The sequence below is a fragment of the Peromyscus leucopus genome, chromosome 14, assembly GCF_004664715.2.
Source record: "Peromyscus leucopus breed LL Stock chromosome 14, UCI_PerLeu_2.1, whole genome shotgun sequence".
NCBI lineage: Eukaryota > Metazoa > Chordata > Mammalia > Rodentia > Cricetidae > Peromyscus > Peromyscus leucopus.
The window spans coordinates 25,360,353-25,432,441 of NC_051075.1; the positions used below are offsets into that span (position 1 = coordinate 25,360,353).

A 72,089-nucleotide genomic window follows, 5' to 3' on the forward strand; every position below is an offset into this window, starting at 1 on the left:
CCAAAGAGAGACTCCATTCCAGAGTTGGGGGCAGAGATCTGCTGACCCGCTTTTAGAGATAGATCTGATTAAGCCTCACCAGCCAATGCCAGATACCAGGCATGTGAGGGGTTGTATCAGTACATTCATAGTGGGTTGTCTTTCCTGTAGCATTCTTTCTTTTACGTTAGTACCTCACCAAGAAGGGCATCTTTTGAATTATGTGGCTTGCTAGAAATTGTGATGTGGTTGTACTTGTGATGTGTTAAAAAAAATTCAAGTTTAATGATCTCTGTATCACTTCATTTGAGATGCCAACTGCAATATCGCACATATAAAAAGAGGTACTTTTCATAATTTTAATTTACCAATTACCCCTTTCTTCTTCTGTTTTTATTGAAGACCACCTCAGCCTACACACAGTGTAGACCCACTGTAAATATATTTCCCTCTCCCTGTAGAGGCAAGAATACCGACCTGAGAGAGGACAAGTCAGGCAAAGTCACCCTGCCTTTTGTACTCCTCACCCTGAAGTCTGAGGGCCATTCTCTGCAAACAGGGATAACGCAGAGACCGTAACCTCTTTGCTTATTGAAGGCACACATCTGATGAGGAAATGCATGAGAAGTCCACCAGAGTTTGTATACAAAGCTATTAGCTCCAGCCAGGTCTTTATTCCCCTTTCTATATTTTATTAAATCATTTGTCCATTATAAAAATTCAGAATTAAATAAAAATTTACATTTTCAGTATAGCTACTTTTAAAACGGTATTTAAGCAGATTACAAGAAGGTATTTCAAATATACTCATTGTGGTTTCTTCAAAGGGATCTTTTTCTAAAATGGATGCTCTGAGATTTAGAGGTTAAAGGTGAAGACCTGTTCTGTCATAACCACCTTTTAATCAAATTTATGTACCAAATATTTTCATCAATTCTCTGCCTGGTAGCCAGTAGCCAGCGGGAGCTTGCAAATGCACAAGTCTGCTGGACAGTACTCTGGCCCCTTCCACTGACCCCTTAACCCTATTTATAAAACCCTTTGGACCTAGGTCCTTCCTCCCTCTCAAGGACCTGTGCGACACTCTTCCATTTCCAGAGGCCGACAGTGCACTCCACATGTGCCATCTGAACAATGAACTGGGTTGAATGAGGAAGCGAAGCACGGCATGGTTGCATTTTCTAGAGCCTGCACTGAATTCAGCCAGATGGTCTTCTTGCTGCTTTAGGAACAAGTCCATTCATGAACTTTAAATCTAATATATATATATATATATATATATATATATATATATATACATACATACACATTTATATCTAATATATATCTGCATTTAGCTACTAGCCAAAGAATCACATTGAAAAATCCAGTCTGTGTGTTTAAATATCTTTTGGTTTTGACATAGTATTTTCTCTTTTATTGGAATTCTCTGCTTTGTAAGCCATGAGGATAATGTGCTTGGGGAAAGATAAACAACAGCTGATGGCAAGCAACTGTATTCACATAAGTGCACATATATTTAACGTGTAAAAATTAGTGGTTGGTAAAACGGCTTTGTGAAAAGCAGAATGAAAATGTGTAAAAGTGGTAAAAATGCGAAAAATACAGAAGTGCTTCTATTTCCCTATATATTTTTAATAAAACTTTCTAACTCTTGAAAGCAGTAGAAAAGAAATATTCTGACAAAGAAGACTCTTTAACCACAAATTAAATCTTGCTTTTTGTGCTGGAAGGGCTTTGAGGAAGATGGCTTTCATGGCGAGTCTGGTAACAAGCATGGTATGAAAGATTAGCAGATTAAAACAAAATGTGTGTGTGTGTGTGTGTGTGTGTGTGTGTGTGTGAGAGAGAGAGAGAGAGAGACAGAGACAGAGACAGAGAGACAGAGACAGAGAGACAGAGAGAGAGACAGACAGAGACACAGAGACAGAGACACAGAGAGACAGAGACAGGTGAGAGGAATCTGGCCCATGGGGCTGGGAGGGAAGGCAGAGCACACCTGTGTCAGGGTAGAGTCCATTGTAGGATAAGATTTTGAAACAAATAGGAAAAACAAAGCCACAGCCATCTAGTTACATGTGAGTTTCAGATAAACACTGAATACTGGGAAGCTATTCATTACTTATCTGAAATTCTCATGTCACTAGTGCCAAGTGTTTTTTCTGACAACCTTACTCCACTGAGAGTATGATGTGAGCCAAGATATAAAGGGGATACAGGACAGTCATGTAGGAGAATGTCTGTTCGGGTGGTGAGGGCTGGGGCCCGGGAGTGGAGGGAAGACTGTTGGAAGGGGGGCTCTGAGGGGGCAGACCTTATAGGGCCCTGTGGGTCTCGGAAGGGCTTGGTTACTTCTGCTGCGTGAATTGAGAATGCATTGTAGGATTTTCAGCAAAGAAGTTTGTGCACCAACTCCGGTTGTGAAGGAGCACTCTTGACTGCTGTCTTGAGAATAGAACGAAGCAGAAAGAACGAAGAAGCTGGGATGCTACGGTACAGGTTGGAGTACCAGCTCCAAGGGAGCCGGCAGGACAGTGGCTCGCAACTGAGTTGTAGCAGTGAAGCGGCGATGAGAGCCGGTCAAAGTTTGGATTTATTTTGAAAGTGTAGGTAACATTTTTTGACCAAAATGAATGTGGTATACGAAAGACAGGAGCTAACGGTGGTCCCAAGGTCATTTGATGCAAAAACCTATAAAGCATTGGTTCTCAACCTTCCTGATGCTGCGACCCTAAATATATTCCTCATGTGGTGACCCCCAACCATAAAATTATTTTCATTTCTACTTCATAACTGTAATTTTGCTACTGTTATAAACTGTAATATAAATACCTGTTTTCCAATGGTCTTAGGAGACCCCCGTGAAAGAGTTGTACAATGCCCACCCCCCACCATGGGTCTTGACCCACAGGTTGAGAAAGGGAAGTGTGAGATACTGAGGTGGGAAAGGTGACTGGAGTAGACCCCAGTGGTCATGGGGGTGAGGTGGGTAGGGGTGGGGATCGGAAGTCTGTTGTTCAAATCTCAGATGGTCTTTCAATAAAAAATCCAGAGCCAGATATCAGAGTGAAAGCTGAAAGATCAGAGAAGCAGAATAGCCAGCCACTAGTTCTTACCTTTATGAAATCCTCAGCCTAAAGAGAGTGAGTTCCTATTTCCTCATGCCTTATATACCTTTTTCTGCCCAGACATCACTTCCTGGAATTAAAGGCATGTGTGCTTCATAGTACTGGGATTAAAGGTGTGTGCCACCACTGCCTGGCTGTTTCCAGTGTGGCCTTGAACTCACAGAGATCCAGACAGATCTCTGCCTCCTGAGTGATAGGATTAAGTGTGTGTGCCACCACTGCCTGACCTCTATGTCTAATCTAGTGGCTGGCTCTGTCCTCTGATCCTCAGGCAAAGTTTTTAGGGGCCACAATGTATCACCACAGAGCTAAGTTGGATATGACTCCACCTTCTTTGGCAGTAGGGTGGGGCTGCTGGATATAGGAGTCTAGCCTGGGCAGGAGATGTAAATTTTGTGTTCTCTATCACCTCCACTTAAATCAGTGTTCTCGAAGAGAAAGGACCTGTCCCGGTTCTTTGGTTAAGGAAGCTTTCCTTCCTTCCATCTAGTTTTAGTTAGATGAGACGATACCTTTTCTTTGAACCTCATGCTTTGTTGGCATCTCACCCGTCCATAGCTTCTGAAAGATGGTAGAGTCTGATGGGCTTGAAACATTTCTTTACTTTCCCCCACTAACATCAAGGAAAATGGGAGGACCTTTGTTGTTCTACATAAAGCCCCTGCTAGTGATTTTTCTCAAATGCACCTTTGAGCGTCCAATTCAGGAAATGTGGTTATTTTTACTTTGGCCATGGGCTTTTTCTGAATTCACTGAGAGTTAAAAGTCACACACGTGTCCAGAGCTAGGGGATGCCTGCTGAGTTCCGTGGATGGTGCATAACTGTCCTCTGACTCAATCACCCACCATCTTGGGGAGCTGAGCTTCAGTCCTTTGCAAAAGGGCTGTCACAGATGGCCTTGTTGACGTTCACCCTCACTCATGGAGGGGTGGGAGCTCACAAGACCCCCACCTGGGTATCCATACCACCTGTTGTATACAATCCTGCCTTATTGTATGTACATGTGAACCAGGAGGGACTAGAGTATATATGCCTGGGGGGTGGAGGCTCATTTATGTGACTATGGGGAAGCTTTTGTCCTTGCTGGATAAATGCTTTCTGGGAGAGGATCACCCACATTCCTGTAAGTAACTATGGTGGTTTGAATAGTTACGTCCCCCCGCCCCATAGACCCATGTGTTTGAATGCTTGGCCCATAGGGAGGTGTGGCCTTGTTGGAGCAGGTGTGGCCCTGTTGGAGGAAGTGTGTCACTGTGCAGGTGGGCTTTGAGGTCTCACATGCTCAAGCAACACCCCGTGTGGGAAACAGTTGCTTCTGCTGCCTGCAGATCCAGATGTAGAACTCTCAGCTCCTCCAGCACCATGTCTGTCTGCACGCCATCATGAAAATAACGGCCTACACCTCTGAACTATAAGCCAGCCCCAATTAAATGTTTTCCTTTATAAGAGTTGCCTTGGTCATGGTCTCTTCACTGCAATAGAAACCCTAACTAAGACAGTAACCCCTCACCTCTGCTCTATAATTAAGCTCAATAAACTCACTTGTTCCCCAGAGTGAACTTTGCTGGAATCATGCATTGGTTTGTTGTTAAGACCTAAGAAGAAGGGCTAGATATTGCTTATGTTTCTCCCTGGAAAGGAATTTTAGCAACAGTTGTTGTAGTCAGCAGGATATAACAAAACTGAGAATGAGTTTGGGAAGAGCAGTGGTGTCCATGAGACAAGGAATGAGACTAACAGTTGAAGCAATGTTGCACAAGGAGATGGTTTTCGCAAAGGACATTTTGACGTGGTGGCTTTTTCCTGTAAGACTTGTTGGGGTAGTGGCAGAGAGATGGACGGTGCAGAAATTTATGAGACGTGTGACTAGGGTGAGGTCAATGGAGCAGGGACTGTTGCGGGGAGAAATCCCAGGATGGCAGTCTTCTTCCCGGTGGTATAGAGGAGCAGAACTGCCTGACGAGTGGAGACTGCCCAGGAAGTGTGGAAATGTTCTAAGAACTACTCAACATCTGGAGATGAAATTATAAGCCCTGGATATAGCACATCAGGAGCAGAGGTGTCAGCAAGCAGCTGGGGAGGCCACCCAGGCACTGCTGAGTATTAGAAAATCTACCTGATGTCAAGGTGGCATCTTGGAAAAAGATTGCAAGTGTGAGGAAGGAATTACCACAGAAAGCGGGGTGAGGTTGGTGTCCTCAGTGTTGCCCCCAACTCAGGCAGCAAATTAGACCAAAAAGAGAAATGGAGATGTTGGCCTGTCATTATTTTTAAGGATGGGAATCAAAAGGGGAAGACAGCCTAGAGTAGACCGATAATACAGAGCCCCTTCTGGGACCCTTAAACCTGGGACCCACAGGCATCAGGTAGAAATGAGGAAGAGGTGAGGCCCCTTCAACAAAGGATACCCATAAAGTCTGAACTTTGATACAGAGAAAGGGAAGACCCATGGTCCAACATGCAATTGGGGGTCTTACCAATGGTCCTGTGTGAGAGACCACAGTACTTATAGAATATTCAACACTGGAATTCCTGGAATTGGGGGGGGGGAAACTGTAAACAAGCCATGAAAGATTCCCCACATCTGGCTTGTGAGTAGGCAGTGAGATATGGAGGCAAATGGGATCCGTTTGGGTAGTGTAGGAGCAGAGAAACTGAGCAATATAACCATACATCAGTCCCTGAGACACAGCTGCATCACCTGAGGTGGTACAAGAGGAGTCAGTTCCTGGTGCACTGGCTCCGATGGCCATTAGAGATGCTTGGTCCTCACCAGGGCAGGTTCCCATGTGTATGAGGGACTGGTGTGCAATCGAGGAAGAATAGATGCTACTTCTGGGTGAAGTCTGGGGGAAGCAGTGTGCGACACTCAGGTCACAGGGTCTAAAAAGGCAGTGTTCGCCCAAGATTGAACAAGGAACTGAATCCAGCAAGGACCTCAAGACTGCCATGCAGCGTTGGCAGCTTCGCGGAGTGTAGGGGGAGGTTTCTCGGTCCCGCCTAGCCCCACGGTCCGGACGAATCTCTCCCGCCCGAGCTCTTACAGCCGCTTATAAAATAATCACCCAGAGGTTTATATTAATTACAAACTGGATGGCCTAGGGCTCAGGCTTTTTGCTGGCTAGCTCTTTCACTTTAAATTAGCCCATTTCTATTAATCTATATGTTGCCACGTGGCCCTGGCATTACTGGTCTGCTGGCATCTTGTTGCTCCTTGGGCAGCAGGCTGGCGTCTCTCCTCACTTCTTCATCTCCATCTTCAGTTTGAATGTCCCACCTAACCTTATTCTGTGTCGCCATTGGCCAAACAGCTTTATTTGTCAACCAACGAGAACAACACATATTCACAGCATACAGAAAGACATCCCACGGCAGCTGAGCCCTTGGTGGGACAGGATATGTAAAGAGTGTCTGTGGGGGCGGGTGGAGAGCCACCTGGAGGAGATGAGAGAAAAGCGAAGCAGAGAAAGAAGAGATCTGTCTGGGTTACTTGGGAACAAATGTGGCAAAGTTATGAGGGAAAAAAGGGGACAAGAAGTCAAATTCTATGCTAGGAAACTTCTGGAAGGCTTTAATGCCAGAGGAACAGGCATCTCTGATGAAACAATTCAGGTACAGAAAAGCAAGCTGTCCCAGGGGTGGGCTGTCACCCTTCAGTCTAGGCAGGACGCTTTTCTCTCCTACAAGAGTTAGGTTAGGGGCAGAGATAGTTTGCCTAGTCTGGGCCTCCCACAGCAGCCAGGTGTGGCGAGGCCGCAGCTGCAGCTGCAGCCACGTGCCCACCCAGAGCCTCTGACCTAGGGAGCTGGCGGAGAGCAGTGCAGCAGGGGTGAGTGGTGCCTCGTGTCCCCGTTGGCCCTGGGCAAGGCCAAGCAGCCCAGGTCAGCCCTGAGTTCCTCGGGGGTGGAGAAATGCAAAGAAGCCCGTGCAAGAGCTCCAGAGTGTTGGAAGTAGAGAGGCTCAGAAAGAGAGTGACTTGAGGGCTGTGGAAAGCTAAGGTAGTGTCACTTATCCATGCCACCGTATCCAACACTGATCTGTGGAGGAAACAGCTGACACTAATGGATAAAATCTTCCCATGCTGTCAGATCTTGCTTATGTTAGACGTTAGTATCTCCTTAGCTGTGACTTCATGCGATCATCAGACACTTGGCTTGGAACAGACGACAATGGACTTTCAAAGTGCTTCATCAAGAGTATCACCACAGTTCCACTCTTCATGATGGGAGGATGAGGGGACTTTGCATCCCTGTTCTGCTCATCCTTGGTATAACTGTTTTGTTATATATGTGTATAGACTGAGGGTTTTGGTACCAGATATCTAAACTGAGGACATGACTGTTCCGAGATGTGGTTGAGGGGAAGGCTTATTGTTGATATGAGGGAGAGTACAGCCAGAGACATCTGGAAGAGTCCAGAGCAGGGAGAGAAAATAGTAGGCTGAACATGACCAGTAGACTGGACTAGGCCATGAGAGGCAGGTGAGGGGCTACAGAGGAAGACAAAGAGAGGACAGATAAGGAAACTGAGAGAGGGGATCAAGAGAGGAAGGCAAGAGAGAGAGAGAGAGAGAGAGAGAGAGAGAGAGAGAGAGAGAGAGAGAGACAGACAGAGAGAGAGAGACAGAGAGAGAGAGACACAGAGAGAGAGATGAGAAGCTGGGGCTGGGGAAGTCCATGAACTGGAGAAGTTTAGGGTAGAGAGCACTGTGAGAAGAGCCATAGGTACTTACAATCGTGCGGCAGCCCGGAGGCCAGCATGTCGTTGGTATGTTAATAGACGCCGTGGAGAGCCATTTGTCCCCACTTTCTTTCCAGTCCTGACAATCCGGATAGCACAACTCTACTCTTTGAGTGTCTTGCAGATTTAGAGCTATGTGAGCACATCTGAAGAAGCGAGCATTGGGGAATTAGTTCACAAAGGGGTGCAAAGGCCGGGGGCCACCGTGAGAATTCTGGAGAGATTTATAGTTGGGGGAGGCACCGGTGATGCCCACCAAGGGCACTGGAAAAAGTTTGCATTAGTCCCCGTCTCTAAACACCAAAAAGGACAAAAAAGTTTAAAAACAGGTGTTCTGAAAAGCCATAAGGTGGTTAATTGGGAATCTCTGTGCTAGGAGTGGGTTCCCTTCTTAGGAGCAGTTAGCCAGAGGTCGAAGAGGTGCCTAGAACAGTAACGGCTGTTGCCACTGTTCTTGGTTGCATCCCAGAACTGAATGGTAAGACACTGCTGTTGAAGAGGTTGCATGCTTTGGTTCCTGCACTTGGAGAAATAAAGACAGGACTCGAGCAGCCCTAAGTATCCCCTCCCTGCAAGCTAGCTCCTTTAGTACCAGAAGTAGGTACTGAGCATGCTGGAGAGAAGTAAGGCCCCGTGGATCCTGCTTCACTTGGATCCTGTTTCACGATGGAAGTGCTAGGTCAGAGGTGCCGGCCAGTGAACAGTGGCCCAGTTAATGGATAGAACCAACTTTCTTCTGACTGGACGTAAGGCCCACCTCACAGAGGCCATTCACATCTGGATGGGGGACGAAAGCCTGTTACCAGGAAGTAATGGGCTATAGTGGGGAAACAAGGGTTATTGATTGGTTAGATGATGTACCGGCTTAAGTGCTCCCCAACATCTGTGTTTACAATCAGGTTATTATTGCAGTCCGTGTCTGTTTGGATACATTTCTGATTCCCTTCCCTCACCTGCGTTTTTTAGTGGGAGAAATACCCAGAAGACTCACCGACGGCCATGTTCTGGATGCAGATGCAGCCTTTGGTGGGGGTGAGGGGGTTCCCACATCCCTGGAGCCTTAGGAGGAGGGGTTAGAGCTTGTCTTCCTCAAAGAAGGGGTTTTTCACAATAATGGAGCACACAGCAATTTCTAGTAGGAGAAGGCAACAGGGAAATTTGGGAAAAGACTATTTCTTCACATCTAAGGTCCCTACATTCAGGGAGCTGGTAGCTGGGATGACAATGGAGGTCAACTTTTCAAGACAGCATCATTCTTCAACTTATCTAGGAGTGAAATTCCAAGTTATAGGCTTTATAAAATAATTGGGGGACATGACACATGTATTTTCTGTTAATCTTGTCTCCTCATTAAGGAGAATTAGTATGTTATGATGGAAACAGTCTAAATAAAATTAGCTGTTTAACACAGATTTTCATTTTCCATTCATACCAAGACTCATATCCACGAGCCTTCATCTGGTTGGTTGGTTGGTTGGTTGGTTTTTTCAAGCTGTAAATAGAGAACATTTAGGGTCTGGAGAGATGGCTCAGTGGTTAAGGGCATTGGCTGCTCTTCAGAGGAACTGAGTTCCCTCATAGCTGGTTCCCATCTGCAACCTCCAGTGCTAAGAACTGAATGTCTTCTGGCCTCCAGGGGCACTGCATGTGTGTGGTACACAGACTACACCCAGGCAAAACACTCCAACACACGAAACTGAAAAACTACTTTAAAGATGGAGAACTTTGGACAACTCAAAACTTCAAATGAGCTACGTTAAACTGTAGAAATATTGCCCCCCTTTGTTGGTAATTGGTTTACAAAAGCATGTGGCACATTTGTGGGGAGGATGTTGAAGAAAAGGACTAAAGGAAGCATTGCTTTTCCCACTGTTCTAGACTGTTTTATCCGGACGTGACCCCTGAAAGTGTGGAATCAATGTCACCACTGTGAAGTAGCCTAAATGTGAGAGCAGAAACATGGAAGAAACCAGGTCCTCAAGTGACAGTGTTGCTGACCTATGTAACTAGGGAAATAACCAACATGGGTTCCTCTATTCACAGACCTCGGTGTTTAAGCCAGGTCAGCAGTAACAGAAGATTATAACCCACTCATGTTTAGCTTTTCTGGGTGGTTTCATTTCTGTGTTTCTTGAACATGTTCTCCATACTCCTTTCTAAAAGGTTCCAATAGTTCTCTAGAAAGAAGCAACTAGGGCTATTTTCAAGGATATAGAAGAGATACCAGTGTAGGCTTATAAGGGCAGACATTTCACCTGTTTTGTATCAATGTGGTGTAGTCTCCCTTACATTGACTTCACATTGCCTGTACTCACATTGTCCTTCACACATTGACTTCAGTCTGCCTGTACTCAACCACTGTCCAAAAATGTTACATAGAAAATTCCAGAAGGGAATGAATTCCGAAGCTTGCAGTAACATGATGGAATCTTGTATTTACGAGGCCGGAATGTGCAACATCTTTGCTCAGTTTCTTCACACTGTACACTTCTCCCTCCGGACTTGCAGGGGAGGCCTCTTAGGCTTCAGATCTCCTGCTGTCGTGCTGGAGTCCTGGTGACACACGTCACCACTCAATGTCTTTCACCTCATCCACTGTCATGCAGGCTCTATCATCTCACAGCAGCACAGGAAAGGTGACTACTGTACAGTAAGGCATTCTGAGGAAGAGGCCATAATCAGAATTGCTTTTCTTAAAAAAAAAAAATTCACGTGTGTGAGTGCTTTCCCTACATGTATGTCTGTGCACCACATTCATGCCTCACTTTTAATTCCTCCTTTCCAGATTTTTCTTTGTAGATGTAAACCATGGTCAGAGACTGGGACCTTTCAAGCATTTTTTTTCTTTTTTTTTTTCCTTACAGACTTATTAGTTGCCATGATAGTTCCTCTGCTGCTCATCTTTCTACTGAAAATAAGATTAGGGCTCTGAGAAGGGAAAAATCAGTGGGGAATAGCTGCTATTTAATTGGCTGCTGTGTGAAGCCTGGAGTTTTTCTTCAGCAGCGTGGTGACTTTCAAAGTACAATTCCCAAGCTATTACGGTCTACACACTGGAATCAAGGGGAACATGTAGGAAACAGCTGTCAGTTAAGGTGAACACACATTTTAGGCCGGTCTTTACTTTTCTGCCTGCCGTTTGTGGGTCCTTTTTCATCTGTAACAAGTAACTTGTTAATCTACATCTGTTTTAAAATCACATTCTAATGAATCTCTGGGGTGGCTTGTTCTCCAAGATTGGAAGCTAAGTGCTTGAAAAGCTACCCACTCTAGACTCCACGCACACACAAACCGGAAACAGAGCACGAGGCACCATATAAAATGCTTGCATAGCTTGTATGAGGCCCTGGGCTGCTTATATTTGGCCTAGATCTTTTGCCATTTTTTTTTTTTTAAAGATGAAATCTCATGTAGCCTTGGCTGGCCCAATGCAAATGCATCTGACTATTAAATGCAGTATCTATTAAATCTGGGTGGTTTAAGATGTCTTGTCTGATCTAAACCTTTGTGCTTTCCTGTATATCTGAAATATTTACTATTTTAACAGACCTCTAATTTAACAATTCTAGAATGGCAAAAAAAAATTAACTTCATTTTCCTTTGTTTGGCAGAGAAAATTCTACCAATATTCAGGTTCCCAATTCCAGATAGCTTGGAAAAAACTATTTCTTAGAGACTGGTAGCAGCACACAGGCCATCCTGGAAAGGCCATTAACCCTAGACCTGCTTACCAAAAGCTTAAGTTTATGGACATTTGAAGCATTCTGTCCTATAAAGATGGATGGGTTATTTTTTAAGTGCCCCTATTTACATATGACCTTATTTTTGTAAGGTTTAGATTTATAGCAAAATTTAGAATCTGATACTAGAACCTGCATGGCCTCCTCCACTGCTCACCTGCTCCTCCGGGTGGCCCACAGGACATGGCTGATACTTCCATGGACATGTCACTATCACCAAGAAGGCAGAGCTAGCTCACAGTAGGGCTCACTCTTGTTGCACATTCTGTGGGTTCAGAAAGAGTACACTGATGTCTTCTGTCCCTTTAGCGTCTTAGTCTTTCCGATGGCCTAAACCCTTCTGCTCTGCCTACGCACTCCGGATTCTTCGGCTCCCCGCATGCCGACCACTGACCTTTGGCCTCCTCCGTAACTGTGCCCATGCCCAGACTGTCACGTAGTTAGAACTGTATTGTGTGAGGTCTCTTAGAGTTACTTCTTTTAGAAATATGTTTCTTCATCCGCTGACTGCTCTTTTCCTTTTAGGGCTGAATACAGTCCTTTTTACACACAGAAAGTTGTTTGCCAGACGCTTTCTTTAAAAGAAGCATGTACGTGTACACATTTTGCAATCTGAGAATTTTTTTTTTTAAATTCATTCCTCCCAAATAAAGCTTCCTGGAGGAAGAGTGTTAAGGGAAGCAATTTCATACATATTTAAGTTTCTTGGAATCATTTCTTTAAAAAAAAATCTTTGAAAGTTATTTGCTTATATACATAGGCATAATTTTTACTTTGGAACTACTTAAAAATTTAATGTTAAGCATATGAATTTTACAGAAATCTTCAGATTTTAAAAATATATTTAGCTGTCAACATATCAGAAAAAAATAAACATCATTTACCATCTAGTTCTAATGAATTCTTAAGATTTAAAAAAGTAGATGTATTTAAAGCCATTTTCTGAATAACTTATAGAAGCATTAAGAGTTTTAAAATCTTTATTAGAAATGTTAGTAAAAGTTCAGCCATAGTAAGCGCAATTTTTCTTATTTTCTTGGTTTTGAAAGTATCCATCCTTGACAAGAGCAATGACGGTTGGCTATACCTACCTGCCAATCGTGTGCCATTAGTAGAGGTAAGACAAATCCATGTCAAGAAACTGAGTCTGGCCAGGCGGTGGTGGCACACACCTTTAATCCCAGCACTCGGAAGGCAGAGCCAAGTGGATCTCTGTTGAGTTCGAGGCCAGCCTGGTCTACAATGCGAGATCCAGGACAGGCACCAAAACTACACAGAGAAACCCTGTCCTCGAAAACAAAACAAATCAAAACAAAACAAAAAAAGAAACTGAGTCTGGAGAAAGACCATCTTTAGAGCCCCCTTTGAATTGACCTGATTTCTTTCAGTCACGAAAGTCCTGTTTCCTTTTAGAACTTATTATTCTTAAAACAAACACCTTAAATGTATTCCCCGAAAGCTCAGGGGCTGGGTGTATGGGGAGGAGGCAGATGGTCTATCCAGACTCAGTCTTTCCTGAACAACAATGTTCTTTGGGCTATGTGAACGTGGAAGCTATTCCAACGGCCACCATCCACTGTGTTGTTGCATTATCCTTTAATTTCACTGTTAGTCTTAGCATAGTTAAGAATAACTATTGATTAATTCCTGGGGTAAAAGAAAACATCCAAATGTTTCAAAAAGATGTATGAAAAAATTAAATCATTAAGTTTTCAATATAGATCTCACAAGAGTCCAAAGAACCAATATTGGAATAAATTTTGTCTTTTTAAGGATATCCAACTTAAAGTCATAAAATATCAGTTTTTTTAAACAAAATTTTAGATTTATTTTTATGTGTATGAGTTTTAGGTGTGTTTGGCTGGAAGTATGTGTGTGTGTACCACATGTATGCCTGGTGCCTGGAGAGTTCTGAAGAGAGCATCCGATGGCCTGGAACTGCCACTACATATAGCTGTGAACCACCATGTGGTTGCTGGGAATCAAACTCCATCCTCTGTCAGAGCAAGAGCTCTTAACCACCGAGCCATCTCTCCAGGCCCCAAATATCAATTTTTATATCTGTAACCCCTAAACATCTTATTCGATGGACTGAGATGCCGTCTCTCTATCATACAACATTTTCAGTTAATATCACTGAAAATTTTTTCTCAGTAAATTGAAAATTTTACAAAGGCCAAAGGTCCCAGCCCATTTTCTTTGTGGCAATAACCTTCATTCATTCCCTAAAGGCCTGGTCCACGTGTAGCAATTTTTGTGCTTGGAGATCTTATCAAACCAGACATCCTTATTCTGTGGTATACAGTGACCCACATTAAAACAAAACAAAACAGAGTTTGAACCGTGGAGACCAAGTGTTCCTAGTCATAACTTGGAAGCACCCACAGAGCGCATGTCTGGTGCGGGATCTACTTCAAGGAAGCAGGAGAGGCAGGCTTCCTACATGGGTGTTTCTCAAAACCTGAGTGTCTCAAGGTCCAAGACACTCTGGTTTGTAAATATCCAGCTGCAGCCAGGAGTGAGGGAAGGCCAAGCCCTTAGGAAACACTTGATAGAGTGTAACCTGGGATGGACTGAGGAGGAGGTTTGCTGCTGTCCCCAGAAGTCTTTTTCTAACCACGTTCCACACCTATTTAAGGACACCACCATTAGGAGGAAACAGTTGGGGTGAGAAACTCTGTCAAGTAACAAAAACCCGAAAGGAATGGTCATCGGGTAGCTTGGATTAAGGGAGCAATAAGCCTCCCTAACTCCTGGTATCACTTTTCAGTGAGTGATGCACCCAAGAACGGACAAAAGGCTGAAAGCCTACTAGCTCTAGAATAGTTATCGCCAGACCTTCCTCTGGGCGAATTCCCCACGCTAGCTGCCATCGGCACGGCCCTTAGTTTTGGCTTTCTCAGCAGGTTCCAGACGCAACAGTAAGTAGTGGTTCTTGGAGGTGAGGTTCTAAGAGTTGGGATGACACTATACTAAAGCCAATCAAAGACGATTACAAGTTAAGCTGGGCTATAGAGATGGCTCAGCCGTTACAGGCTAGGCTCACAACCAAAATATAAATTGAGGGTATAAAGACAGAACTATTGTTATCAGTTCACACGGTAAAGCCAAAGTGTAGCGGCTTTTATAACTGCGTAAGTGATACACGCAGTAAAGGGCGGGCAGAGAGGGAGAGCAGGAGACAGAGTGAGCTGGCGACAGCACAGCCAGGCCAGTGAGCCAGACCAACGGCTGGTGACGCTTCCTCCAGTCAAGCTCCAGGTTCCTGATTCTCTTCTAACCTCTCCTCATTTACAAGTGGCCCGAGGGGCAGTTCTGATTCCTGCCTCCAAACAATCCTCAAACAGCTACTGTGTATTTACTGGACGTAACTGCAGCTGCATCTTTTACATGCTGTCTCCAGCTGTGGTGATAAAACTTCTCTGTGATGGCTTTATTGCTGTCCAAAGACGGACGCACATTAAATGCTAATGTGTACTACGTCACTCCTTCAGGACAGACCAGCAGGATTTTGCTCACTGTTCTTCACAGCCATCAATGAAGGAGGCTCTCCTGTCATTTCCCTTTAGAGCAGCAAATCAGGGCACAAAGAGATTAACTTGCTCAAGGCCACACAGCCAGCAGAGTGATAAAGTTGATCAATTGTTTATTTACAGTAAGAAAGACATATGGGAAAAAAGTTTATATACATGCATTTGTCAGTTTTTTTGTCAATAAATTTTTGATAACTGCCCACTATGTACAAAATACTAATATAAACTACGAAACTGGTTATTCAATGTTACAAATATAAAGTCCTTTTAAATATCACTATCAAAATAATAATCTCTGGTAGATCACCAAAAGAAGTTATTTCAAATTAAGTTTTTCAATATCCAAAATGCCTCCTTTAAAACAGAAGGAAATAAATTCCAACAGTGCTATTTTCAGGGTTTACATCATTTCCAAACACTGGAATACTTGGTTGTGTGCTGCAAGCCAGACTCATGTGAAAATAAACCTTGACTTCACAGAAAAGTTTACATTGATAAATATGCTGCAAACAGTTAAACATATGTAGGTTACACGCACATGCATCTTAAAGGAAAGCATTGTGACGAGGCGGTTCTCACGGAAGGTGGTGAGTTGCCATGGATTCTGCTTCTCTTGATTTTCTGAGCAGGGATCGTTTGAGGGCACTAATTTTCTCATCCAGTTCAGCCAGGGAATAGTTCTGCTGGAAATAAGACGAACACAGATTGCCGAAGGAGACTGAAGTTTCTCACTGCAGATAAGGTGCTAAGTGAACCTAACCATGCGGCAGCACAGCAGTGTATGTTTAAGACTGACAGCTGTGGGTGGTGAATGTGCCAGAATTTAAAGGCATACACTAACAAGGCTGCGAGTTCTTCTGGGCTGCAACCTTACGGCTCAGTGCAGGGCATCTGCCTGGCACATGTGAGGCCCTGGATCCCATCCCAACAACACAGAACAAATGCATATATAAACACAGAGCCATGCTAACCTGCTTCTCTTTCCTAATGACAAAGCTCTCATGGAGTTTTCGTGCTTTGAAAGGCTAGTAAAAGCTTTTGTAAAAACAAAACAGAAGTCCTGTGGATCCTCATAATCGATAGCAAAAACCAAACACTGAAGACTTGCTACCTCCCAGTGTTGAGGAAACAGGCCTCCACCACTACACCCTGCTTTGGATGCAGGTGCTTGGGTCGGATCTCAGGTCCTCTTGAATGTGCTGTAAGTACTTTGCCCACCAAGACATCTCTCCAGTCATGAAGTCACCCTCTTTTTTATTTAGATAATGCTAATTAGTGGTGTCCATAATAGGGAAAGGGGAGAACACTGAAGTTATTAGGACATTTAAGTGTTTCCTAACCTAAATGTTATTCTATTAAAAATAAGGTAAAGATTTTTATGTTTAGTTGGCCTGTTGGAATCATTCTATGCTCTTAAAAGTAAAACTACTTCCCCAATTCACCTAAAGTCTGCTAGGGCATGACCTAAATGCAGCCAGAGTGGGCACTACTATTAATCAGAAAGCTCATCAATCTATTTTGGAAGTCCAAAGGAAGACAAAAGAACTTACTTGAGGGGGTTGGACTTTTCTTCTTTTTCCAGAGAAGTTCTAGTTTAAAAGGAACAAAATAATCAATGTTTAGAAAAATATCAGCATTACTTCCTTATAGAAGACTGCAATAAATGATAGCATCTGGGAGCCCCAAGCCAAACTCCAAACTTGCCAAGCACTGTCCATGAAGTCACCTCCACAGGGTTGGGTTCTGTTCCACTGTGGTATATACCAGTGGAACAGCAAGCTCCTCTCTGGCAAATACCTACTTCCCAGTAATTACCAGCTGCTCACGAGTTTGAGTAGCTGTGGGAAAAGGTGCTCTTTCTAGTTTACAGACTCTTAGTATTAACTTAATGAAACAACAAGCCCCTCACATCCTTATTCTGTGTTCTACATAATATCAAATGCTCTGTTTAAGAAGCAGAAGCCAATGGAGACTCAGCAGTTAAAGGCACTGGCTGCTCTTCCAGAGGTCCTGAGTTCAATTCCCAGCACCCACATGGTGGCTCCCAACCATCTACAATAAGATCTGATGCCCACTTCTGGAGTGCAGGCAAACATGCAAATAGAGCGCTCATATACATTAAAAACAAAAACAAAAACAACCCATGTTCTGCTGCCTTGTTCCCCAAGGAAGGCATTCCTTAGCCTGAGGAGTCTCAGCTGTGCAAGGAGATCATGATGCAACCCCTTGGCTGCTACAGCAAGAGTCAGTCAGGGAACCATGTGTTATGGAGCCAATGTGGGAGTGGCTTTCTCCCAAAGATTCAATAAATTTAAAAAAATAAAAAATTAAGAAGAACAAGAAGAAGGAGGAGAAGGAGGAGGAGGAGGAGGAGGAAGAGGAGGAGGAGGAGGAGGAGGAAAGAAGCAGCAGAAGAAGCCACCCACCAAATTGTAGAGAAACTTCAATGCTCTATCCAGAGGCTTTTTATCTTTTCCAAGCAGGGATTTACTGAAAGCATTTAGCAGGGAAGTGACTCGTAAAAACAGTATTTGGAAAGCTTTATACTATTTTAGCAATAGATCAACTAAGGCTGAAGAGACATTGCTCTATGAGTTTAGGTGTGAAGTAACATCCCGAGATGGGGACAGGATGGGAAGCAAACAGTTAAGAGAAACAACTTGGAGACTGGATGTAGGAGAAGTCCAGTTTCTGGTTAGTAAAATGATTCTGTCATTGATAGAAATGAGAAAATCTGGAGGGGTGATGCTCTTTAGGAGATTGTGAATTTGAAAGTAGAGAAAGGTATGAAGACAGAAACAGCAAATTGTTTTCTGAATTTTATGATCTACACTTGAAATAGCTGAGACAATCTGTGCTGAAAAGCTGGTTGAAACACAGTGAGTGAGAACTCTGCAATACTCCCAGGCATGCGGCTTACTAACTCCACAGCTGCACTGGAAAGAAGAATTAGAAATACAGATGGAGATGAGCTGGAGTGAGTTAGGCATTCAGAAAAGGAGGGATGATGGCAAGTTGGGATAAAGTGGTGCTTTGTGAAAAAACGATTTCTAGATCTTTAAAATTACATCTTTGGATGGAAGACACCCTATGGATTAGCACTAGCCATGACATGCAGGTTAACAGCACAGAACTGGAAAGGTTTAGACATCCAGACTAACTCTGTCCTCTGAACAGATGTGGCCAAAGCCAAATGGAAAGATTTTAGACTGGCAATCCATAACAGGGCAAGTCCTCTCTAGGAGCTACCCACCAGTCAACTCAAGGGTTATCTTCCCACTGACAGGAACTAAGAAGTCTGTATGCCTTACTCTCGCTACAGAGTAATGGTATAATGTTGCAAATTATCTCCAAGTGAACTGAAAGACTATGTGGACTATACTCCAGCCTTTCTGGTTAGGGCATAAGAAAACAATGAGTCCTTATGTCTTAAGGAGTGATCGCTTGTTGGAAACTGAATTTCTGAACTATAAAAAGATTTTAATTGAAATGTTTTTTATATAGATTCGCATATAGATGAACTCTACACATGGAGAAGCTTATAAAAGCCAGATCAAGGCTGATTTTCATGGGTAACGTGAGAGTACAGCATATGAAAAGGTGAACATTAACAGAAAAAGGAAAATTATATTTGATTCACAGAACAAAAGAACTAAAGTTCTTTCCATTTGTTGAAAAACAAACTCCCAGGTAAACTATTACAAAAAGCAGAAAACTATGAGAAGCATCAACATGTGCTGCATCTTTTAATGTAAATGTTCTAAAAAACTGACCCTTCAACATGGATATGTTTTAACACAGTAATTTAAAAGTTTTTTTGTTTTGTTTTGGTTTTGGTTTTTTGAGACAGGGTTTCTCTGTGTGACAGTCCTGGTTATCCTGAAACTTCACTTTGCAGACCAGGCTGGCCTTGAACTCAGAGATCCATCTGTCTCTGCCTCCCAAGTGCTGGGATTAAAGGTGTGTGCTACCCTGCTCAGTTGTAATTTAAAGGTTTTTTTGTTTTGTTTTTGAGACAGGGTTTCTCTGTGTAGTTTTGGTGCCTGTCCTGGATCTCATTCTGTAGACCAGGCTGGCCTTGAACTCACAGAGATCTGCCTGGCTCTGCCTCCCAAGTGCTGGGATTAAAGGCGAGTGTCACCACCTCTGGGTCAAAACTTAAAGCTTTTAAGACTGTAGCTTACTAGTGTATTTAAAAGATAGGATCTTTGTGAGTCCTTCTAAAGACTAACTTTAAATTATGGTACTTGAAAACAGTAAACACATAACATAGTTTACTAGTATATTCTCACAGTGCTTTGCTCATACTAAAGAAGTTATTGCTTATGTTTCCACATGCTTCTTTTTTTTTTAACTTGCTTTTTGAGACAGAGTTTCTGTGTCCTGGAACTCACTCTGTAGACCAGGCTGGCCTCAAACTTAAGAGGTCCTCCTGCCTCTGCCTCCTGAGTGCTGGGATTAAAGGCGTGCGCTACCACGCCGAGGTCCACATCTGTTTCTTGCTCTCTTTTGAACCTTTCAAGCAAGGTTCACCTTAGGACACACAGAATGGATCAGACATCAAGTGCATGAGTAGAGAAATGGATAGGGCACGGCTGATAATTTAGTTGTAAACTGTGGAAGGAGGCTAACACCGGAGGATTGGGAGTTCAAGGCCTGCCTAAGCTATGGGCTCTAGAGTAAGAACCTGTCTCAAAACTCAAACACACACAGTGCAAACAAGCATGAGAAAACAAAGCACCTCCTCAGAAGACAGTGGGAAGCAGAGTGAGCTCAGGGCTGTCTGAAAGAAGAGTTTCTCAAATGTCCTTGAGAAAGGGGGTTAAGAATGAACCTCCAAACCTACAGGATCTCCACAACACAGGACAACAGGATGTCCAAGAGGAGGCCCAGTGAGGGCCCAGTATCAGTGGCAGAGCAGAAGCCAGAGGCCTCCAGCAGGATCAATGACTCAGGCAATGAACATTTGCAAGTAAAGATGGATGGACTAAAGGGTAAACTGGGTGACCCGGGGGCCACACCACAGCTGCCACGACAACATTCTTCTCCTTTTGTTTGGTTTTTCTGTTTTTTTGTTTGTTTTGTTTTGTTTTGAATTTGGCTTCGTTTGGGGGAGGTTGTAAGGGCAGAGGGCAGATGCGAGGGGAAGAGGAGATAAGTGGGGTCAGAATGCATGATGTGAAACCCACAAGGAATACAAATTTAAAAAAGGGATGACTGAGTGAATATGGGAATGGAGGAATTACACAGATATGGGTAAAGACAACGGGTGAGAGTGTGAGGTGCGGGTCTGTTTAACTGTGAGAAATATATCTACTTATGAGCCGAGTCCGAGCTCTAAAAGGGAGGGTCTGCTGCTTCCCAAGGCTGCACGGGGAGTCGCAGGCTGGACCACCACGGGCTGAGTGATTATGACACGAAGATGGTTGGACACAATTTCCAGAGACGAGGCTGACAAGAGCTCCTACACTTAAAAATCCTCCGAATCGGGATAGTGAAAGCAGATAATCACCTCCACAGGCCTGAGTTCCTCTATCTCTTACTTGAGAACAGTGTTTCACACGTGGATCAATGAGTGTACTACCACATAACGAAAAACCCCAAACTAAAATAACACTTTGTTCTTAAAAGACATTAATACTTACTACAGATTGAAAGTATTCAGGAGAGATGCCCTCCAATTCAAGGATTTTATCTTCAAGCTTTTTAATTCTCTGATAAATGTCTCTTGGTACCGGACCACCTAAATTCATGGGGGAAAATGCTAAAATCTTAATAATTCTGTTTTACCATTTTTATTCTTAAAATACCATGCAAAGACATAAGAATGAAAACCACTTAAACTTAAGAAAAAAACAGATGAAAGCAAAATCAAGTGAAACCCTTAACTCATGGTTTCAGTCTTAGTTCCAGTTTCACTTTGAATTCTGAGACAAATTACAGACTTCTGCTTTCTAAATACTGCTTGTGCGTCCCACATTGCTACAAGATTTCTACAAACTTCATCTTAGGGGACACCGAACAGCTTCTGTGTAGACAGCAGTGTTTCTAACAGGGTGGCAGCCACTTAGAAGGACAAATACTGCAGAGACAGGACGACAGTCCCGCTTGATGGCTGCGCTTCCCCATCATTTCCTTCACCTTCTCCTAGCGTGGGTGTCTCTCCTCTGACCTAGAAAACCGGTTCCACGGGCTTTCTCACAACTCTCCACTCAAGTTCTGTGGGAGGCGGGCACGGCGTAGTAAAGATCCTTGGACATCCGGGTCGTTACTGGACTCAGAACCTCTCTACTCCTGCAGGCACCGCCACCGCGACCTGCCTGGTCCAGACCACAGTCTCCCTGCTAAGTGCGGAGGTGGTTATGTGTTTGAGAGCTACAGAGAACTAGTCAAGAAGTTCTAGCTGGGGAGAAACAAGAGCAGATATGAGCCTGAAAATCTACAACTTGGTCACAGGGTGAAAAATGACCTAGAGGAGGAGGTTTAGGGACAAACAGAGATGACAGCAGCTTCCTCGATGGCAGCCGCTGTGAGAGGGAGTGGAAGGGGCGTTCAGAAGGAGAGTCAAGCCCACGGTGACTGAACAGGGGGACTGTGTGTGTGTGTGTGTGTGTGTGTGTGTGTGTGTGTGTGTGTGTGTGTGTTCCAGCCGTCACTGCTCTAACCTCCTGGGCAAGCTGCTTGAGCGCTCTGGACGTCAGTGTTACCCCCTTCCCAACAGTAACAGCACCTACCTCCGCAGGGTAACGTGAAGTGCTAGGCTGGCACAGGCGTGACACTTCCACAGACAGGCTGTTCTGTCTGTTCAATAAATACGGGGTCATTTCCCCATGGGACTTACTCATTTGTATGTTAATCATCAGGAGTGCACTGAGGACCAGGACCACATTTATCTACATTTTGTAGCTGACAGAGGGGCTAACAACAATTAGAGGTAGTCATACAAGTTCTGAAATTAGCCATAGCAACACCTTACATTGATTTTCTGTTGTAACTTCAATAAACCGAGGCTAACAGAATCTATTTAGAATTTGTTTCCCAATTAGAAAGTGGCAAGACGTATTAAGGAGAAGCAGCTAACCACCGAGAACTTCAGCAACTGTTTCCTGCTCCTAGAATGAGGGCTGTACAATGGATGTTCAAGGAGAATCCGGAAGCCACAGGAATCTAACTTCTTAAGACTTGCAAAGGCACATACAGAACATCCCCTAACTCTCTCCTTACCCGTCTGCAATCGCAGGTGAGCCTCGATGTTCTGGAGTCGTTCTTCCACGGCCTGATTTCCACAATCTCGAAGCATGCCGGTAGGTTTGTGACCTGACCCTGGAATTCCTTCGGGTCTAGTCTGTGGCCCATATGTATTCACAACTCTAGAAACTAAGTTAAGAAACTTTAAGCTTATGTGAATTTATGTTTCAAAAACAGAAATTCTCTCTCCCTAACAGTATATTTTTTTCCATAATGATCACCTAACCAAAAGCTCAAAAAGGAAGAAAGGCAATGTTTTGTTTCAGAATTAAGGTTAGATGAGAAGCATTTCTATTCCATACTGTTATGAGGCTACAACAGACATCTGCCAGGGACAGACATTGTATGGTGGCTACTTACCCTTCACATGACTTTTAAATCCAGGGTAAGGAGTAAAGATGGCATCAGTTCTGGCACAACTATTTTCTAGGGAGAATTTAGATAAATTTAGATCAAATACAGTCTTAATTACAAATGTATGAGATTATGATAAACTATTAATTCATATTTTACTCATAGGAGAATTAAAAATAAAAGCAATAATAATTACATTACTATGTAATTATGGTGGTCTTTACTCTCTGAATTGAATCACATGTAATATTTTTTATCTAATGTTCAGATTTACATATAGAAAAACCTTTAACATTAAGTGACATAACTTCTGATAATTTTTTTAAAAAATTAGTTATTACTAAGAACCACTGACCTTTGGAGAAAATAATTCATATATTCTAGAGCACCATATTTTAACTCCATTATATAAACAGAAGCCAATTTACCAAATTATCTTTCAAAACTAAAAGCATTTTTGTTATTACCAAATTAATGAGCATCTAACGGATGGACCGATTGTCTATTTTATACTTTTTTTTAAATCTCAGAACTTCAGATAAAAAAAGACCCTGAAGCCTCAAGTGCAATGCACATTGAAACCTCAAGTACAGCATACACTTTCCCTCTGTCCCTAGATTTTCAATGTTCATTGAAAAAGTCCGGATCAAAAAGGCATCACTCTTCTCAATCCTATTTTTTAAAAACTATAATTTTAAAAAACATAGGTTGTGAAAATTTTCCCAATATTTTTATCAAGGTGAAAACTATAATTTCTTTCAAATGATGTATCAACAAATAAGTTATAAGGAAAGAAGTTAGAAATATGTTAATGATATATACTAGTAAATATTAGCACAACTGTAATATATAAACACACAGTATATAACACAGTAACATATAGAAATGTGCTAATACTTGAAGTAACAGTAAAACTACAATTGGCAGTAAATTTTCTGATAAATTCCCATCATTTTATAAAAAATGGGTATAAAATGAGTTAAGTCTTTTGTTATTCCATGAAATCTGATTTTTAAAATTTTTTTTCTTAGACCAATTGAAAGGTTTTTAAAAAATATACTAACACATTAAAACGTATTTTTGAAGCCTAAGTTTAACACATCTGTGATAAGTCAAACTGTAAATAAAATTGCAAACCCACTTAATCTTGCACATTTAAGTACTAAACACTCATTTTCTTTACCTTGGAAACACCTCAAAATATATAAGGGGCCTACACTTCTCTATTCTTTTTATCCTTTCACTGGTCTAAGGGTGTTTAAAAAAAAAGTTATGATCCATTCCGGGGCTCTATTCCAAATGCACAGACCATCAGAGAAATGCAGCGTGGTGTGGGGACAGTGAATGCCTGAGAGCTAGTCACTCTCCACAGCAATTCTTGCTAGCACTGTTTTGAGCCAGCAAGGGACTGAATGGGCCAAGGAATCCTGCTGAGCATTTCACTTCTTGTCAATTTCTATCCCCTGATGGTTTATAATAATAGAGTTAGCAGGAAGAACAGAGGAGCAACATTAGTGGCACAGGCACCCAGCCCTCAACAAACCTTTCTCTTGAGGGGCATGCAACTGGACTGTCGAACCTGAGATCTGCCACCCTCACACCTGTCCTAAAAGGCTAAATCCTGAGAGCCACAAAAGTTCACAGTAGAAAAAGGGAAATTTAGAACCCAAAGTGAGCTTACATTACTATGTTAAGAGCATCCTGTACCAATGTGCTTATGAGTCACTTACAGGTTCAACTGACAATTCCATGCTTATAATCATCAGCCAAGAGAGAGGAAAGGCAATAAGAAAAATGTCGAGTCCAGTTATGAACCTTTCTCCACAATGTTCTCTAAGAACTACATGCACTGGTTCTTACAAGGATAACTGAATATGATCTACGGCAGTGTTCCACAGTCTAAGGTGTTCTGCAGGCTCACTGCAGGACCTGAAACTCACCGTAGCATCAAATGAAGAGGGAAAGGAGACTGATGAAATACAGCAAATGTAAGCACAATAAAAAAGGGAAAAAACCTAAACTCCACAGTCTTCATGGCAAGCAGGCTATCTCCATGATGAAACTCAGGAGTAAAGAGAAAACTGCTCCCTCTTGAAGAATGCTGTCAGCTTTACTAAGGTCACTGGTACATTTACAGACCTGAAAGTCACACTGCTTTGTTCTTTCCTAACAGTGAGTCTGCACAACCCTGCCATCCAGTGTCCACCTTCACTTCCTAAACACACTTACACCTTCTCCTTCCTATGGGAAACATTTGTCTCTATAGTTTGCCTTCACTTGATTCTTGTTTAACCAAAATGAAAATCAGCTTGACAACACAGCCCATTGCTAAATAGAAGAAAATTCCCATTGCCTTAATTACCAACTAAAGACTTGTAAAACTGAATTTTGTTCTTAATGTTATTCATTTTTAAAATAAAATATTACAGCAGTTGTAAAAAATATTTAAAGTCTTATAAAAATAAACTTCTGGTTACCTTGATTACAATCAATAACATTGCAAAATTCCCTGACGTTGTTCTCATTGATTTCAGCTTGTTTCCTTTCAATAAATGCAGATATTCGCCTGTCAATCTACAAACAACAAATATTTTAACAATCAAACACAACAGAACTTTTAAAAGTAATGTCTCCTGCCCCTAAACCTGCACCACCCAAACTTACTTCTGCTTTGCCAGCCTTTATTTGAACTACTTCTGGATCGAAATGGATTTGTGTCTTTTTCACATCTACATCACAGTCTTTGAGCTTTCCTTCATCTTGTAGGTCCCCAATGGGATGCTTAGCATTTACTTCCCTCTTGGTCTCCGTTTCTGTCTGTCTTATCTCTTCAACTGCAGTTGAATTCTCTTTAATTAAAGACTGAAGTTTCGCTAAAAAAGGCTGAAAAGAACACAGTGACATCTGCTCAGGTTCAAATTAACTCAATTAGTGATATATTTATATAAACTGATGCTGAGTAAGCGAATATTATCAGTTATTAAATACAAAGAGCTGGCACACAAGGAAACGCAGGTCTGACCACACACGTGTTTACTGTTTTCTACTACTGTTGCCCTATCGTTTGCTGTAAAAATTATTTTTTTAAAAAAAGAAAAACAAAACCTGAGGAAATTTAAATGTTCTTTGAGAAAATTTTCCTGTCACTCTTTTATTTTGTGCCAAACCAAAGCCTTTAGTCTCTGGCCTGGGCGCCTCTTAATGAACACGTCACTCAGAGCCCTAGGCTTCCTGTTCCCCCTCCTTAGCAGGAGAGCAGCGTCTCTCACTCAGCAACGCTCTGCATTATCACAGGGTCTGGAGACTCCACTTCAAAGTGCAGCTGGCCAAAAGGAATGGCAGAGCATGGCCATGAAGCATATAGGTGTCACACTAAGTGAACCTTCAGCCCTGTTCTGACATAGCAAGGTATCTTATTAGGTCAGGAAATGGAAATTTTATAAAGAAAATGAACAATGGGAGAAAAAAAGGAACAAAACAAGCAAAACAAAACATGCTACAAAGACCCCAAATGGAAACAGATCATTCTAACTAGAGTAGATTAAAAAAAAAAAAAATGCTTCTTCATAGTGGAAATTCACCTACTTCTGGTCTTCCTAGCCATCCCCACCCCAATATGGCCCACGACTGAGTTCTACAGCTCATCACCTGCCCTTTAAACAAACTGTTAACTTATTTAATGAATGCAGGGCTGAAAATTAACACATTATTCCTAAACAACATCCCGAGCATCTTTTCATACAATTTTGTTTGTCCCATTGTTTACTCTGCCGAGTTCTCCTCGGAAACCTTATGACATCTTCAACACAGGACAGTGACCGCGAGGGAGAAGCAGCTCTGCTCATCCCTGAGGCTTCACATTTCACTTTGATTAGAGGAAACCTGCAACTCACGTCAATTACACTCGCAGAGATGTTCAACAACAACCAGCAAGGTCATAACACTGTTCATTTCTTAAACTGAAATATTAAAAAATGTAACAATACTATTATAAATAATTCAATATTGACTTCTAATATCAAGGATAAATTATTTCAAATTATTAAAGGAAACAGTGGCTGGCTACTCACTAAGATGAAACATTAATGTCACAGAAATGACTTTCTTTTTAAAAACTATGCTGAAACTGTTTAATTGCAACAGACACTCCAGGATGTGTCATGCTGGGATAATGCCACTTCTTGAACCACTGAAAGCACTCCATGAGCCTCCAAACTCACCCAAGGCATGGAATCATTATCATAGCATGACTCACACCTGCCGTGTCTTATTGCTTAATTATAACCCACCAGAGATGAACTGTATTGAATTTTCAGCAAAGCCTAGAATTGAATAGAATTGCATTTATTCAATTTCATACCCACATCGGCCTATTGGGCTATATTCTCATAACTATCCAGAGTGAAATGAACAGACTTAGACTCAGTATAGATTTAAGTAACCTTTTATTAATAACACTATTAGCAGAGTGCTGAGGTAGAACTGACAAATACTGCAGCTTATTTAACTGTAATTAATTTCTATTTCACTATCCCAGTAAACATTTCTAATACGAAATTTACCTGTAAATACAAAACGTGTTGTTCAAGTGCAGTGAGAAGCAATGCAGGCTGGGATGCTGAGAGGCTCTGGAGCCTGTTCCAATCGATTGTAATTTTCACCACATCATCTCTGAGGTTAAGCTTCAAAGGAGCAAACCAGCAACATCACAAAAATTACACGATTAAGCTGTATATCTGGGATTATCACAAAAATAAGATTTCTATGGAGTAATACATGCCTATTTTGCTCAAAGTTACTAAGTTTCAATGACATAATAAAATGCTTTACCTAGTTGCCATTTTAAAAATCAAAGGGTACAGCTTTGAAAAAAATGAATAAAAATCTTATTATTCTAATTCTGTTCCTATGGTTGTATAATGGGGCTATCTTTGAGGAGAAGCCACCCATGGAAGATAAAAAGACGGACCTCTTTTGATACTTTGGTATCTAAAATACCTTTGGAAGGTGTCCCAAAATAGGTCTGCCCTAGTCGGAATCCTACTAATTCCAACTAAGCATTCCACAGAGGAAGCACAGCTGCTTTCCAGAAGTTCCAGAAAGTGCATTCTCTTTGTTACATATCACACAAACACATGCCTAAAATAGTCATTATCTCCAAGGCTTCTCACTTTTATTGTTTTCAAATTTAACCAATTTAAAAAAATATTCAAGATTATTCACACATAGGGATAGATGGCAGTAACTACTTCAAATAAAAAACAAAATATCAGTTATGAAATTGTTGAGCTGAAAAAAAGTACTTTTCCACAGCAGCATAACAAATTGCCAGAACTGGATGTCCAGTGTGTTTCCTAAGGATTTTCTAAAAAACTGTAAGTCTCATTACATGAAAATTTCTCATCAGCTAGTGAGTCATTAGAACAAAATTATAACCAGAAAACTACCAAGAACCTGGATACTTAATTAATATCAAAATCAGTCAAACTTTAGAGGGAGAGACTTTCATCTGTAATCACTTGACTGAGTATGAGGGAATCCCTATAAACTTTTCTAAGGACATGTGTCATAGCATCGTATAAGGACATACTCCATAGTGGAAGCAAGTTAATTATATCTTATTTTGCAAGAATAACTTATTGAAAATTAGTCATATTTTTCACAAAGTAAAGATACAAGTTTCACGAGTTCAAATATAAATCTAATAAGTTTTAAGAATAAAAAACCAAAACATGAGTCACTGTCTATGGAACCAAAGAAATCTCAGGTTCCCAAAATAAGTACTCTACTTTATAATGGATATAGACACTTACTGCTGAGACAGAAGCATCTGAAGTCCATATTTGGCAGACATAAAGAAATATGAAATTATACATAGGCTATACTGGCAAAGATAAGCTTATAACTAAGTTAAGATTTGACATTAATTAGTAAGATTACTGCATTCAATAATGTGTATGAAAGTAATCCATCAGCATGTGCTTATAGTCCTCTAAGAGATCTACAGTTGATTATGACAAATTTTAGATGGTGTGGGGGAAAAAGCAGGCAAACCTTAAGCCAGAGCAAAGTATCACATTCTCTAGAGAAAATAACTGTAGAAAAGAAATCTTAATGGTTGGGTCATATTCTCATGCCAATTCATCAGAATTATGTAAGTCTTCAAAGGCAACTCAAGATACTTGGTCTCTTATGGAAATCAAACCATAATGTCATAAATTAATTTAAAAATGACCCCCAAATACACCCAATTATTCATTCAGCAAATCCCTCATTAACAATATAAATTCTATGCATTTTAACCCATAACTCTTGGAACAGTAACAAGGCATTCAAATTTTTCTATTACTATGCTATTAACATAGATTATTTAATTATGTATGCTCAGTAGAAACATTACTATTTAAAAAAACCTAAGCTAACAAATCTTTAGCTTGATAACATGGGCCAATGAGAGGAAAGAAAAAGGTTAATATTAGTATATTTTGCATTTGGAGGAAAAATACTTTTTAACAATTCAGTTTTATGCTTTCTATTTAAAAGCACTAATAATTCAATGATACTTAGGATGAACTTAGGCATATTGCAATTTACATCTTAAAAATCATTTTACTTTATTGCAAAAGGACACACTCCCCAGGGGCAACTTTATATGTGTGTATGGCTTAAATCATACATCTCAAAATATTTGATATTACTAAAATAGCATTTAATTGATTTTTTTAAAACCTTATATTTGACATTTGTATAGAGGTTCCTTTACTATGTTATGAAAACTTCATTTTCTCTAAATATTTTTTGGCAGATGCCATAAGTTAAGATTTAATCATTTTTCCATTTGAACCTTTGGAATAAATTTATGTCATTTTGAAAAATTCAATAAGCAAAATACTTTAGATGTTCAAACCATTATCGATGTAAATTATTTTTGCAACTTCTAAACATAGTAGACAAGAATATTTTTTCTCATCTTGACATTAGAATATGAATGAGTAAGTCATTAAGCTCCAAATCAATGCCCAAAAAGTTCTCTGACTTTGAACTATTTAAAGATCTGGGATATTGCCACTCAAATGTTAATAAGGAAAGTGTTTAAGACTTTGAAAAAAAATTGATAAATTCTTATTAAGCAATTGAGTTTAAAAGTTTTGATTTTTAGAAGACCATTACTAACTGCCTCACAACACCAAACAATGTACAACTCAAAGTCGTTTGCCAGTCAAAATAAATGTACTAAGCTTTTACATTTTTTATTAAAATAACTTTTTACAAGACTGATTCTTCATCCATCTAAGGGTTTTAAAAAGAATTCTCACAGATCAGGGTAACTCCCTCTTGTCACGAGTACCACTGCTCCTGACACAATGTGTATTGTTTCCATTTCATGCACTAGACCAAACTAGGAAACGTGGTTGACAGAAAATATTCTTAAAAACAGGCAAACATACTTTTGCTCCTTATTAAAAATTAGCTGCATTATATCATGAATGATTTTATCTAGTAAAGTGAAGGAACCTACTTTTTAAAATCCAATTTTACTATGACATTTCTGCAAGAACAATTAGCTAATAGCTACACAACAGTAGTAATGAAGTTAGAATTGGCCATACATAACTCACCCAACAATTTACACTAAAATTCAGGCACATTACAAGGTTTATTTTAGAAATCCTTAAACATCCCCCATGCCCCGTTTTGAAGAGTAATAGATGCCATAAATAATAAGAAGAGAAACAAAACACAGAGTTAAACACCCCCTAAAGAGTGGAGATGGCGCTAGGAAAAGTTTCAGGCCATACTAACCAATTAATTTCTGCAATAAATACACCGAAGGCAAAAGGACCGTAAGCGCCGGGGGCCTCCTTAACCCTCACCATCTCTGATGCATCGATTTTCTGCAAGCGTTCGGCGCCAGGACCCGGATTTTCTCTGGAACCTGGTACTCACGCTCGGCAATCGAGTGTGCAGCTGGCCTCTCGCGGGCCCAGGCAGCTGGGCCCCGGGCTCCTCCCGGCCTCGGCAGCCGCGGCCTCGGCATCCCGGCTGCACACACCCCCGCCTCCAGGAGGACGGAGGGGAGAGGACCGGGATGCTCCCCGCCCCCCGCCCCCGCCGCACTTCCACTTACCTGTCCAGTCAGGGTGTGCAGGGAACGAAAGAGTTCGCAGAGCACCTCGCGGGTGAGGAGGGGGCTGGAGCTTCCTTCCAGGCTCCTCTCGCTGCTGCTGGAGGAACTAGGCTCCGCAGCAGCAGCCATGACACCTCCACAGCCTCCCCGAACCGCGGCCGAGAGGGCTCGCCCCCGCCCCGCCCTCGCGGGTTTCGTCGCCCCGAGATGACGTCAAAACCGCGGCGTCTCCTTTAGCGCTGGGGGCAGGCCCCACCCTCTCCGTGTGACAGACACGCACGACGACCAATCAAGAGCAAGATATCTGCGCTCGGAGGGAACGTGTAGTGCTGACTAGGGCGAGGCGGGCCTCTCTGGTGTTCTCCGTGGGTCGCCGTGGCTCGCAAGTGTGCCTTGGCTTTTAGGTGCTCCCTGTGAATTACTGCTAAGGGTTAGAATTTGAGTCCCGCTATTAGAATTTAAAATGTTAATATGGCGATGTGGAGTTGTCTTGGGAAAAGATTGTGGGTCCGCGATGATGGAACGGGGCTTCCGTGTTTGCAAATACTGGAAAATTCACCCAGGATGATTGTAACCGGATAGAACATTTTCATCTCTACAAGGTTATTTGACACGAAGAATGTAAGAAAAATAAAAGGGCTACGTTATGCCCCATTTTCCTACCAGGAAAGGACATTGATGACTACATCTGCAAAATAGTTTATGTCAAGTTTCTAACACGCAACAGTTTTTCAGTCTAATAACTGGGCACTCAATCCTAAAATTGTTTTACTATAAATCCAATAGAAATGTAAACCAACTAATTTCATGTAACCACACTCTTTCAAATGGATGCAGAAAACTAAATCGACACTTGTCGGGTATTAGCTTTATTATAACTGAAGAAGTTATAATTTTATAATGTAGAGTTCTATTAAAAATTTAAAGCAAGCTCTTAAGAGATAAAGGATGAAAGAGTTAAAACTTGCTAGGTGATGGTGGCCCATGCCTTTAATCCCAGCACTCTGGAGGCAGAGGCAGGCAGATCTCTGAGTTCAAGGCCAGCCTGGTCTACAGAGCGAGATCCAGGGCAGCCAGGGAGGGTTGTTACACAGAGAAACCATTAAAAAAGCCGGGCGGTGGTGGCACACGCCTTTAATCCCAGCACTTGGGAGGCAGAGGCAGGCGGATCTCTGTGAGTTCGAGGCCAGCCTGGGCTACCAAGTGAGTTCCAGGAATAGGCGCAAAGCTATACAGAGAAACCCTGTCTCGAAAAACCAAGAAAAAAAAAAAAAAGATTTAAGTCCTCATCTTGATAGTTCAGTGCATTTAGCATGCAGGAAAGGAATGGGCTTAGTGTGTATTCTATAGTTTGAGAACAGGCTGAATGAAGGAAGAAATAAGGAACCAAGGGACACTGGGATAAGGATAGTAAAAAATGAAAGAACTCCTTTGACTTGTCTGTAAGGAGCCCCTTACTCAGTTATTTTCAAAGACTTCTGTGATCATCAGATTTAACAGAATCTTGAGAAAGCTTGCCTGTTTCCTTGCTAGCAGTGAGATGTAAAGCTTGTAGCACACCTATGTTTGGAGATAGAGCCTTCAAAGATTTAAACCCAAACCAAGCAAACTTCTCATTCAAGTTAATCGTCCTTATAGCTAATAGAAACTCACAATTCGTTGCAATGTTAGCACATTTTTGTCCGTGATTCTCTTGTTAGTGGGGGATAATTGTAATGGGAATCTAAGAGTCCTTGTTCTGTGCCAAGAAATGAACTTGAGATTTTTTTAGGCAATAAAGGACTTTTTATTACATATTTGGGAATGATCAAGATGCTGCTCATTCTTTTCTTTGTCATGACTGATTTTGAAATCCAAGCCTTTAATTTCACAATTTTTATTTTTAATTTATGTGTGTGACCGCGTGCGTGCGCACAAGTGACCAAGGAGGCCAGAAGCATGGGATATGAACTGCTCAGCTTTGGTGCTTGGATTCAACCTTCAGCCCTCTCTACAAGAACAGTTGCATTCTCCCCCCCCACTCTCTCTCTCCCTCTCTCCCTCTCCCTCTCTCCCTTCCCAAATTCCAAGTCTTACTTGATTTCTTTTTGTTGTTCTTCTGTTGTTTTAGTTTTTTGAGACAGAGTTTCTCTGTGTAGCCCTGGCTGTCCTGGAACTCTTGGTGTACACCAGACTGACCTCAGACTCAGAGATCACCTGCCTCTGCCTCCCAAGTGGTAGGTTTAAAGGTGTGCCACCACCACAGCCAGCTCCTTGCTTGATTTCTTGAACCCCCAATAGAAGGATAACTAATGGTCATTTGATTTATCTATCAATTATCCAATAATTCTGTTATTCGAAATCCAGACCTGCACTTGAGTTTTATTATTGCTTGCTTAGATAATTCTTAGAGTTTAACTCCTCCATGAATTATGTCATCTGTCTTGACATCTTGACATCTTGTATTCCTTCCCACTGCCCATTGAGCTCATTTCAGACACTTTTCTTCTTTGATAATAACAGCTTCTATTTTAAGTTGAAAGCTTTATAGGACAAAAAGATGTGGATTCCCTTGAGCTAACTGCAGGAGAAATGTATAGATACTAATGTATAGCAAACGCATAATAAATACTGAAATTTAGAAAGGGAATAATTTGCCCTTTATAGAAAACTAATTACAGTTTATGAAGTGGGCTCTGAAAAATCAGCTGCTCAGCAGAAATGCTTCAAAGTGTTGATGTTGGCATTAGCAGCAGAGCGAGAGCACTGTCCTGCAAGCTTATGCCAAGAAGCAATTGAGAGGATAGGAATTAGACGTGAAATCTAGGCTAGCTCCTTTATCAACAAAAATGCCTTTTATGGTGAGCTTTAAAGGCATGACTGACTCCATCATAATCCATTACCCAGAAAAATGCTCAAGGTATCATGGTTTTAAAAATACATGATAATGTAACTTTTTTATTCTAATGCAGAAAATTAAATAAGATATCCATTGTCTCTACATTACCTGCTGGTCAGGTCCAAGTTCCTTAGACATGTGTCAGGTTTCTCTCACTACTGAACGATTTCATGTTGTTGTACCGTTTTTTGGTATAGAGTAGCTGCTCAATACAGTCGTCCTTCCTATCTGAGGCAGGTATATTCCAAGACTTCCAGTGGATGCCTGAAACAGCGAACAGTACCAAACAAACCCTGTTTATAATACATTTAATTGTTAGCATAGATCTTAGCAACCTCAGCATATATAGACTTTATTCTCCCCTTACTGAGAACTTTCATCTTTTCACTTAGAGGTTGAATGTCACAGTTTTTGTTTGGCATATCCAGATTGCTAGTGTCATTACTCTTATGCTTTGGGGTGACTGTTAAGCTGAACATAAGCACTGTGACACCATGGCAACTCTGATAACTGAGATAGCTGAAAGTGAATGATGGACAAATAGTGTATATGTCACAGATACATTGGACAAAAGGATCATTCATGCATCAGATACAATAAGTGTATAGAGCTGGATTATATAAACTTCATGACATTGCCCAGCATTACCTGAAATGTTTAGTTGGGACATGCTTATTTCTGAAGCTGGTGTTTGTATATTCAGATCATGATTTGTCTTAAGTAACTGAACCCATGGAAAGCAAAGCCATCAACAAAGGTAGAACTACTGCATATACTCACTGAGCACAACTCGTTTGCCAAAAATGGACTTACAAAAGGGGGGGGGAGAAGTTAATCTCTTGAGGGAAAATTTTAACAGGTAGTAAGAATGCTATTCAACAGTTTCTTTAAAATTTTGTGTTGCTGTTTACTTTCTTTGGAGACAGAAAACTCAAAGTGCTCAATTTTTCCATAATGAATAAATGTAGGCAGACTCTATCTCTTGCTGGCTGGTCTTATGTCAACTACACACACACTAGAGTTATCTAAAAGGAGGGAACCTTAATTCAGAAAATGCTTCCATAAGATCAGGCTGTAGGCAGGCCTGTATGACATTTTCTTAATTAGTGATTGATGAGGGAGGGCCCAACCCATTGTGGGTGGTGCCATCCTTGGGCTGGTGGCACTGGGTTCTATAAGAAGAAAGCAAACTGAGCAAGCCATGAGGAACAAGTCAGTAAACAGCACCCCTCCATGGCCTCTGCATCAGCTCCTGCTTCCAGGTTCCTGTCCTGTTTGAGTCCCTGTCTACTGTGATGTGGGGGAAACTTTCCCCCAACTTGCCTTTTGGTCACAGTGTTTTGTCACAGCAATAGAAACCCTAGCTAAAACATTTTCATCGCCATTCTTACTAAACTATATGTTCCCATTCCAAAAGGAAAGATTGGAGATACAGCAAAGAAAGACTGGACCAAATCAAGACTGAAACCTAGCAGGGTAGATAACAACGTGTGTAGCCCCTGTAGCTCCATGTCCACTGTCTCGGGCTCCAGTTTGAAAGGACTCAGATGAGTCTGCTGCTCCAGCCTTGCTGGCTGTGTTACAAACAAGGAATAATCTCAGTGTCACACTCAGGGACATATAAACAAAACCAAAGTGGCCCAACCAAGCAATTCTTTCTGTAAAAAGGGTTCAACAAGATCCGAACTGGGCTGGCAAGAGTGCATTAGGTGGAGATGGCTTTCTGTGCTTTACCCGTGACTGCATCTGATCCCACTGATGAGTGCTGAACGTCACAAGCTGACACTATTGGCTAATTGGTGCAAAGGGGAAGGTTCAAGTTCAGGAAACGCGAGTCCCTGATGGGCTGGCAAACCCTGATAGGAAGAAACAAACAAACAAACAAACCAAAAACAAAAACAAAATTAACTTCCAACGGAAAAACATATAAAAATGTTTTTAACATCTGTAACAGATATCTCTCTTTTGGACTGGTTCAACTCCCTGCATGCATCTCTTCCTGGCAGATGTTTCACAGTTCTGGTATTTCCAGCATCTGGGGGTCTCCACTGCAACCCAGGCTTCCCCTTCCCAGTCTCACACAGTGGGCTCTCAATGCCTTCTTGTGGGAACATTCTGTAGATGTAACCAACCATCTTATTAAATAAGAAACACAGAACCAATATAAAGAAGAAAGCCAAGAGGTCAGAGCTCAGAGCTAAAACCCTACCCTTCCTCCTGCGGTGGTCTTACCTCTCTGAAAGAGACCTACTTCCTGTGTGCTTATCTTTATATAGTCTTTCTGTTCTGCCTTCTCATTGGTTGTAAACCCAAACACAGGACTGCCTCGTCACTGTCTGTCTGTACAGACCTCCAGGTCTTCTATGGTATTGAGATAAAAGGCATGTGTCTCCAATGCTGGCTGTATCCTTGAACACACAGAGATCTACCTAGCTCTGTCTACCAAGTGCTGGGATTAAAGGCGTGCACCACCACCGCCACACTCTTGCTATGGCTCTAATAGCTCTGACCCCCGGACAACTTTATTTATTAACATACAATTAAAATCACATTTCAGTACAAATAAAATACCACCATAACATTCCCTGGCTTCAGGGGCTCTCTGAAACCATGGAAGAACAACCCACCACTCCACTCATGCAACGTCCATGCTTCCCAAACCAGTACCATGTGGATGGCACAGCCAGGTTTGATTGCCAACTGGGGGTGGATCCTTACCCCCTTGGGTCATGTCTGTAGCAAATTATATATGTTGTTTAGGAGCAGAAAACCTCTTAGACTCATTGCTTTCACAAACTGGAATTTTTGACTTGATGGGGTTTTGCCCTGACAGCATGGTTCCCCCACCCCCATACTTTTTCCAATGCTTAGTAAGTGGCTTCTCTTTAAGGGTGCTGCTTTAGAAAAGCATACTAGAACACATACATATACCATTCAATAAATATTGTGAATGAACATTCCTAAAAGGACGCTGTGTCTGGCTGTGAACAAAAGACTCCCAGAAGGAGTCTCTATGTCTGCAGAGACTGATGAACTGACTGGAATTTCGGTGCTGTGGAGAGTGGAATTTTGTAGGTTTAGAGGCTAATTCATTTTATAACTGGGCTAGTTATAGCCTTCTGGAACAGCCAGTCCTTGTTCCACTCTGTATCTGAACTAACACCTTGTGACGATAAGTAAACAAACAAACAAATAGACAGACAAACCTCGTAGAAATTATTAATTTAGCAGAGCACTAGCTTCTGCCAGTCCAAAAGCTGAGAACGTCATTGGTAGCATCTTGGGCCTATAGGAAAGCTCCCCATCTAGTTATACCTTCCTCTCTGGTATACCCACCAATGTATTTTAAAGTTGCCTTGATTTACGACTTTTTTTCTCTCTTTAAAACTATAAAATCCCTGTGAAACTACTTTCACATTAGAACATGGAATTTGGGGTAACCTGAATCTGTGTCCCTTAGCCATGGCCACTCAAAATGCTAAGAATAAAATCTTATTCCTTGTAAGATGAGAACTGTGGTCTTTTTTTTTTTTTTTTTACCTTGACAGTATAATACACCACATTAGCAGAATAAAAGACAAAAATCATATGAACATTTCAATAGGTACAGAAAAAAATAAAATTCAGTGTTCTTTTATGATTAAAGAAACTGAACAAATTAGCTATGAAAGGGAACTGATAAAGTAATTAAAGGAAGTTGCATAATACTAAAGGCAGCTTTTCAAAGTCAGCAGGATTTTTATACACCTATAATGAGTATGTTGAGAAAAAAATGAAAAAAAAATCTGATTCACAATAGCCACAGACAGAAATTAAAAAGAAATAAATTTACCAAGGATATGAGAGACATCTGCAAAACAAGAAGAAAATCACTAATCATCTAAGAAATTGAAGAAGACATACACTAAAATAGAAAGGCCTTCTTGGGTGAAAATACTAACAGCTGCTAAAACTGCCATATTAATTCCACTGTTGGGGTCCCTTCATGGCTACTAGATGATACAAAAAATCGGGGTTCCCTGCTTTGGGTTCTTAGTCTCATTAACAAAAGAATTTGAGAATGGAATCAAACAGAAGATAGAAAATGATGTCATTAGAGTTTAAAAGAAAACCTCCCAGGGCTGGCAAGTTCTAAAGCTCAGAAGCTGCCTGGGGGAGGAGAATGGAGGTGAGAAAGAAACAGATCGTGCTGCTTAAGCGGGCATGGAGGTGAGTGAGACACAGTAGACGAGCAGCCACATGGCAGGGATGGAGGCTTGGGAGGAAAGAAGGCCCGGATGTCGGGGGAAGCCCACGGTGTTAAAGAGAGCATGCTCATAAAAGAGAGAGAAGAAAAGAAGTTCCGCTTACCTGAATAATTCTGAAGAGCAGCAGGGCTTAGGAATGCATGGCTATGGCCCCCTGAGCTACTACACTAGATGTGCAAATTCTGCGAAGGAAAAGTACAGTGTCTTGTGAATGGACTAGTCACTCTATTTCTTCAGCATGACTTAAGGGCAGCTCACCTTCCTAGGTGTGGGTGGCCCCTTGCCAAACTGATTGAGCTGGCCCGACTGTTGTGCTAGGTCTTCATTCAGGCCAGAGATCCTCTTCTCTTGATCAGAAATTTTTCTTAATGGATTTTTATTATCGCTGTAACACTGTTCAGTGCTCTCTTTACATTCAATGTAAACCCTATGAAAAATACCAGAGCTAGAAGAAAACAATCTTAATGTTTATCTAGGCATATAAGGACCCCAAAGAAACAACGCAATAGTGAAGAACAAGAACGAAGCTGGAGACATCAAAATAATTGATTTCAAGACAGACCACAGATCCATAGCAAACAGAACAGTCTGGCACTAACATAAAATCAGGACATCCATACCAATGGAGCAGAATAGAGAGCCCAGAGCCAACCTGACACATCCATAGCCAACTAATTCTTGACAAAGGTACCCAAAACATACAGCAGAGAAAGGACAGCCTAGTCAACAAATGGTCCTGGGATGTATATCCATGTGCAGAGGACTGAAATTTGATCTGTATTTTTCATCCTACACAAAAGTCAACTCAAAATAGATCAAAGACCTAAATGTAAGGCTTTCCTTACCTGTAAATCTATTCAAAGAAAACATCGGGGAAATACTTCAAAACATTGGTATAGGCAATAATTTTTTAAGTGTGCTGAAAGCACGAACAAAAAATAGGCAAAGGGTATCTGAAGCTGAAGGTTCTGTCTGACAGAGGAAATTACAACAGCGTGAAGAGAAGGGAGGAAACGTTTGCCACCCAGTCATCTGAAAATGATGAAGATCCAAAGTAAAAAAAGGAATGGAAAACACTTAAGAAAAAAAAATCAAAGAAACCAATTAAAACATGGCCAAATCTCAGGAGGCAGAGGCAGGCAAATCTCTGAGTTCGAGGCCAATCAGGTCTACAGAGTGAGTTCCAGGACAGCCAGAAAGCCTGTCTCAAAACAAACAAACAAGCAACAACAACAACAAAAACCAAAAATAAAAATTAAACATGGCCACATAAAACATGGCCAAAGGTGTGAGTAGATACTCCTATAAAGAGTAAATGCAAATGGTCAATGAATTTATGAGAAGTTCTCAGTATCATTAGTCATTGGGGGAACAAACATCAAGCCTCCAGTGATGCTGATGGTGCATGCCTGAAGTCCCCACCTTGGCTGAGGTGGGAAGATCATTTGTGCTGAGTTTGAGGCCAGCCAACGTAATGAAATCTACGTAATGAAATCTTCTCTCGTAAAACAAAACAAACAAAGGCTGCATTGCCATATTATTTTACCCCAGTTAGAATAGCTGTTATCAAAATTTTTAAACTGATGAATGCTGAAAAGATGTGGAGAGAAAGGAGCTGTTATACTTTGAAGATGATAATGTAATTTAGTACAAGCTGTTATGGAGAACATCGTGGAGGTTCCTTTAAAAAAAAAACCAACAACCCTAAAAATAGATCTACTGTATATGTAATCCAGCTATCCTACTTAGGGCATAGATTCAAAGGAAATGAAATCTACATAACAAAGAGATACCTGTGACCCCATGTTGAATGTGGTACTCATCAATGGATATGTGAACAATGAAGCTTGATATTTTTATTATACATATGCAATGGAATATTATTTATCATTCAGAAATATATGGAAATGAAGGACATTGTGTTAAATAAGCTAAACACTGAAAGTATGTACTGCATGTTCTCTTATGTTGAAGTTTACAAAGTCAGACTACATGGAATCGTGACTGCTAATGGCTGGGAAGGATGGGGAGAGATAGTAAAGGGACTTGAAGTTGTTTTGATATATGCATGTATTGAAATATTACACTGAACTTCACTAATATGTACATGTTAATTAACTAATGTTAATGCATGTTAATAAAAATACAATATTTTGAAATTAAATTTTAACTATATACAACTGAATGAAGGCCACTTTATACATGGGGGGTATAGCTCAGTTTGTATGAGACCTGGAGGTTCAATTCCTGAATCCTTTCTCTCATACACTAGTTCTCTATCTAGAGAGATAGAAAATGTTAATAGAAGGATGGTAAAGACATACTGTGCAAACACCAAGAAAACTAAAAATATAATAGTTCTTTTAACATCAGATAGTGTAGGTGTGAGAAGAATATTGTGTGAAGTTAAAGAGACAATTCACCAAGGAGAGTAAACAATATTAAATATTTGTACATTAACATCCTAGCTTCAAAATACTTGAAACAAGACCCAAAAGATGTGAAGGGAGAACTATACAGTTTTATAATTATATTTACTGTTTATTTATGCATTTATTGATTTATTATGTATACAGTGTTCTGCCTGCAGATGTCCCTGCAGGCCAGAAGATGGCACCAGATTTCATTACAGGTGGTTGTGAGCCACCATGTAGTTGCTGGGAACTGAACTCAGGACCTCTAAAGAGCAGTGCTCTTAACCACTGAGCCATCTCTCCAATCCCTATTTACTATTTTTAATATCCCTTTCCTTAATAATTGGTTAAAAACAGTATTTAAATTGCCAATTGTAGAAGATAAACCAACTAAATGTCCTCAAATTCTAAGAAAGACTTTTATTCTTTCATTTAATTATTGCTTTTGTTTGCCTCATTTACTTAAATGAGTGCTTACTTTATATATAAATGTTTTTCCTTGAAAAATCACGTGAATCAAGTTTTACTAATCCAACATCACTTTTCTCTTTTTTTTTTTTTTTTTTTTTTGGTTTTTTTCAAGACAGGGTTTCTCTGTGTAGCTTTGCACCTTTCCTGGAACTCACTCTGTAGCCCAATCTGGCCTCGAACTCACAGAGATCCACCTGCCTCTGCCTCCTGAGTGCTGGGATTAAAGGTGTGCGCCACTACCACCCTGCATTCATTTTTAATTTCAGAGATCATGGGGTCTTCATTTCTAATTCATCTTCAGAATCCATATTAAAAAACCACAAAACCACTCTGAGAAAGATAGAGTTGAATTATCAATGATCACATTCTTAGCTATGATCTAAATATAAGCATGACATTTCCCCCACATTGATATGTAAATTTAATGTAATTCAAATAAAACTATCAACAGTTTTTTTTAAAATTTTACAGTCATTTTTAAATATGGATACAATGCAAAGAATAAGAAAATCTATGACAACTAATTATTACTTTAGTTTTAGTCTTATATCATAAAACTATCTGTTTAAAAAGGGTGAAATATAAAATCATTTTTGTCTGTTTGAGGGACAGGGTCTCATGTTGTTCAGTCTGACTTCAAACTTGCTTTGTAGACAGGGATGTACTTGAACTCCTGATCCTCCTGCCTCCTCTTCCCAAGCGCTGGGATTGAACATATACACCACTGTGTCAGGTAAGAAGTGTATTCCTGTGAGCCATATGTCCATCTTTCCTGCTGCTTCTTGTTCATTGTGTAGACCCCTGTTTCCATCTGACATTCCTGCTTTACTCAGGGTATATCTACTGCCGATATACTAGCTACCACTTTCTTAGTCATTGCTTTGCTGTAAGATTACCTTGCTTTATCTATTTATTTTATATATATATATATATATATATATATATATATATATATATATATATATATGTATATAGTGTGTGTGTGTGTGTGTGTGTATAGTTGCTGGACAAAGAAACTCTTGCTGTACTCTTATATTTCATGTTTCAGTGACTTGCCTCCACTGTCTTTGAGCTGTATATATTCGGGTTCCCTAACCACAGCTGCTTTAAGGATTTTTCACTTTTGCATTAGTTTTCATCAGATCTATTGTGCTATGCCATGGCACGTGCTGTGGTTTGAATTTCTCCTAAAGTTCACTTCTTAGAATGTAATCCCCAAGATAACATTGCTAAGAGGTGGGATTTTAAAGAGATGAGCTTGATTTGGACCCTAATGGATGAATTCATGCTCTTTGTTACAGGTGGTGGCAATGCACGCCTTTAATCCCAACACTGGGGAGGGAGAGGCAGGAAGATCTCTGAGTTCGAGGCCAGCCTGGTCTAAAGAGCCAGTTCCTGGACAGCCAGGGCTGTTCCACAGAAAAACCCTCTCGAAAAACCAAAAGCCAACCAAACCAAACCCAAAAACCCTAATGCCATTGTTACAGAAGTAAGTTAATCGTTGACAGGGGACTTCTGACAGGGGATGTATTTGGCTCCCTTGTCCCTTTCTCTGAAGGGAGTGGGCAAAAACACCTTTGCCCTGCCATTTTGACTTCAGACTTCATTTACCTGTAGAGTGAAACAAAGTTCAGGTTCCTAAGCCCTAGGAGAACTGAGAACTTTCCAATGGCTGGCCAACCTCCTCCTTAAACAACATGAATAATCTGTTATGCCCCTTAGTTCCTGAAAACATTATGGCTGTTCCTAACAACAGAAAGAAGAAACAAATCTGATTGGTTGGACTAAAAAGCTTACATTTTGTGTCGGTTGACAACGGAACCCCACAAGGAAAGACGTTAATCTTTGACTCCTGATTGGTGAAAATTATAACGGTAACTTGGCAACAAAACTTTGTGATTTTTGTGCTTATAAACTCCGTGCTGCCAGGAGAAACAAGGCTCCAGGGTCCTTGTCCTGCGACCCTGATTGATCAGCGACCCGCTTACGTGGTGATTTATTGAAGTCTTTGGAGCCCATAAGTACTGTCTCTCTCCTTCCTTGTACAATGGACTGTGTCACGTCCCCACAGTCTCTTCCGCACTCTCTTTCCCTGTCATATTCCATCCCAGGATGTCAGGGCAGGGAGGCTGTGGTCAGACAGGGCCCCTAGGCATGAGACTTCTTACCTTTAGGATTAGAAAAGTAAATCTGCTCTTGATAAGTTAATTTAAGGCATTCTCTTATAGCACCACAAAGCAGACTAATATACTTAATTTTCTTTATTTTTTATTCTGCTTGGTGTTCTTTAGGCTTCCTGGATCTGGGTTTGTTATTTTTATCAGTTTGGGAAAGTTAAAATTTTATTTCTTCATTTTTTTTTTATCATCTGGCTTTTCTCTTTGAACTCCAACTACACATGTGGTAGGTCACTTGATATTATCTTTGATGAATTTTGTTTTTGATAGTCTCTGTTGCTATGGCTTCAAGTTCACTGATACTTTCTTTAGAACATTTGGGCCTGCTCTAAATTCCATCCAGCACATTCTTGTTTTATTTTTATTTTATGTGTATGAGTGTTTTGCTTTATGTCTGTGCAGGATGGCCTTATATAGTGCCTGCTGAGGCCAGAAGAAGATGTTGGATCTCCTTGGACTGGAATTATAGATGGATCAGGTAGGGTTCTGGGAATTGAACCCATGGTCTTCCAGAAGAGCAGCCAGTGCTCTTAACCTCTAAGCAACCTCTCCAGCCTGCTGCTGTACTTTGAATTTCTAATACTGTATTTCTCTAGAAATTTCTCTCCCATACCTTCATTGTCTTGTTCTATTCATGCTTCCTCTCATTTTCTTGGGCACATAGAGCACACTTATTTTTTGTTAATTTTCATTATTTCCATCAATTAGTCATATGATCTCTTCTGGGTCTGTTTCTGTGGAATGACTTTACTACTCATGGTTAGAGGCTCTATTTTCTTGATTTGTTTTTTATTCTCAAACATTATAAATTTTGCTAATTTGGTTCCTAAATTTGGTGCATTTCTTTATAGATGGTTTTGTTCTTTTTAGCCCTGGCTGTCCTGGAACTCACTCTGTAGACCAGGCTGGCCTTGAATTCAGAGATCTTCTGATACACAACTTAGTTTGTTGCTTTGGAGATTTGCTGACTTTGTTATGGGATTCTCAGTACATCTTCAGGACAAGGTAAATTTTACCTACCAACTAAGGCGCTCTCTGGGTGATCTAAGCAATATTAGGACATCTTTCCAGCCTTTTTAATGAGAACACTCACCCCTGGGTGAGCTCTGGGAATGTCCCTGCCTCTTCTTTTCCACTCTTTACTTTCTTTTTGCACAATAGACTCAGGAGGACCTCTCTGCAAATGTCTGTTGTTGGCTTTCTCCACTGAAGTCCTTTTCCATGGATACTTAGCCCCACAAGTTCTAGCCACATCACATCTCCAAACTCTGATCAGTATCTAGGTTTTATTTACATTCTTCTGTGACATAAAGCTTGGAAATTGCCTGTAGGCAGTAGACTCCTGAAAATACAGGGATCAGATTAGAAATGTATTTCTTTACTATTTGGTGGGGTCATAGTCCTGTGTTTCTAGTTTGTGGTGGTTTGAATATGGTTTGTTCCCCAGAGAGTTATTATGATATTAATCCCCTGCCACACTAGTATCTGGGGAAGATTTCCCCCAGTTTTTAAAATACTGATGTATTTATTTGTGTGTGGGGGGGCTGTGCATATGCCACAACATTGGTATGAAGGTAAGGAGACAATCTACTGGAGTCAGTTCTTTGATTCTGTCATGTGAGTTGTGAAGATTAAAAACAGGTCATCAGGATTAGCAGCAACCCTCTTTACCCAGGAGCCATCTCACTGGCCCTTTCTCCCATGTCTCAGACTGTCTCTTTGTTGATTATTTTCTATGCTGTGCAGAAGGTTTTTTAATATGATGCACTGTTTGTCAATTCTTGCGATTATTTCCTGAGCCACTATAATTCTGTTTGGCAAGTTGTTGTCTATGCCTGTATCTTAAATGATTTTTCTTAAGCTTTCCTCTAGTAATTTCCAGATCTAAGATCTCTTGGTAGATTGCGATTTATTTTGAAGAGATTTTTCTAGAAGGCTATAGATAGGAATCTAATTTCAGTCTTATGATGGGGGTATCTAGTTTTCCCAGCACCATTTGTTGAAGAGGTTGTCTTTTTCTGCCATAATTTGGATGTTGGAAACCTTTGTTAAGAGTTAGATGGCTGTCACTGTGTGGGTTTGCTTCTGAATATTGTTCTATTCCATTAGTCCTTATGTCCTGTGTGTGTGCCAGAATCATGGTATTTTTGTTACTATGGCTCTGTGTTTATTTGAAATCAGTTGTTATGATATCCCCAGCATTGACATTTTCCTACAGCTTTGGCTGTGTGTGTGTGTGTGTGTGTGTGCGCATGTTTGCATGTGTACAAATATATGAATTTCAGGGTTGTTTTTTCTACTTCATTTGTATTTGGAGGAGGATTGCCTTGAAGCTATAGATTGCTTTCAGTAATTTAGCAGCTCAGAATCTGATAAATTTCATACATGTCTGTGTACATGTGTGTATATGTTTGTGTGTATGCACATGTGTAATTATATGCCTACAGGTGTGCTTGCACATGTGTGTCTGCATGTGGAGGTCAGAGGTATTTTTTTTTAATTTAATTTTTTGAGATAGGGTCTCTCTTTGCAGCCCTGGCAATGACTGTCCTAGAACTCACTATGTAGATCAAGATGGCCTTACAGAGATCCACTTGTCTCTTCCTCTGGAGTGCTAGGGTTAAAGGTGTGGGCCACCACACCCAGCCAGCCGGCTTCTTAAATTGCTGCCCACTTTACTTGGCTCTTGTGTTTTGTTTGTTTTGGCAGCAGGGTATACTGACCCCAGGCTTTGTGTGTGCTAGCCCGCACTCCACCACTGGGGTAACTCCAGCTAACTTCCACCTTGTTGTTTTGAGATAGAGTCTCTTACTGAACCTGGCTGGCATCCACCAATTCAGCTGGCCATGGAGCGTCAAGAATCCACCCAACTTCTCTTGCCCCCTAACTGGGGATAAAGGCATGTATTGTCGTGCCTGGCTTTTGATGAGGGTGTTGAGGATCTAAACTTATCATGCTTGACAGGAAACCGCTTTACTGACCAAGTCATCTTCATAAACCTGTAAAATGTGAAGACATATATTCTATTAATATCTGTGAAATTGTTAATTATTCTCAGGATATGCCTACTCACCATTTTCTCTATTATTTTTTCCTTTAAAAAATGTACCCTAACGCCAAGCAGTGGCGTCACACACCTTTGATCCTAGCACTCGGGAGGCAGAACACAGGCAGAGCTCTGTGTGTTCAAGGCCACTCTGGTCTACAAAGTGAGTTCCAGGACATCCAAGAGTGAAACCCTGTCTCAAAAAAACAAAAAGAAAAAAAAAGTACCCTAAATGTTTGTGAACCTCTCTTTCTCTTCTTTTTTTCTCTCATTTTCGAGATGCTAGAGGTCAAACTTGGGGCCTTGAGTATGCTAGACAAGCACGCCAGCATAGAAGTGCCCTCCCAGCTCGCTTTTGGTTTTCGTTGTGATTGTTTGTCCATCTGAGATGAAGTTTTTGCTACTATGTAACTGAGACTGACCTAGAAATCCATGTGTAGCCCAAGCTGCCTTCCAGCTAGAGACCCTCCTGCCTCTGACTCCCTCCTCCTGGGATCGCGGGCGTGCACCACCTTGCTTGATTCCACGGATGTTGATACCCAAGAGCTTTCTTCAGTTCCTTCTCCAGCTTAACTCCTCCATCTGTGTTTTGTTTTTACTAAGTTCCTTTTTTAGAGTTCCAAATACACTTTTCATTCATGGGCTAGATGACTGGTTATTTTGTAACTACTTTTTTTGTTTAATCACCTTCTGTCTAGGCTTGTTTGTTGATTTTCTCCTTTATTTCTTTGAAAATATTTCAAGTATTCATTGAAAAGCCTTATTCCCTCTGTTTGCCTTATTTAGCCTGCACAAATTCTTATACTTTACCAAATGCATTCATCTCATGTGCTGTTGATGTAATTTTTTGAATATGAAATCATTTCTGATTGTGAAGATATCACAATCAGAACTCAACTCCCTTACCGCCACCCCCTCCCCAACACACACACCCAAAGAATTATGGGAACTCACAGGTTTCTCTTTTTAGATTTAGCTGAATCTTCCATTGTTTGAATGTGGGTTACATCATGTCAGCCTTTGAACACATGGATTTCTGCCAATATAAATAGTTTAGTCCCAGTGTCTTTTATAGTTAGGTGGATGTGTATTACTGAACTTGGTCTCTGTAACTTATGCAAAGTGGTGTTCACCATATCCAGGTCACACTGATAAAATTTCCTCCATGGTTCTCTCTTGTTCTTTCTTTCATTGTCTCCTAACAAACTGCAGCGAATCCAGAGCAGGGCTTTGAGGTATATGGAATTCTGGAACTATCGTATCAGAAGTTTCTCTTTTGGAAGCCATAGATAGAAACAAGGATGTTCATAAGCCTGAATATAAAATAAAAACACATATTTATTTCTGCAACCTTTATCTAAAATTTAGAATTTAGAACTTTGAGAGGTTAAGTATTCAAAGCCACCAATTTGTGGTGATTTCTTGCAGCAGGTTTAGGGAATGAATACACCAACCATCTTTGTAAAGTTTGTTGTTCCAGGGTCGTTCTCCTGTGAGTACAGCTGGCACTCATGTTTGTGGTTCCAAGTCACTGGCTTCAGTCAACACAGACCGAAAAAGTATTCAGGAAAACTAGCCTCACCTGTGATGAACATATTTATATTTCCCTCGTCATTTTTTCTTCAACCATACCAGGTAGCAATGATGTGACTAGAATTTACATTGCATGAGGCATAATAGTTAACCTGGAGATAACTTCAAGCATATGAGAGATTTGTATAGGTTACTATGCCGTTTTATATTAGGAGGTTGAATACGGAGTTTGGTACCAGGGCTGTCCTGGACCCCTCAATGGACACTGCGTTATAACTGTAAATACCTTGGTCTTTTGATTCTGCTCCTAGTATGATTTTTGAGTGAGTGAGTGATCTCTGTTCTTGTTCCTTTATAAGCTATACAATGAGAATAACAACAGTCCTATCTTACATGGTTGCTAAAATGAATGGATGTTTTAGTATATGAAAACTGCTTAAAGAGGATTGTGGCATACAATAAGAATTCAATAAGGTTTGTGTTTATTACTTCCAAATTATCATTATTATGTCATTCAGCACATAATGCTTAAAATACTTGCATAAAAATCACCAATAAATCAATAACTTCTTTTCCCTCTTGATTAGCTTTAAGATATGTGTGACTAATCATAATTAGGGTTAAAATTGAATAATTTTTCTGTTAGAAGAGTGAAATACATTAGCAACTGGAATAATAATTACAAATCCTCAGTGGCAACAGTTATGAGTTGAAGTCGTACCTGATGAGGTTGTTTTATGGGATTAATAATATTTCTAAGTTAGATAAATAAAACAGTATTTTAAAGATTTATTTATTTTTATTCTCACTTTCTGTGTCTGAGTGTTTTGCCTGCTGGTATATATGTGCACCGCATGTGTGCCTGGTTCCCTTGGAGGCCAGAAGAAAGTGGGGGATCCCCTAGAACTATGGGTGGATATTGAGCTGCCATGTGGGTGCTGAGAACTAAACCTGGGTCCTCTGCAAGACCAGCAAGTGCTCGTAACCACTGAGCCATCCCTCCAGCTCTGAAGAAGCGTTTTAAATTAGGTTAACTATGTATCTGCATGTTCTGAGGAAATATATCTAGAGCCAGGTAAAATAAACAGAAGCTGCTAGGCCAGAAAACGGTCATTCTTCTTTCAGTTACCATTATAAACACCTTAGGCAATTACTTAGAAAGAGTCAAGGTTTATTTGGGGCCACAGCTGTAGAGCTCCCTGTCCATGATTGGTTGACCACATTGCTTTGGGCTTGCAGCAAGGCAGCACGTCATGGTCGGGGTGTGTGGCACATCAAAACAGTTCATCTCATGGTTTGGAAACAAAAGAAAAGGAGGGAGGAGCTGGAGGTCCATTGTCACCATCAAGGTTAGGTCCTCAGTGACCTGAGGACCTCTGGCTGTCCTTACCTCTTGGAAGCTCCATCCTCTTCAATGCTGCATGTGATGGTTTGAATGCAAAATGCACCCCACAGGTCCATGTGTGTGAGTGCCTGGCCCCCCACTGGTGACGCTGTTAGGGAAGGTCGTGGAACTTGCTGAGGGAAGTGTATCGTGGAGGGTAGGCTTTGAGATCTAGAGCCTGGCCCTATTTCTTCTCTTTCTCTCCACTTCCTGTGTGCAGATAGATTGTGATCTCTGCTTTCTTACAGTCAAGCCAGCCTCAGGCCCCACCATGCCTTCCCTGTCCTGAGTGACTAAGTCTCTGGCGCTGTAAGCTCCTTTCTTCTCTAAGTTGCTTTTGAAATCTAATTTAAAAAAAAAAACAAAACATTTATTTATTTACTTATTTTGAGAATTGGCTTTTTTAAAAAAAAATAGTCTCACTGTGTAGCCCTGACTAGACTGGAACTTGGCATGCAGACAAGGCTGGCATTGAACTCACAGAGATCTGCCTGCCTCTATCTCCCAAGTACTAGGTGGGACAGAAGGTGTGCTCTAGCATGCCTGCTCCAAGTTGCTTTTGGTAATAGTATTTTATCATAGCAACAGGAAGTAACCAATCCAGTACTGCTCTGAGGAATAAGCCTTTAACTTATGGGCTTTGGGAGACATTGAAGGTCCAAACTAGAGCAGCTATTGAAGCCTAACCTGCCTATACAATATCTCTTCAATATATATGGCTGTGTGGAGAAGTATTGTTATTCTGCAGCAAAATGTCTTCCCTCTTCCCTTTACCTCACTCTTCTGAAGCTATTGGCTAAGTCTTTATGTCATATCATGGACGCACACAGAAAGCACTAGGCTGTGTGAGTAGGTTCATGTATGGAGACGACATCGCCAGTGTGGTGCTTTGCCCCTGTCCAGATGTGGTCATAGCTTTAGCACCTTTACCATATCCAAGAAGCAGTTCTACTCCAGGTCTGTGCTTCTCTTCATTTTCCTCTCAGACCTCTATCTAACTGGTTTCTGGTATGAACTACTGCTAACTCAAGATGAAGTTGTGTTAACTTTTCCTGGGGTCATGTGAGCAAAGACTTGTTCACTCCTGGTAGGACACCAACAAAGGACTAACAAAGACCAACTTGGGGAATCAGTGAGCTTATTGGGCTCACTTACAGGACATAAGTGAGGGGTTAATTACAGAGGTGTGTGCAAAGCCAATACAGCTGCATTATCACAGATTCCCACTCTGTCATAGATAATGACCTCATGGAAGCTGCATCATAAAGTCCCCACCTCTGTTAACTCTTCACTTCCTATGTACTCTAGCATCTTCCAAGATCACTTGTAGTTGCAAGAGGACCAAATAAGGTAATAGCTGAACTCCCAGATGAGATCCTGTTTCTCCCCTCTCCCCCATTTACTAGGTAACATCAGTAGCTCCATTACCATTACCATACACATATACCTAGCTACCTTTGTGTTGTTCTACTCTATTAGTTGCCATGGTTACCTAACCAAGATGTTCTTTACTCCAAGATGGCAATCATGTTATACCTACAGGAAAAAAAAAGCCCTGCTGTGGTGGATGGGTCCCAGTGGCCATGCATCTTCATATAACACAACATTGATCATAGGAGTTATCTTTACTCTGTCTAGGCACATTTTCTTATCCTTTTTTTTTTTTTAAAAAAAAAAAACATAGCTAAAAAATACAGGCTAATTTATCTTTTATCCACTACTCTGCTTGTCTCCCTAGATCCTGCAGCTCCCATTGGTGCTTGTCTGTGGGGCAGAACATTGGCACCGAGGATCTGACTGAGCAATTAAGAGTGCATAAGTTGATTTTTCTCTAAATGTGTAGGTTATCTTTGATTTACTTTTGCATATTTGAACCTGCAGATTATTTAAATATATACAGTTTAATTTTCACATTTTATGCAATCCTCTTCTTGGCATGAAAATAAATCCATGTTTTAAAGGAGGAATTTGAGAAAAGCTTATGATGAAATGACAATTAAAAATTGATTTGCTACTGCACTGCTGAAGCCCTTCTATTACTTTCTGGGCATCAACCATCCTTTATAAGTGAAGATACATTAGCGTCTGTATTCCAGTAGTGCCCTCAATGTCTTTGCTTCCTCAGCTTAACCCAGAAATGCAGCTTCCAGCACATTTGTTAACATTGTTACAGGGAATTAGGGTTCGCTTTCGTGGATTCTAAGGAGGGGCGGCCATGATGCTTCCATTTCCAATGCTACCAGGGAAATGGGATGTGAGAGATAAAGCAGATTATGAGGAAGAGACATATCCTCAATGGCCTCCAAACCGACTAATGTGGACCTAATCACTGTTGATGTGAAAACCGAAACTCTCTCCTCAAAGGGGACAAGAAATAGCTTATTCTGGAGCCAAATATGAGTGGCCATGTCCCAGGGACACAGACTCGGGTTACCCCAAATTCTGTGTCTCAATGAGGCAACCATTTCATCATTTTTTATAGCACCAGAACAAAGAAATCCATAAATTAGGACACATTTCAAATACATTGGTAGAAGCACTAAGTGACAGGAAAGAGGGAAATCTGCTGTAGACCTCACATGCTCTCTGACTACATTCTTTGCCTTTTGGTCGAGAAAAGCTGGCAGCCTGTTGGTATATTGCAAATACTTTGCTTAATAGTCACAAAGATGTTAGGTCACATGCAGAGGTTGGGAGTAAATGGCTATTAGGGGGATGAAATACATCCCAAGATGATTTGTACTTAAGCCCTGGGCCTGCAACATTCCCAACTCACCACAATTCATTCATATCCCAATCACCCTATGGTCTAGAAAGCAAGTCTTCTTTACTGGAAACATTGTCCACACTTCCTTCACAAAACTGCCATTCCAACCTGATCTTCAAGCACCCTCCTATACATTATCTCAAGTTATAGCTACAAGTCCCGGCTGACCAAATTCCTTGGGGTCCTTTCAGTTTTCCTGTCTTTTGGCTTTGTTGCTGTGACCTGATACTTCCCATGACATACTTTTCTCTAGTCATCCAACACTTGCAACCCTTTGAGTTATCTCAAAGACCATATGCAAAGGAAACTTCATGTGTGTAGGCCTTCCCCGGATACCAAATACCTTATTAATTATTGTTTTTATATAAGTCATAGAAATAAGACAATATAAGTAAACATGATGTATTTAGCATTCTACTTTGTTCTTAGTTTGCTTCATTTCTAAGTATTTTTTTTTAAGTCTTCAAAGAAGCAGTGGGTAGTATTTAAGGATTTTAGAATTAGAATCCCAGCTTTTGAAGTAACTTCACATGAAACATTGGAAAATTTCTTAGCTTCTTATATGGTTAGTTTGGATGGAACAATGGGGCCTGCCTCATAGAGATGTTATAAAGATTCAGTGAGATATGTTTTGTTCAGTTTTAAAGGAGATGTTTATTTTGGATTGCTTATTTGGGATCTTTTTAGTACTTTTGTCGTCTCAAATCATTACATGCCTGCTTTGGTCATTTTACTTAAGTTATTTGGCTGTTTGCTTTGTTCCGTATTCGGATCTCCATTTTGAGCTCTCCTATTTTCTGACATCTCTTATTTGGAGAGCAAGGGAAAGCACCACTGATGCTCTGCTTCTGTCTTCCAGCTGGTTTCCGCTTCCATCTTAAATGGCATCTAGCAATAGGTTTCACAACACCCTGAAGATCAGAGTGCCTTTTGGTATGTCTCCTGGTGAGTTAGCTCAAGTTTTCTTTAACATTCCAAGTCTTTTGGAGAGAAGGCTAAGCACACTTCCTATGTTAAGTTCACTTTCACACTTTTTCTAGTTTGCTAAGGAAATCTGTTTCATCTCTCTCCTCAGTAGCAGACTGAGTTATTGCTGTCAAACGGTTTAGCACAGTGTCCTAGAAACGTAAATGATGTTCAGTAAAGTTGGTTGCTGCCATTCTTAGTGTTCTTTTCATCTAGATTTTTAATGTTCAACATTCAGTTTTACTATTTGAACTTCTAGTAGAAAACCAATAAAACAGTGATATCTAGCCATGTGTGGTGATGCATACTTTTAATCCCAGCACTCAAGAGAAGCAGAGGTAGGCAGATCTCTATAAATTCAAAGCCAGACAGGTCTACAGAGTGAGTTCCAGGCCATCCAGGGGTACATAGTTAGACTATGTCAAGAAAAAAAGAAAAGAAAAGAAAAGGGTCATGATGGTGTGTGCCATAGAGTATTGCATTTTATTATGCCATACATGATGCAAGGTAGTTAAGAAAGCTATGAAAGTGATGGGAAAATATGGTGAAAATTTAATTTTAACTTAAAAATACTAAAAATTGATATTCTTTAGGTATCTATTCATACCAAGATTTAAAAAAACAGATCTTTTATTTCTTCACTAAAAAACATAATGAAAAGGAAGTAAATTGTGATTATATGGTGTCTGTCTTTAACATGGAAGAAAATTTTTGATACATTTTTAAGAGAGGTGGAAATAGAATTATTCTCAAAAGCAATAGGATAAACTGAAGAAAAACCTCCTTGGATCCCATGGTTGTTTCTAGGATTTGGTAAATATAATCTTATAATTCATTCCTAAGAGACTCTGCCTTTTTGCAAAGCCCTGAATGTGATTCCCAGAACCTCAAAGGAGAGAGAGAGATATTGGGACAGAGACAGAGAGAGACAGAGGGAGAGAGAGAGAATATGAATATAAATATGAATGACTGAGAATGAAAGAACTGAGCGTGACGCTTAGCTGTAGAATGAAACCCAGTACGGGGGTTAGGGGACATTTTTAGCATTAAGAGATGCAAAATATCATTCTATTTATGGGTGTTTGAAAACTAGAAGTGTCTTACGTAGCTGTAGAAGTATTTTTAGAAGCAAAGAGAAAGTGCCTATTACAGTGGAGAAAAGGGTGAATAGTGAACTATTTATAGACTATTCACTTCTACCCAGGAATAGCTCATAGGGAAAAGAGCAAAAGGAACTTCATTGAAGTATTGACTATGGTTGCTTTAGAGTGATCTTTTCCTATATGGGTCTCTTTATTTCATTTTTTATAATGACTAGTAATTGCTTCAATAATGAAAGAAATAGAAAAAAGTCAATGATTTAATGTTCACTGCATGATTTTCAAATTAATATAAACAATGTGAAGGAAATATAACATACTGAAATGGTAAGGTAAATTATTGTTATTATCAATAACTGAAAGATAACAATTCATCCTTTGAATTCTCACATGGAAAGCTCACTTTTCAGACAATTTTATCTCATTGACTTATTGTTAATACAAATCAGTTTCTAAAACACTTGGAAAATCTCCACGAATTTGATAAACTGAAGCATCTGCTTTGTTGTTATCATGAACTGTTTCCAAGGTGAAAAAAAAAAAATCCCTTAAGCTGGTTTTACCTCTTTGTATCCAAGCAAAAGCATCACCTTTCTAAAAATAAATAACAAGTAAATAAAGGAAAAGGAAATAGTGAGTTTTTAATGCTGATTTTTCTCTAAACCATAGAGAAAGAAAATATTAAAATTTACATGAACAAATGTATGCCTATTAAGCAACACATTAACTGCAAGTGATTTCATATGTAAATTACCTATAATTTGAACGCAATTTTCTAAATTTTTTTAATGTGAGTAGTTCCAAAAGTTCTTTGGTGTTTAATAACACGAGCTATTAATAAGATGGTTGTTAAATTGCAGATGTTTTGTTCAATGCCTGACCCTTTCAACACACTGCCTAGGAAAATGTTGCTCAGAACGGAAGCTCTTGGGCCTCCTAGGGTCCCTCCTCCCACACTCATTATGTGTCTGATGATGGCAGACTATGTGGATTCAACTGTGAACATGTCAGCTACATCCACCCCAGGGATGCACAGAATCTCCTCTGTATTTGAGTGCTGGCGGGAGGTGGGGTGAGTTCAGCCCTGGGAATTTTAGAGTTCCTGTATCAGTTGGTATTTCATCATTATAACCCAGTTCCTGGAAGGTGATACATGAAGAAGAAGCTCATTTTGTTCACAGTTTTTAGAGACTCAACTATGTGGATCCAGCACACTTGAAATTCTGACAAAAAAAACCCAAACATGTCTTTTGGCCCTCTTACAGCATGGAGGTTAAGGATGTGTGCTTGAGAGAGCACATGGCCAAACACGAAGTCAAAGGGAGAGGCCAGGGTCCCCAAATCCTTTGTAAGGTAGCATGCTAGGAAGCCTCACCTCTTACAGGTTCCAAAGCATCCTATTAGTACCATCCTGGGAACCAGTGAGCCCATAGCGGGGTACAGAAACTATAGCAATCCAAATGTAAAAGAGACACCATATGTTTGAAGTGGTTTTGCATCCCTATTCTCTCAAATGCTGTTTTCCTGAGGACTGCACAATTTTAACCTGACTTCTGCAAAGAGAGAAAGATGGAATATACCCAGACTCAGCTACCTATCCATTTAAATTGAGGAAAAAAAAATCAGGTGTCAGAGAATTGGTTAAAATAAAAGGCTCTACACACTGACATAATGAGTTTTAATATTGTGATGTATTTAATCATATCATTTTTGAATAGGGTATGCCATTTTACCATATTTTCTTCTGCACATTATGAATATGCAGACAAGCCAAATTTGATTCTACGGTGGTAACACACATGAAAATAACAGCCAAGTCAGCAGAGACTGATCTTTAATGTTGTAGGTTTAATGCCCCCTAAAGGGGTAACATTTATTTTTAAAAGGGAATTACATGACACATGGCATGAGGTTTCCAATAATCTCACAACAGAAAAGCAAATGCCACCACCTCATCATTAATTTTGCAATATATTGAATTGAATAGTTTTTATGATATCATGACATGTGGAGGAGTTTATCACAAGAGGACATACCCGAAGACATCCTGATACAAATAGAGGAATTCTAAAATGGATTTACTAATGCCACATCTATTTCAAGTTGCGTGGGAATATAGCCTGAAAAATGAATAGTTTGGAATAGGAGAACTCATTTCCTTACAGGTTCATACTAGGTAAGTATCATTTAACACCAAGTTGTTTGCTTCTAGCCAAGTGTGGGGCTCTACTCTTTATGCATTCCGCCCCTCCTCCCTCCAAAACAACCCTACTGTCAGCCACACCTTATGTCTTCCTTACTGGGTTTCTTTGATCCTTCTCCTATGCTACAGTGAATTCTGTTGCAACTGTATTCATGGAGAAATTCATCCCATAGACCCCAGCCGACTACAAAGCTAATCCGTCCCACGGCTGCTGGGTTCTCGTGGCCGCTTCACAACCCAGATATTGATCTCCCATTTATTCCCTCACACACTTCCCTTAGCAGGTGCTTCCCATGCCTCTCTGTTCACACATGTAATTCACTACTTACCCTTTCCTTTCTCACCAGATAATAACTGTCCTGCTTTACTGAGAAATTCACAGATGACTGGTCTGTGCTTTCTCATTTTCCGTCCTCTCTACCATAAAGTAACAAACTATCCGCTACGCGGCAGGCACTCTGCCAGGCAATGGCGTGTTAAAAGTGCTGTAGTTCATTGGCCCTTGTACCCACTACATCCATAGTTTCCAATACCCAAATCTCGCCGTTGTTTTAAGGCTGGATTTGATACTTCTCACACTAGGCTTTCTGGAAAGTGCTAGCGCTGGAGATGACTCCTGATAGTTTTTCCTAACCTGCCTTCTTCCATGCAGTGGCCAGGGTTTCATAGTCAGAGCTCAGTAAATGTCAGCTGAAGGAGCACGGATCAATTGAATATCATAATTAAGGTTGTAAAATAAGTCATCTGTTTCAGATTTATTTTTTCATTTATTTATTTTCAGGGGGAGAGGATGCCACAGCATGTATGTGGAGACTAGCGGACAACTTGCAGAAGTCAGTTGTCTTCTACCGTATGGGCCCCAGGGATTCAATTTGGGTGGTCAGGTTTGGCACCAAACACCTATTCCCGATAAGCCATCTCACTATCCCTGAAGTCATCTTTTTTAGAATTTGTTTTCTATAGTTATAAGAAAACAATTTTAAATGCTATTCCTATTTATCGCTTACCATGTGAACATATGAGGCTATCAGAAATTTGGCTGACCCCATCTTTCAGCTAGCAAAATGTTTGCGATGCTGACAGTGATATTGCCTTTGTTCCCTCCTACCGTGGGAAGAATTAGTATCTTAGTGTCATGTATGTGATGAAGGATTCAATTTCTCTAGCGAAGCTTCACGGGAATTACAAGGGATCTCTGAAAGGCTGGCTTCTTAGCTGATTCAAAGACATATTGTTTAAGACTATAAATGAGGATTTCTGCTTTGCTTCCATCTTGTCCTGTTATTTCTCATTTTGTCATGTTTTTCAGATTACACTGGTATCACTCTACTCTGAAATAGTTCCCCCGTTTCAGTTCAGAATGAAGAGGTTCTTGGATAAAGAACTTGTAAAAATCAGGTACAACAATAAAGTCATGGATGGTTCTTGGAATTTGTTAAAATGAAATGCTACATGTAAGTGCAACATAAGTGCGGCGTCTTAGCCATGTAAGATCATTATCATAAAGTAATCATCGTGATTAAAAAATTCTAATTGAATCATTATTCTTTCCAAAGACTGGAATTCTAAGAATACTTCTCAGAAGCTCTCAAACTTAATATGAAGCAGGAAATATTGCAGAGTCCTCAAGAGTGAGAAATTGAAAAAAAAAAAACCAGTTGTACCATTTTTTCATTATGCTGTTTAATCATTTCATTATTCATAACTACACAGTACTTGTATGTGTTAAAGATATAGGCATAGGGGTACGGGTCTGTCAGCATATTGATATATAAAAAGAATGAAAGTAAAAATAAAATAAGCATGCTCAGTAAGTTGGAGTCCATGACTGAAACTTTAGAAATATGTTCTTTTAAACAAACATAAGTAAACAGTCTCTCCCTCTGTCTGTCTCTGTCTCTCTGTCTCTGTCTCTGTCTCTGTCTCTGTCTCTCTCTCTCTCTCTCTCACTCACACACACACACACACACACACACACACACACACACACACCATAGCTAGGTAAAGGTAACCCTTAAATAGATTTGTAAAGTCAAATCTATGATTTCTTACGTGGATTCCTGGATATATCAACTGAAAAAATAAGGTTAAAATATGCAGATAATTTTGCAACTGTACCTTCAATGACATGAGTCTCATATTAAATCTGATATCAACCTATCAGTTGAAAAATCTATCACTAAATTTTTGATGATTCATATTTTAGTGAAGTCTGCTTAATAGGTTTAAAACTGCAAAATACTGCATGGAATTAGAAAAAATTCCATGGATACTACAGAAGGAGGTGAAAAAGTTAAACAACTCAACAATAGAATGATTGGAAGGCCTATTAAGCTTAGTTTTCCACCTAACACTCTAGCACAGCACTTCTCAACCTGTGGGTCATGACCCCTTTGGAGGTTGAACAACCCTTTTACAGGGGTCAACTAAGGCCATTGGAAAACAAAGATATTTACATTATGATCATAACAGTAGCAAAATTTACAGTTATAAAGTAGCAACGAAAATGAGGAACTGTATTGAAGGGTTGCAACATTAAGAAGGTTGAGAACCACCGCTCTGGTAAATGAAATGCCTAATCATTAGATGGGGCCATATTCAAAGACTTCAGTTTTTGCCATTTCCTTTGTTTGTGGTCTCCTCCTTTATTTGCATGCTGCAACCTATCTTGACATTAGTAGGCAAAGTTACAAATCTGGTGAGAATTTGCTACACTACGAAAATAAACCTTAGTGACTTCCCACAAAATTAAGTCAAGTTTGTGTCTTCATCATGAGCTGGTCTGGTGTCTGCTCTCCGTTACTCTCAGCGAAGGACCCTGGCTGAGGAGGGGCCTCTACCTTTATTCTTTTCTAATGACCACAGCAAGAAAAGAGTGAAAAGACCAATAGTGCTGGGCCTATCAAAGTTTCTCCTCCAACACGCTCTTCGATACTTCTGACGATGCAAATTGACTCATGCTCATCTCATGGCCATGATAATGGGGCCAAGAAGGGAAGTCATATGCCTGGGAAGGAGAAAAGCCAGAGATGACGAAATATGCTAAGCATTTCCATAACCATCTAGGGAAAAAATGGCAACTCTTTCAAATTTTTGTTCAAGCCAGATTTGAGCGGCGATGTCTTCCTTTTCTGATAGCGGTACTAGGTCAAAGTGGGATAGATAGACCATGTCTCCCATAACAGCACTAAGGAGACTGAAGCAGGGGGATTGCAATTTAGAGTGGTATAGCATAGGTTGATGGTCAGGCTGCTGTCTCAAAAGACAAAGAGACTTACCTACTTGTAGGATTAGAAGAGTATCAAGGAACATTGAAATAACGTTTTACTACTTATTCTTTTATTTGTGGATTCCACTGGTTGTTGTTGTTTTGTTTGCCACCGAGTGGGATATATTTTGGTGGAGCACACAGCCCTAGGCCCCATAAAACAATTACCAGCCATCGCATCAATCAGCCACGTGGTGATAGGCCATATGATGATGAAGTAATAGGGAAAACTCAAATGAAGTGAAAGATCAATGCTAAATAGAATGGGAAAATTTTTTTCAAATTTTCTTGGGGATGACATACTATTAGATGAACATGAAATGTTAAATTTAGAAAGAAGGGAAGGAAGGAGAGGGAAAGACAGGAAGAAGGGAAGAAGGAGAAAGTATTTCTAGTAAGAAATGCAGCAACTAGGAGTCAAGACAAGAGAATGAGCAAGGAAGGATCAGAGATCAGCCAGAATTGTTAGAGCAAAGGGCGAAATGACAATTGAAGCCGTGCGTTGTTGCAAGATATTTGATTACACCGTGTAAAGATATGTAACTCTGATTAGTTTAAAAGAGAGCTGAACGTCCAATAGTTAGACAGGATTTCTGGGCACAGAGGATGCTGGGAAGAAGGGCGGAGTCGCCAGGAGATGCAGGGGGAGCAGGTCATGTAGGAGATGAGGTAACAAGCCACGAGCCACATGGCAGTATGTAAATGAATAGAAATGGGTTAATTTAAGTTTTAAGACACAGTTAGAAACAAGCCTAAGCTATCTGCGAAGTTTTCATAATTAATTAAGAAGTCTCTGTGTTATTTTTTGTGAGTCTTTGGTGGCCCAAAGAAAAGTCTGACTACATATGGCATCCAACATCCAGACACATATTTCCACATAAGATCTGAGAAATGGCACACACCTTTAATCCCAGCACTCAGGAGGCAGAGGCAGGTGGATCACTATGAGTTCCAGGCCAGCCTGGTCTACAGAGCGAGTTCCAGGACAGCCAAGGCTACACAAAGAAACCTTGTCTCAAAAAAAAAATGGAGGCACATGTGGTTTTCCTAGTCCTGCAGTCTCTCATGTGGGCTGCAGTACAGAGATGTGCCTGTGAGCTTGGGCCACCAGCATGCCAAGAGCTAAGCTGTGCAGTGGTTTAAAGTTTTACTCACTCAGACAGAAAAGGTTACGTGCAGTAAAGCAGGTTCAGATGGAAAAAAAAAAACTTTAAAGAGGTTACAGTGTGTTTAACAATGTGCATAAGCTTAAGGGGAAAAATAAATAAGTAATTTAAAAATAATAGAGTAAAGTTTTTAAAGAAATAATAAAGTAATAAAAAAATAGGCTACATAGAGATGGGAAATACACAGGCAGTCTGGATCTTGTATGTTATTGTGTTGCCTTTTAATTTTTTTGATTGCTGATGAACAAAAAATAGCTGCTGAGAGACAATGGATTATGGAAACTGCTAAATTAAATCAAGCTATATATTTTTAAAATGTCTTAACCTCAAAATGGAAGTAAAAATATGTTGCATTAGAGAAGAGGTTATGCTTTTGTTTCCATGGAAATTGTAAGGCTATGGATTTGTTCAAGATTAAAGAGGATCAGGTTTGATAGGGGGAGAGTCCCTGAAAATCCTGGCTACAGGCATAAAAAAATAAACCTAGCAAAACTACAAAACAGGTGACGTATATTTTGCCTGCTCAAACATAAAACAAAAAAAATTCATCTTTGGTTAAGTTATGTACAATGCACAGTCAATACTTGTGTTAATGCAAATATGTATGTTACCTTTGAAAGTTTATGTGTTTCCAGAGAAAGGGGACCAGTCAGCAAAGCAGATGATCCAGTCTCTCAGAGTACCTCTATTGAAGTTTCCTCAATGTTTTGCATTCAAAACAGCTTCAAGACTGCTGGCTAAGATGGCCCAACCGCACAGACTACTCCAGCCAGAACTTTAGATAAGCCTTATGATATCCCATTACACCAAGACTGGACAACAGGGTGTGACCATTATCTTAATTATTTCAGGGTCCTTTAAAGATGTCAGCATCCCCAGATAACAGGAAGCAGTCTAGAGAACACAATGCCCATATTTCCAAGAAATGTGGTGAGTGGTTTTTGGTCATTTTGTGGGTTATAGATATTTGTCATTGTTTAGGGGGATTGGTTACAAATTGTTATTGGTCATGGTCTAGGAAAAAAACTGAACAAAGGAGATTAGATTCAGGGATCTCTTTTTGAAAAGAAAAAGGGGGAATATAATATAAAAATGATGGGATAAAAGGGTAGATTATTGAGTCTACCTTGGAACAACCACTAGTCTCAAATATTCTACATTGGTATGGATTTTTGTATATTGATACAAATTTAAGGTTATTTTTGTTATACTGTGTATATGTTTCTATTTTTGTGTAAGATATTGTACCTATGCAACTCATTTAAAAATGAAATGTAAAGTTCTAGTCCTTGAAAGCTATTTAGGATAATAAAAAAATACAGGTTAGTAGTTAGTCATCTATAACAATCAAACTTATAGTCATGTTAGGTATATTTTTAAGGTCAAGCAGAGACATTCTATAGATAGAGGGTCTTCAAACACTTCAAAGACCTGTAGAATATGGCATTTAAGATGTTTAATAACCTGAGGATTTCCATGACAATGAGACATGTCTACTCCTGGCAGCACCAATTTACTTCAGAGGAGATGATAGGCATCAGAGAAACTCCATATGGAATTTTCTTTCAATGGGCAAAACTAGCCATTTGGGCAAGAAACTGCTTTTGTCTTGTCTGCTAACAGTATGCTCCCCAAACTGGACAAGCAGGACACTAAGGAAAAAGACTGTTGAACTTTGCCAAAATAAGGTGGGACAGTCTTTCAAAATACCTGCTTCATAGAAAAGTCTGCCAGGCATTCTGCAGAACACACAGGAAAGTGACCGCTGAACTTTTCCAAAACAAGGCAGGACAGTCCTCCAAAATTCCCTCTTCACAAAAATGTCTGTCAGATATTCTGGGTCTGTAGGTCAAAGATGGATGCCCTGACATTGTAGAGGAACCTTGAGTGACTGTCCAGGCAGTCAGATGTTTGTTGTTTCTATAGGTTTAGAAGTTACTTGCTCTGAACTTCCTATTTACTCAGATAACAGTATATCCTTCTGGGGTCTTTGATGGAGTTGAATATTAGGAAGTTATAGTTGCTGTTTTCCTTAGTTATGATAGAAAGTAAATTAGATACAGAGCTTTGGACTCATCGAGATAAAATAAACAATGGGGTATTTTCTCCAAGTATGCCAAATACAAATGGACTGGACATTGTAAATGTAATTCTTACCTGATAATTGTTCTTATTGTTTACAGTTTTATTGTGTTAGAATTAAAACCTTTCCTTTTTATTTAGACAAAAAGGGGGAAATATTTTGAAATATTTTATTACACTGCGTAAAGATATGTCACGCTGATTGGTTTAGCAAAGAGCTGAATGGTCAATAGCTAGGCAGGATTTCCAGGCACAGAGATGCTGAGAAGAAGAAAGGCAGGATCACTAGAAGAGGCAGAAGAAGCAGGTCTTGTAGGAGATGAGGTAGCAAGTCACAAGCCACAATGACAGCATGTAAATTAATAGAAATGGGTTAATTTAAGTTATAAGAGCTAGCTAAAACAAGCTTAAGCTATTGGCCAAGCTTTCATAATTAATAAGAAGCCTCTGTGTGGTTATTTGGGAGCTGGCAGGTAGGACAGAGAAAGGCTCACTACATATTTAGTACATCAGTTCAGAAGTTTTCTATGAACTTGAACATAACATTAAAGCATATCCAACCTTTTGACATTGTGACATGACAGCATCCACAGAGTTTACAATGGAGAAATACACAATTTTGAGTAAGAAAAGTTTGCCAAAATCCCCCTTATGTTTTTCCATGTTTCTTCTTTTTGAGATTATAATAGTACATCATTTCCTCCCTCCAAATCCTTTCAGTATACCCCTTACTTTTCTTCAAACTCATGACCCCTTTTGTCATTGTTGTTATATGCATATATGTATATGCACATATATTTCTAAATATATAAGCTGCTCAGTCTGTATAATGTTACTTGTGTGTATGTTTGTACCTAAGACTCAAGGAACCTTAGACCTTTCAGAATCATGCATCTGGTCATCTACTTCCTCTGCTATGTAACGAAACTCATCTCCTATTTGCTCATTCAGTCTTGAATTCATCAATGGGTTTAACCCACCTACTAATCCACTGATGGAGTTAATATCTTCATAATCCAATCACCTTCTTGCAGGGAAATTGTAAGAGCCAGAGGATCAGGGAGTTTACTGTGAGGTTGTGTCTTCTAAAAATGTCAGAAACTAGATCCATGAAATCTCACCAGCACAACTGCCTAAATATGAGCTGAGAAAGGACAATAAGACCTGCTAAAGTGGACAGAAAAGAGGAAAGCCCAGAAGGCCTCATTGCTACATAAAGAACCACGGGCCACTAAGGAATGCTGACAGTGAGAAAAATAGTCCTCCCCCAGGAAAGAGCATATGGATTGGTTGTCCTATATCAAATGGTCAGCCTCCCTAAAGCTTTAAGTGAGTTTATTATTTTGTGCTGGGCCACTGGCTAGGTTCAAATTCAAGCTATGCTGCTTAGTAGAGAAGGTAAAATCACCCTACATTTCAGAACCTCAGTTTCCTGCCTGTAAAATGGCATTATTAATGGTGCTTGCTTCCCGGTATTGTTAAAAGGATTAAACAATGTGTATGTAAAGTGCAATTCCCCCAAATAAACAAGGCTCATGTGTTAAAGGCTTGTGTTAGAGGTGAATGGATTATGAAGATGTTAACTTCATCGGTGGATTAGTAGGCATGTTAAATCTGTTGATGAATTCATAGCTGAATGATCAAATAGGAGATGAGTTTTCTCAGATAGTGGAGGAAGTAGATGACTGGATGCATGATTCTGAAGGGTCTAGCTCACCCCTGATTCATTCCCTCCCTCTGTCCCTCTGTCCGTCTGCTGTGATCTGAGCCACTTTGCACATCATACGTTCCCCCTCCTCATGATAATCTGGCTAACATCAGGCCAGTAGTGAGGCTGATTGCTCAGTAGTGAGAGCTCTGAAACTCTGAGCCAGAATAGATCTTTCCTTCTTCTTCTAAGTTACTTTTCGTGCAGCTGGAGAGACAGCTTAGCAATTAACAGCATGAGCTGCTCCCGCAGAGGCCCCTGGTTCAATTGCTAGCACCATGTCAGGCAGCTTACAACTGTTTGTAACTTCAGCTCCAGGGGATTGAGGATTTCTAGCTCAGGGATATCTAGCTCAGGCCTCCTCAGATAGCTACAGTCACATGCACATACCTACACACAGCCACATAATTTTAAAATAATAAGTTTTTTTTTTCTGAGTGTTTTGTCACACAAAGAAACGGACTAACACAAGTGTGTAGCACACAGGCATACAGTAGCAATGGCAAGGATGTACACAGGCAATCACTAAATGGTCTCAAACTAAATTTTAAGAAAAGGTTTAATATATTCCTATTCGTAATGTTTATCAAATTACCGGATCCTAGCTACTGCCTGTTGCTTGACTAAAGTTAACCTCTTGGGTTTGTTTTTATTAAGAAAGCCAATAAAAAGAAGAAAATGAAGTTCAAGTTAGTAAGTATAGTGGTATATTTCTAAAGTGTTTCATGAATTTTCATTCCACTTAACACATGTTTTCTCTTCCTCTAAAAACAAAGAAAGGTTTCAGTGATGCCTACTTTTCAAAACTGTTTGTGGTAAACACTGTCCTCTATTTTACAGAGAATGAAGCTAACTACAATAGATGTCACTTATTTACAAAGTTAGTTGAAGACAGCTATTTTTAAGTCATAGCCCTGGTTGGAACCACCGTATTGATTTTACTGTCCACCAATATTTTTGTAGCACTTACTCTCTTGTATTAAAAGTCATGGTTATGAGGGTGTTGAGCCTTAAATCTAAGCTCCTTAAAGATTTCATCCCCTCCCAGGTTGTAGTCATGGTTGTGTCTTCATACTTACTCAACACCTGCAGTGTGGGCTCTCTGACAATACTGGAAGTAAATTAAAGTGGAAAAAAATGAGATAAGATTCGTATCCCACAACTTTAGAATGACAGCCTTAAAATTTAGTTTGAAATTTTCATAAGGACGGGAATCAGGAAATTTGTCTTAATGGTGTGTGTGTGTGTGTGTGTGTGTGTGTGTGTGTGTGTGTGTGTGTGTGATATTAATATATTTGGGTAATGGGCCTTTAGATTAGTAAGTGTTGAAGCACTTTTGCCACTAAAAATGTATCTATGGTATGGGGAAAATGTCTTAGTCTGAGCACTAATGAAGAAATGAAGAGTGATCATCATTTTCCTGAAGTTTATTTGGGGGTTCCCCCACAGGTTGTCCCAGAAAAATCATGCAGATATCACCACTTTCACATTACTGAGCATAGGTCTTGGGATGGAGACTATATGTACATATGTGTGTGTGCTGAGAGGGGTCCAGATTATAAGTATATATATATATTGGGAAAGTGATAAGGTAAACAGTTTGTGAGTTGGTTTTGACTAGGTGTTTATTTCAATCTAGCGTATGACAGTCTTTGGGACATGCATTTGGCAGCCCACTGAGGAAAATAGGAATTTTATGATTAGATAAGACTGCAGCTAATCCACACAAATGACACATTCACCTCGTGAGAAACCAAAGAGAAAGACACACAGCTTAATTTATAGGTTTTGTGCTCTGCTGTTCTGTGATTTCTGGTTGCAGCTACAATTTCCTTTTTCCTCTTTCCACTCTCAGCCCCACAGCTCAGAAGATGGACATTTGGCAAGCCATAATAGACTGCTCCTTTCCCAGGTAGCTCCTGCCTTTTCCTTTATCTGTGAATAGGAAATGGCTTAAAGGCACCTGTGGGATGAAGGTCCCAGGCAGCTGCCTGACTAGTGAATGCCTGATTATGTGTTACCATGCTTTGTCAGATATTGGCAGAATCTGTTCTCTTCTTTGCCTTTTCAGCAAGGGCACCATTGACAGCCTGGCTACCCATTTATAGAAATGTTGTCCATCAAACTGTGAGGAAGGACAATAGTGTTTTTCTGTGGCCAGTGACTGTGGGAAACTTTTCTTTGGCTATTCAGGCAATTTTTGTAGCTTGCTCTGAAGAGGAGAGACTGATGAGTGCAAAAAGTACAATTAAGCAAAGCCAGACTCAATTGAAGGCTGTAGTGTAGTCTGCTGTTCTCAGTTTTTTTTTTTTTTTTTTTAGAGGGGGGAAAAAAAAAAAAAAAAAAAAAAAAAAAAAAAAAAAAAAACCCTATGGGTTTTTCACGTTGCTGTGTGGCATTCAGCAGGGGGCTATTACAATCCTAAATTTTTTTTCTAGACCACCTAATTCTAAGTTAAAATTAAATGTAATGAGAGCCACTTGGAGCTCTGAATATTTTAAAGCATAATTCCCACAGAAGGGCTCGACCTAAACCGCCGTGAGCATCAGTTGGCTAATTATAGCTGCATTTTATATTACAGCAGGTGTCAGATGCAGTCATCTCAATAAAGTCCACATAATACTCCGGGAAATAACAAAGACTTTTCTTTGAATGTGGGTACTAATTTCTGCTAGGTGTCATATGAGCCTTGATACTTCTTATTGGCATTAACAAGTGCACTGCGGCGCTCAGAAATGCTTTTTGCTGGGGATGAATTGATACTGTAAAGCACTTACCAGGCAGACTTGGCAGATGTCAGTAGTTAATACTAGTGCTGCAGAGGTTGGAGTATAATGCAAAGAGTCTTATGTAAATACTCTTAGATGATGGGCTGGTTTTGAGGAGGCGCCCGAGCACTGCACCAACTCACTTAATGAAAGCTAAATAGATAGCCGTGGGGTATCTGCATTTACTTCGGCTTCTGCTTTATTGAAAGTCCTCCAGAAGTGAAGGGCAGATGGGAAGGCAATAAACTAGGTGAACAAAATACCCGGGACGGGGATAAGGACTTGTTATATTCACAGCGATTTCCTTGAACTTGTGTGGATGATTCAAATGACGAAAGTGATAGCAAGTGCAGAAGCATGCCTGGAGATGAGGGCTCCTTGTCTTATTAAAGAAAAATAATTTAACTTAGGAAATGTGCCTCTGCGGAAATACAACTAGATAATGGGGTAGGCAAGTGGATGTCACTTTAAATCACAACAATCGTCCCCATACTGTTACATTCTTTTAGGACAACCACAGTTTATCCAATCCACGGTAGTTATATTGGATCACAGCAGATGACATCAAAGTGAAGAATTTATTTCTGAAAACAACAAACAAAAAAAAAACCTGTCTTATAAACTAGCACCCCCAATACAATAAAGGAGTTCCTTGCACACCATCCCACTTTGAGATCAACACTGGGGTTTGGGGTTTTGTTTTTAAATCTGTTTCCAGGTTAGCAAAATGATAGCACTGAGTCCTTAGTTTCGATCTTTAGAATCAGTGTTGGAGTCTCATTCTGGCACATTATAATTTATGTGCATCTCATAGCAGACTCTGCAGGATGCCGATGGCAATTAACTCCAACACGGAGGAGTTTAACATCCATTTAACATGGATTCACTGAGAACTGGTAGGAAAGAGGCACTGGTGGGCTTTTGTTTGTTTTGTTTTGTTTTTCCCCAAGACAGGGTTTCTCTGTATAGTCCTGGCTGTCCTGGAACTCACTCTGTAGAGCAGGCGGGCCTCGAACTCACAGAGATCCGCCTGCCTCTGCCTCCCCAGTGCTGGGATTAAAGCCGCCGCCGCCGCCACCCGGCTAGAACCAGGCAATGGTAGACCTAACAGGAAAATCTAAGGCTGTAGTTAGTGCCTGTCCCCAGAACATTGATAATCTGGTCAGAATGAAGTCTCTTTAGTCATGAAATCTTTGCTGAAGACTTCTGTCCATTTTGTTTTGGTTAGATATGACCAAGATTTTTTAAAACCATAAGACAAAATTATGTAATCTTGTGGAGAACCAGGGAAGGATTAACTAGCATATTCTCTTAGTGATGACACTCAAATATTGGAAAAGCTTATATTATGAATGGTGACTTTTAATTATCTTTTCTTTCATAAATGTAATGTTTTTAACAGAAAATTTAGAAAATATCAAATACCAGAAAAAGAAAATAATCTGTATTCCTACTATGTAGGCTCAGAATATACTATTAATACTTTGGTATAGATCATGTTTATTCTTTCTCTGTTAGGATGTATGTGTGCATTTTAAATATTGAGAGTTATTATTTATAATCATCTTTTGAAGTAAAACTTATGATATATTTAGAATACGTTTAAAAACACATTCCTTCTTAACAAAACTTTCATAAATTTTGTAATCATAAATTTCACAATATTCTATTACAAGGGAATGTACACAGATACTTTATGCCACATGTTATAGCTCTCTCTTCCTGTACATTTGTTGTGTTTTCAATTTTTGCTACTGTAAACCATGCCTTAATAAACATGTTACAGCTTAGAACGTGCATGTTTCTTATTCCATGTAGCCCATGTGTTACCATTACTGGTATGAAAATGCTACATCAAAAGACAAGTGTGCCGGGTGGCGATGGCGCATGCCTTTCATCCCAGCACTGGGGAGGCAGAGGCAGGCAGATCTCTGTGAGTTCCAGGCCAGCCTGGGCTACAGAGTGAGTTCCAGGAAAGGTGCAAAACTATACAGAGAAATCGTTTTGAACCCTCCCCCGCGCCAAAAAAAAAAAAAAAAAAAAAAAGACAAGTGCAATTTTATTAAAGCTACAAATCTGTAATTACTTTTGTTGGGAAAGGTATGCACACACAGCCCCATGGAAGTTGGAGGGCAACTTGTAGACGTGGGTTCTGTCTTCCACCACACAGGCTCCGAGGACCCTGCTCCTCACTTACTGGTGGCCAACATCTTTATCCACTAAATAGCCCACCATCCTTAGCTACAGACTCTCAAGACTATTCAGAAAGTAGGATAATACCTGCAATATGTAATTTTCTGTCGCTTTTACTTGAAAGTGAGATTCAGTTTTAAATACTAAATTGTGAATAAGCACAGTCTCGCGGACTGACTGTGAAACTGTTAGTTTTCAAACAATCAGTAAACAGGTGGGTTCTGTTGCCATGCGATTTTTTGAGCATACGTAGGATTTACGCAGTGAAATTCAGATATGTGGTACCTGGCAGCACAGTGTGCCAAGGAGGTCACAAGGAGATGCTGCTGGGTGAACGCACAGGACACACACACACCGTGTGTATCACAGTGGGGAACTCCCAATCTTTAGAAGCTGAGGGCAAACCTGAACCCAGCGGGAGATCTTACTTTGCTTTCTTTATCTTCATTATATTGCTCAGCAAAAAAAAAAAAAAAAAAAAAAAAAAAAAAAAAGTCTGCTTCCTGTCCGGGAAGCAGGACCATGTCAGCCTTTCCCGGATGCTGTGATGCAGAAAGGGCAGAGAACAGTAAGAAACAATGTTACCACCACTGGTGTTCCTCCTTCGTGGCCAGAGACTGCCAGCACCTACCCTATCCTTCTTTGCCTCTCATCAAGTAGCTATTCATAAACAAAGGATATCAAAAGGACCAGGGAAAATCCTTTTAGATTTTAATTATTCCTTTTCTGAGACTGAATCTCTTTAAACATCAATTTGTATATTGGGATTTCCTTGAAGCACTCAGGCCTCTCAGCAACTAAAATCCCAGGCCAAGAAGCTCCGTGGATCTTACGGAGCCAACAAAATCACTTGACAAGTAGCAGAATCTGTGTGTTGAAACATTTATACGACCTGCCATATAATCTTGTAGAATTTCTGTAAGGGTCAAGTGTGATAGGGTGGCTCACAGGAAATAGTATAATGTTAGGGAACAGTGTTTCATGAGTCTTCCCTCTGTATTGTGTCTCATCATCAGAGCTCTTAATAGCTTTTATTCCAAACTATCTTTTTTTTGGTTTTTCAAGACAGGGTTTCTCTGTGTAGCTTTGCGCCTTTCCTGGAACTCACTTGGTAGCCCAGGCTGGCCTCGAACTCACAGAGATCCTCCTGCCTCTGCCTCCCGAGTGCTGGGATTAAAGGTGTGTGCCACCACCGCCTGGCCCAAACTATCTTTTCAAAAACCTCTGGCACATCACTTTTTAACATGCTTTCCATAATCCAAGAATCCTTTGTCCCCCCCCCCCCAAACCAATACAAGAAGATTCTTAAGAAACAGGGACAAAGCCCACTAATTCCTCTATTTTTTTGTTGGTCAAAAAACAGAAATATTTTGCTTTACTAGAAAATTGGGGACAGTAAGTGATAATAAGCCCAGATGGCTGTGTTGGGCTTTAACTCTTTTCTAGGGAGGGCTTTATTCCTATAGTCATTAGACCTGAAGTGGGAGAAACTAGCTGATTTTCTTGATCCTACATTTAACCCTCAAAGAGATGGAGACATTCCCATGTCAAAATCCTTTTTGTTATGGATCCTCTCCTAGCCAGGTGGTGGTGACACATACCTTTAATCCCAGCACTCAGGAGCCAGAGGCAGGAAGATCTCTGAGTTCAAGGCCAGCCTGGTCCACAGAATGAATTCCAGGACAGTCAGGGCTACACAGAGAAATCCTGTCTTAAAAAAAAAAAAAAAGAAAGAAAGAAAGAAAAGAAAGAAAGAAAAAAGAAAAGTAACTTGCCTTATTGGAATTTTGCATTCCATTGTTTAATACAGTCTTATTAAATCACTTGTCCTTTATATAATAGACACAAATTGAGATGGTTGCTTGGATTTGACAATTCTACCACAGCCTGTCTATGCTACCTGTCTTCCTGATTTTCAGGCATTAAGACTAAAGAAGCTAATCATACTCTTTTCTTATGAGCTATATAGAATTAGGCTCTGCTGCCTTCAGACAAACTCTGTGCTAATAAACATTCTGACTTTCTGATTGTCTGTCCTCAGAGGAAGCACTAGAGTTTGAAGTGAAAAAATTAGTCACAGGAACCTCTTCCCAGAGCTCTTGGCTGGGAACCAAAAGGAGAGAGTAGTGGAGTTCACGCAAGACTGCTTATAAAGCATTTTAATCTTACTTTATTAACTATATTGTTCACATTTTCAAAAGGATTCTTACTGCGTTTATTGAGGGGCGGTATGTACGCGCTACTGTCAGGAGACGGCTTACGCTGAGTCCGCTCTCTCCTTTCACCATGTGGGTTCCAGGGACCGAACTCAGGTCCTCAGGCTTGGCAGCAGGTGCCTCTTCCTGCGGAACCGCCTCACCAGACCTGGAATTATCTTCAGTTCTCATGTTATTTGGTCCCTGTATTCGTTTTATAACCACCTCCCTGGTGTTTTCCTGTGGACAAAGGACAGTGGCAAGAACAGCAAAGGACCGGATGAAACAGCTCCCCTCGCCCTCAAGAGATCCACACGACCTGGGGTCATCGGGCAGCAAGCAATGCTGATCGGGATACCCTTCTGGGTGCTTTACGCCTTGATTTCTTTCATCTTCACCAGAACCTAGGAAGGAAGGAAGAATCATTCTCGCCTCTGTCTTCTACGTGGAGAGACCAACCTTTCCCACTGTTCCAGAACTGAGGGCAGGGATGGATCTGGGCTTAGAAGTCGAGCTGTGCAGTCACAGGGTCGAAGCCCTCTGCTAGGAATAAAGTCCCCATCTTTCTAACAGTCACTCTGGAAGGCAGTCATCCTTCATATTACATTCTTAGTGTAGTAAGATTCAGATCTTTGAGACTGTTTAGAACCAATCTGCAGTTGTTAGTTGTTT

The 72,089-nt window shown here is 40.4% G+C and overlaps 1 protein-coding gene across 2 annotated transcripts; it reads right to left on the minus strand.

Moving 5' to 3' along the window:
* Positions 1-15,217: 15,217 nt before the first annotated feature.
* On the minus strand, positions 15,218-31,045 carry LOC114693385 (MAP3K12 binding inhibitory protein 1). Of its 2 annotated transcripts, none has more exons than XM_028869745.2 (9): positions 30,852-31,045; positions 27,286-27,405; positions 25,388-25,606; positions 25,201-25,297; positions 22,730-22,795; positions 22,346-22,498; positions 20,767-20,864; positions 16,672-16,710; positions 15,218-15,801 (listed from the first exon to the last, which is right to left on the minus strand). In XM_028869745.2, exons 1-9 carry the CDS (start codon positions 30,978-30,980, stop codon positions 15,697-15,699), a joined length of 1,026 nt encoding a protein of 341 aa, XP_028725578.1. In that variant the 5' UTR covers positions 30,981-31,045; the 3' UTR covers positions 15,218-15,696. The 2 variants fall into 2 exon arrangements, with proteins under 2 accessions (XP_028725578.1, XP_028725577.1); XM_028869744.2 differs by having other exon boundaries at positions 15,218-15,804.
* Between the last annotated feature and the right edge of the window lie 41,044 nt (positions 31,046-72,089).

What these genes read in the sequence shown, in the direction of transcription:
- LOC114693385 (XM_028869744.2), bottom strand. Translation starts at nt 30,980, where the DNA reads ATGGCTGCTGCTGCGGAGCCTAGTTCCTCCAGCAGCAGCGAGAGGAGC. An exon ending in AACACGTTTTGTATTTACAG is followed by an intron (nt 25,607 to 27,285) that starts GTAAATTTCGTA and finishes TGTTCTTTTCAG; the next exon opens with CCTTTTTTAGCGAAACTTCA. An exon ending in TGTTATTGATTGTAATCAAG is followed by an intron (nt 22,796 to 25,200) that starts GTAACCAGAAGT and finishes AATTCTCCCTAG; the next exon opens with AAAATAGTTGTGCCAGAACT.